Genomic DNA, 72,089 nt, shown 5'->3' with positions numbered 1-72,089 from the left:
CGGTTAATTTTATGGAAGAAAACCTTTCAAACCGTAGTCCCTAAACTGCACACGTTCCGGGCTGTGATTGGCTCATGTATTTAAGTGACACGGAAGTCATATAAAACGGAACGTATCTACCGTGTTATATGGGGTCTACTGTAATTACTAATTAATTTGACTATAGACAAGCAGTTAAGCCACCATCTTGTATTAATTTTAATAATTATAATAAATAAATTTACTTTAGAACTTCTAGAAGAAAAGAACTGGTCCCATAACTCCCGCTTACTGAGCATTGTCAGTTATACTACCTGGACTTCTGTCTAGATAAATTGACAATTTATCAAATTAGAAAGGATTAAAGAATAAAAAGCCCCATTCACTTAGGCATTAGGTCTAGCCTGGAGTCACTAAAAATGGCCGACACTCTTTTGAAAAGAGGAATTATGTGTCTTTTTCATCCGCCCGACGAAAGGTTATCCATTATTTATCCCTAACGACGTCACTTCGCTACAATAATCTTTGAAACCGAAACAATCAAAATGACAGACCGCGTCACCTACTTTTTTGATTGGTAAGTTACAAAGTATAATCACGTATCTTACCGTAGTATTACTTATGCTTAAATACCTGTGTCACATGTATTCCATTATTTTACTCTGATTATTTAATTTAATAATTGCTATACGTTTACATAATTCTCTATACCCAATTAAATTTTTATTTTTATTCTCATACTCGGTTCTCTAGTGCCTGTGTTAATCTTAAATATACTAGTTTGTATAATAGAAGAGACTAAAAAATGTAAGCCGACGAGGGTGTAATGCCGAAATGCATATTTATTAAGCTGTACATTTGTATAAGATTTTACTTGTAAAACTATTTACATTTTCCATTTTAATATTAAGTAAAAATAAAAATCTGAAAATAGCTTTCCACGTATGATAAGTTTTTAGTATTAGTCCTAAAAGGATAATAGAAACACAATAATTAATAATGGTAAATAGAAAGCTAGAAGCATGCAATCTAATATCAAAATTTTCTCCAGAACGGAGTTGAATGACGTATAAAGCCAGACACCACCGAAATGCGGATCAAATGGGCCAAGTTTAGAGATTAGAATCTCCATTAACTATGAACGAACTTCCGGATTGAACTGGAAGTCACTCGATTTTTTAAGCTAAAACATAAATTAAAATTTTAGCTGGTTTTGTGACGATTTTAGAATAAATAATCGCTTATATATTTTTTTAATTTTAAAATCCGCATAATGGCAGTTTGTGGCGCATATTATAAATTTACATATCACAAATCAAAATGCACTTTCGCTTCTTAATTCCGCGATCATTCTATCTACATCGTGAACTTGATGATGTAACGGTTTATCAGTCAAGTAACGAGGTAAGGCGTATCTCAACTTCTCCCAAAACCACTTTTCGCCCCACACCAGGTAGGTCCTGCTGAGTAGCAACTCGCGCATGTCCGCGGGAACTACGTCGCACACCGAAGTATCCTTCAATACGAAAATTATTCTTTCCATCTTATCCTCCAAAGACTGAACCAAGGCCGATTGAAACTCCGCTTGACACCACACGCTGTTCAGGAATTCCTCGGACAGGAGCAATATCGTCTTCTTACTGTTTCTAATCGAAGCTTCTATCTGACATATTACGTCATAACCGGGTATCCAATCGCGCTCGTGGATGCACAGCTTAAAGAATGGAGCGTTTTCTTCCAGTTCCTTCAATAAACACATGACGATGTCTCTGTCGCTGCCGGAATACGAAATGAAGGCATCGAACGCCTTATCTTTGTCCAGTTCGGAAATCTTGCAGCAGTACAGCGAAGGGAAATGCACGTACACGTAAGCCAAGATGGTGTTTCTGTATTTCAGAAAGAAGAAAGCGAATACCATTGTTACAACTATTACCACAGAGAACATGGAACCAGAAACGATCAGAGGAACGTTCGATGCGAGGAAAAGAGGCAAACAAAACGCATCGTCCGGAAAATTCAATATGGAAGACACGACAACGGTGTTGTTCTCCGACAATAATCTACTGCACTTTACTTCTTCGGTTTCCACTATCTTATGAACGTTGCGATTCAACCACAGTTTGAAGGGTTTGAAAGAACAATTGCACCAAAATGCGTTGTTTCTAATGTCCAATCGAATGTAAGAAGAATCACTTACGTATTGCAAAAATTTTGCAGGAAAATCTTGCAGACTGTTGTATCGAAGTGAGAGAACTTTCAACGAAGAAGGAAATCTCCAATGTTCGNTTAGGTTAGTAAATAATTAGATATAAGTCAATTTGGTTAGGGATAGATATAACTGACTATCCCTAACTGCAGTTTTGTGGTAATACAATATAATTTGGAATGGTAGCATGACTGCCTACATCTAGCCAAATTGAAAATAATTTAAAATTAATCAAAATGAAACCAATTTTTGTGATAATTAACTGTACGTTTTGCTGATTGGAAAACTAAGATAATAAATAATCCTTTGGGTTTGTTGAATAAAGAAATAATGACTAAAATTTAAAGTCCACTGTTTTCTGCTTGAATGAAGATATATAGAATGCCTTCCTTAATTCTTCAATACTTCCAAGCCTTTCAATCTTCAGAGGTAGAAATTACTGACTAATTCATAGAAACAGCACAGAAGCTGGAACTTTATGGACTACAAAATATGACTTTGCTGGCCAAAATGTGTGACAATGCCGAAGGGTCCCTCTATACTTCGGCACCACAGGACCGAAGGGTCGACATTGCGTCGGCGAAGACGGCAATGACAAATTTATCAGGACTGACACCACTGTGTCTTCTGGGTGTAGGGCAGAGGGTGCCACCGCTTGACTTTTCCCCTCTGACCTCACTTGGTCCTTGGACGTTGACTAGAGGAGATGCTTTCGTACACTGACCTTTCGCTTTGTTACGCCAATCTTTCGGAGTCAGCTCCGACAACGAACGCACCTTTGTACAGTAATTTAACTTAGACCTTTGTAAATATTCCGTAGTTCCAAGGAAATAAAATATGGTATTTCCAAGGAATCGGTGTCCTCATTAATCTTACCCAATGGACAAAGAATGTGGGACACGTGGTCGAGATCGAAGCTACTATCACACGAGGTAGGATCAAATTCGGACCTATTCTATCGAAACGCCTCGACGGATTTTAGCACTATCGCTAAATGGGTAGACACAGAGACCGTTACGTTCGAATTTACGCGCGAGCAGTCACGTATGTGGACTCTTGGACTCGGGATGGAGACCAATTAAGCTAAAGAAGTGTGCTTTACAATTCAATTATAGAAATTAATATCCATTTATTGATTATATAGGCCTAAACTAGTTACACTTATGCTTTTAGAGAGAGAGTTTACAATTGTTCGCGCATGGTATTTACCTGAAGATCACTTTCTTGAATTGGGTCCTTTTTCCGGTAAAGACATGTTCTTGGTGGGTACTTGGACTCATCGGCTATCGGCGGTTAAGCTTCTGATCACTGGCTATTGGAGGAGCATCAGCGGTAAAATGTATCCGAGTGTACACACACGACCAACCTTCGAGGACGCGAACTCTTCTGTCGGGCGAACTCTTCTGTCAGGTGAACTCCCTGTGGCGTCATCGAACCTTCTCCTTTATTTGGGGGTCCTCTCCCTTGCAAATCTTGTCCTTTTTTGGTAAAATCGTTCTTCACGTCCAATGGCAATTTTTCGCGTTTGATTCCTAGTGACACATTCGATGTGTCACTCAAACAGGGAAGTAAGTCCGTGGGAAAGGATATAATCATATCCGTAGCGATCTTTTTTTTTTTTTTTCGAACGAAATTTTTTAATAAAATTTTCTTTTCAAGTCTGGCCTCTCACAAATGTATAGAAAATTACTGACTAAATCTTCAAAAGCCTTTAGGTTTGATTTGTGTTTTACAAAGCTTTATTTGATAATTTCTCTCCCCATAATAGGCTGAAAGTACTTGGAAATTAAAGAAGGTATTGTGAGATCCGAATAGTTTCAGGTCTAAAATAATAATTTAAAGTTAAAGTAAACTCTTTACAGAAAATTATTCTTTCATTTTGATGGGAAAATAACGTTTTTCTAGCATGGGAAAACAGCTAGGAGAGTCACTTCCTTTGACGGAAGTATGAGCATCCTCTGTTCTTCCCTTATCTGTTATAAATCTCGCTACGATGGGAAGTGACGACCCGTCACTTCTTCCCTCTTTCCATCCGTTCACATGAAAAAATCCTAGAATGATAATTGGTCATAAATCCGAAGATATAGTCGAAGTTCAGCCGAATTCAAGGAGTTTGTCAACAGATCCCAGATGAGGGAGACAAAGTCCATGCAGGCTCCATAAGACCAACAGCCATAGGCGAATGCTTCGGAGTTAATACTCATGCAGAACATATGAGATATATTAGATGCTGGGAATAACAATACCTTCTCCATGAATAGGAGAATGAGAACTTCATAAATTGAAGGACCTTCGCCGATAAGAAGACGACAAAGCTCCTTTAACAGGTTGTATGTTATTTAAGGAATTGTGAGCTCTCTCTCTCGTAAATGTATAGGTTAAGAATACATTTCTCTCCCGACGCATTTGAGTAATTTATTCGTCGTCTTGTTCGTTTGATTTGATTGTTTATCTAATTCCCTTTCTGTAGAATATTGTTATTTTTTAGATTTATTAAATTTTTCTACTTTACTGTTTAAGACATGTCTCTGGATTGTTTCCTGAATCAGATCTACGGCAGATCTCTACTTGTGTGTTAATCCGTGGATATAAATGTGATTAACTGGTGTCAGCATGCTGACGTAGATTCGAATCCTACAATTTGGATCTAGTACAAAAGCCCTCCTGGTCAAAATCTTGATGTAAGATCGGATCTTATGATCCGAAACTATGGAAAACTAGTTTTACCAACTAGTGCCAATTAAGTGGTACTAACTATCTTAGTAGATAAGTACCCCCGGCTGATCTCACAACATTCTAAATATTAAAAAGAAATAATGTTTGGAAATTAGTTTCTAAATTATAGATTAGTGAATAGTATAAAAAATTTTGTACAATGTTATAAATTTATTTCAAAATATAAAAGTCTAAAATTAATTTCATCTATAACTTTGAGCCTTACTAAATATTTATACAAGTTATTCTTAATAGCAATTTATTACTGGAAAGAAAGAATTTCAGACATTACTATAGAAATTAAAGCAAAGACCACTTATAGATAAACCAGTTAAAATAGACGTGTTGACAGTTGCAGCACCCATCCTCATCTATCATGCAAAGGGCTGTACTGTATTAAGTCAATAATAGCAAAAGAGCAAAAGGTAAAAACTACATAAATACATTGTGTTTCAGTGTTAATCTTTCAATAACATGTAAAAACAAAGCAAGTACTTTCAACGATGCAATGCTGTCTTCTTCAGGCTAACAGAAATTCTAAATAGAATTTGGGATTCACAAATTCAATTTCCAACAAAAATTGAACATAAAAAATGCACCGGATTGCCCTTTGTTCTTGTTGTAGTGGTTATGAGTTAGCATAAAATTAGTCAAGAGAATGAATCATACAGAAAAGTTAAAAAGAAATATAACTATCACTGTATGTCTAACATCTAAAATTTAGAAGAATGTAATAGTATAACATAGAAACTGGAGGGGTCAGGAGGGAGGGGGTTCTTCAATGGACTCTTCTGAGCTGTAGATTTGGTTGAATTTGAACACTGGCACTGTCAGTAATGACAGTGTCAGTGTTCAAATTTATTCCGACATCTTTAATTTTTATAATTTCTATACGTTCTAAAAATCTTTTAATAATGGTTTTTACCTTTTTAAGAATTCTGACACACTCCAATGAGAGACTACTTATTAAATACATGACTACTTATTAAAATTATATTAAAAAATATATAAAATTTGATAAAATCTTAGCTATCTTTTTTGTTTTCCCGACTCTTCATCTGAGGTGAAATGTTAAAAACAATAAACTGGTATTAAGAAATATTTTCAAACCATTACCGTTTGTTATTTTCTTTATTTTTCTCATATATTTATTTCAATCTTTCGATCCTTGTCAGTGCAGTACATTCACGGGACTAAGTTTATCAATCGTCGTTTTATAACATATTCTTTCCTTTACAATCAATTTTGTGTTTCTGCATGATTACAATGAGTAGACTCTGCAGAGTTCAAATAATTATATTTAACTGCTGTTGTGTGTTCCTTAATTCTGATTTTTAACACTCTACCTGGTTCCTCAGTGTAATGATAATTTGGTTGGCAGTTACATATGAAAGTTTATACTATGTTATTATATGACATATCATTTTTTTCCTTGATATTTTCTCTAGTTTTTATTTTTCAATTTTATTGTTTAATATCAGAGCAAGAATTATGTTATATGATGTCATTAAATTTTGAATATTCTCTGTTTGTGTTATTGTGCATTGATTTGTGTTTTTTCTTAACCAAATACTAATTATCCTGTTTAGGATTATCCCTTGTTCCATTGAAAAATATAGTATATATATGGTTTATTTCTTGTTTTTGTACTGCCATACTACTAGTGTATGATTTAATTTTATAAATGTACAATATAATAAAAGAATGCAATTACAAAAACAAAACTGAAATTAAAACTTAAGAAGTTAACATAAACATTGATTGTTTATTGCAATAGAAACATTTTCATTTTTATTTGATTAAAGATCACTAACCACAAATTGGGTAGTTCCAATGTTGGTCTGTTACAAATAGTATTTGACAAAATGTAATATTTCCCAAACAAATATCACATTTCTTCCCTGCATTGGTGTAATAGACCCGCTTCCAACCATAGAAACTTATACAGTTAAAATCCAATGGTTTTCTAACCACTTTTATATCATACCTGCCATGTTCAATATCATCTCGGTGTTCTAATCTGGTGGAAAGCAGTTTCTTAGTAGTCCCTATATAAAGATATTTTCCAATGGCATGCTCATTTGAAAAGACAATTTTGTACACACCAGATTTCTCATGTATTGTGATATGATCTCTATCATACTGATGTATACACTGTCAGACATTATTATAATGAAAGTACTTTTGATGATAAAAAATAGTTATCAGGCTAATGAATGCTTGAAATTTAAAAAATACAAAGATGTATGTATAAATTGAATCTTTATGTATAAATTATATACATAAAGATTCGATAGCATCTTTAAGATGTATAAAATTAAACAGACATAAATATACAACATAAGATATTACAAAATAATAATAACTAATTTATGTCAGAATTTCCTGGTATTTTTCATAAAAGCATTGCCAAGCATAAGAGATGCTTTTTCCTCTATGTTAATACAACTGCCCATCAGGTCAGCCTTTATATTTATAAGACTTCTAGAGCCCTGAAGTGGTTGGTTTGGAAGGATTGTTTGATTAACATGGCATTTAAAATTCCAATTTAGAATGTTATTGACTTGATGTAGATCATGAGTAATATCGAAAACATTTGTTGAATTTTACATTAAAATTGTTTACTGGATATTAAAGATTTTGTCTGATGTACTTACTCGTTGATCCAGGTAACGAGAAGAAGGTAATTTTGTCCAACATAGTGTGAATTATTATTGACTTCTTCAGGGTAGTCAAGTAAAACACTTGTAGCTCCTATATTTATCAAATCTTGCATTAAAATATAGCATCTCAATTATTTTCTTATCAATCTAAGAATATATATAACATATAAATCCCATAACTAATACATTGTCCCTTAAAATACATCTATACTCTGTTTCTGTTGCATTCTTTGAAATTCAATCAGATTTTTTTCTCCTATTACACAAGTTATAACAAATCAATAAAATCAAGAATTTTATTAATACTTGCTGATCCAATTGACTGCCTAGTATTTCAAAAACTTTTTGTACAAAGCAGACAAAGTTATACAATGAACTTCTCTACTAGTTTCCCTTTGAGGAGATAGTAATTAAATCCAAAGAATTGATGATGATAATCTTATATGCACATTTAAAAAATTCAGTTAAACAATTGTGGGGGTCAGTTTTTTGAGGAATTACGAAATTAAAAATTGTAAGGTTGTTACAATTAAAAAATTTGTTTAAATGGTCCATCAAGTGACAAATAATCAAAACTGGTGGAGTGACAATGAGATGGAGAAAATGCCTAATGATTTCTTAACTACTGTTCTCCTCTTCAAGAGAGAAAAACTACACATACAGTTGAGAACAGTGATATTCAAGTCAATAAATGAGAAACAATATCGCTCATGTTAATCGTCAAATTGTCCAAGAATTCCTGTAAAGTGGTGCATAGATTTCTTGCAACCAATAATCCTCTCTCCTTTGTCAATAGGTGTCAAACAGGATTCCATTCTCTGCATCTTACGTGTTGGCTCAACTGGAGATTAGAGACTTCAAGATGGCCTTAATCTGAGATAGAACAAACGTTTATTGATGGAGATGTTCTATTGGTCATTATATTCCAAAGTAAACCAGCAAGCAGTACATAGTATTATTAGTCAAAAAAATAAATAAATAAAGTCCAGATACAATTCTGCCAGCACAGAAGAAATGACCTCGATTGCACCTACTGTTGTAAAACCTCACACGTAATATGTGAAATTAATTCAAAAACCTTAAATCCAGTAAAAAAATGAAACATTTATTGGTGAAATAAATGTTTTTGATCACGTATAATACCATCTTCAGATTCTAGAATGGAACATATCATTTATTCTATTAATAGTTAAATACAGGTATACCTCACCTACAGGTATATTAATAGTTAAATACAGGTATACCAGGTATACATTGGTAATTGGTTCCAGGAGGGACGACGTAAGTAGAATTTACTTGTCTCCGAATTTACTTGTCACTAGACTAAACCATAAATTACCATTCCCGGTTCTGTATTTTATTTATTAATGCATTTTTAATAATATAAGGTTAATAAGGATCTATTTTAAGCTTACAAACAAATAAATTTTAGTTTTTAATATAGTACAGAAAAAAGTAACCTAAATTTACGAATGCATGTACTGTAAATACAGTACATACTTGTAAATGTATATATTTTAATATGATTTTATGTGCTTTAAACGCTTTTCTAGTGATATTACGACTTCAATATTTGTGGCAGACAGACATAAAGTGGAATAAAATGACTTAAACTTAATTTTTATTTTTCCATATACTTTTTTGACAAACGACGTATAATCAGGAATGACGTAAGTCGAAGTATATCTGTATAAATATATATACAAAATTTCATTTGAATTAATTTTAAAAATTGTATCATTAAGAACATTGGTTCATATTGTACATGCCTACAATTTTTATTTGAACATTTTATTTAAGCACACACATATATATATATACATGTTTAAATAAAAACTATTAATATATGCATGTATGGACTTAATAATACAATGCAATAATGCAATGTTCTTAATAATACAATTTTTAAACTTAATTCAAATGAGATTTTGAATTAGTTTTGTTTTGTTGTATATTATCAGTTTTTTATTCAGTTTATTCTCCTCTTTAACTAGTGTTAAAGTATATCAATTATAAATTTATATTCCCCTTGTGATTCTGATTCCACCGGAGATAGCATATATTCCCTCCTCTATCTCCCCATCCCTCGACCTCTAACTACCAAAATTTAACGGCATCAACGCCTCTTACACACAAGCTATTGCACCAAATTTTTCTAAATCATTACTCCATCCCAAGATATTAAACAAAATAGATGCCAAAACGCACACATCCACCGGATATTTTTCTATCGTATTTATTTATTTGCCTTTTACTTTTTGGATTTAGAGATCTGAAAACGTGGAAATTTGCAAATAACTTGGATCATATTTGACACTATTCCAATACTTTCCCACATCCTACATGTAACAAGCCGGAAAAATAAAACTGTCTTTGCTAACATTAGATTGAACGCGTAATAAGAAGAATTTTGTTTTATAAATTTTGTTATAAATTTTCGTCACCGAGTACGAAGTCACCATTTTCGAGGGAAAGTCGACACGCTTCACTTCTCGACAAAGTTACGTAGACTTCCTAACGGGGCACCACGTCTTTCTCCCGCGATTCCTTCCTCAGTCACCGCTTTCTCGCAATCGACTCCCGGAAAGCATCGTCCACCACCGGACAATCTCGTCCGAGACGACAACGGTTTCGACCGTTTTCGTCGGTCACCATCTCTCATGGGCCGACCGGTCCGGACGAGAGTCCTCTAGAAAAGGAAGGGCGGCGGCGATCCTTTTACATTCGGCAAATCTTTCACGGACTTTTACCGGGCCTCTTCGAGAAAATTTAAAGCACGGTGCCAACAAAGAACTTTCCATCAAATATTCTACTTCATCGGAGTCCGAATTATCTGGAACGATCACTATTACGATTTTAACAACGTGGGACTTACAATTAATTTTAAGAGATGTTGTGACTTCACTCGAATAAATTCTAAACTCTCCCGCATGTAGATGCTAAGATAAATGTTAATGCATAATGAAATATGTTCGAGCTGATAATAAATAAGGTATAAGTGTAGTAAACATCGTCGAGTTACTTCCTCCGACCGAATCTCATGTCCTTCTCCATCTTCTTATCCCTATTCTCACATTCCAGTCGTGAACGTAAATTACGTGTTCTCACAACAATCTGGTAAAATCACTTACGTCAGGAACTCGACAATTGTGTAACGAGGGCCATTCACACCCCCAAAATACATTAAAAATGGAAAAAAACTTACCAAAACAACGATAAGTCACACGTCAAGTTTACATTCGAAATCTCGCTTCTTGCTCGGTCGCCCTCTGGCGGAATTATTGGGCGTTAGCCGCACTGGCTAACGCCCAATAATTCCGCCAGAGGGTGACCGTGGCGTTTCTCTCCGTGTTTATGTGTACAGGTAATTAGTTATGTAGGTGTCGGGGGTCGCCCACCAGTGGCCGAGCGGATTTCATCCCCGCACTTTAACTTGACTAGTCCCTTAACACTGGTGAGTGCGGTCGTAGGTTCGCGCCATCCGGCCAGAATCTCCACATTAGAGAAGAAAGAAAGAAAGATTCGCGCCTCACTCGAACGGACTGGCAACGTGGAGTTTTCCGGTTTTTCTCCACGTCGATGACGCCCAAATAGGGGCCAGTTTTCCTTAAATGTCCTCCCGGAAGGTATTCTTTTCCCGCGTGCGTATTGGCCATTCTTTAAGGCCGGCTCTTCGGTCGCCTAGCTATCAGAAAGAAGCTATTCGGAGTATAGAGCCTAATAACTGCGCTGAACACTCCATCGTATTAACCACTCTACGAAAGAAAGGGGTCGGGATCGGGAAGTGACCGCTAGTTCTGGTAATCTTTTGTATTGGTTGAAAAATGTTAAGACTGCTACGCATATGTTTGTTAGTTTTAGGTTTGGACAATCGTAGAGAGAGGTTGCGGGGTTGGAGTGCCTGGTCCTGTGGAACAGGTTTTCTGTGTGGCGGTTGGTTGGCATTTATGTTGTTAAAGATGTTTTGTACTTAAATTTATAGCTTAGTTAGAAAATTAATTTAAAAGCCATAACATAATTACGTGGTTAAACGAACGTCCTGTCCGTTATTCCATTCCTCAACGAGTTCTTTAATACAATTACATTTTGACACAACGTTGCATTCGAATACGCGCGTGTTTTTATTTTACTGTATATAGATGTCGAAGTTCCCCCCGCAGCAGAGAGGGACAAAATTAAGGCTTACTGTGAAAAACTGGGCTTCTATTATACTATTTTAGATGCGGTTTTTTGCGTTTTTGATTGCGTTTTAATAGGGTACGTCGAGTAAATGTACACTAAGAAGGGATTTTTCGAAATTCCCCCCGCGGGGAGTGTTATACAGTAGGCCCCCTATAACACGGGTTCATATAACACAGATTTGTATAACACGGCGAAAAAATTGCGATCGTGTTCGTATAACACGGTAAAAGAATGAGACACATTGTCGTGTCACGACAGGATTGTTCGAATCTGGACCAATAGTGGACGAGCAGCCGAACTACTTGCCGCCGTCCAGCGACACAAGTATATACGGAGAGTTTAGGCGGGAAAGTTGAGTTTACTATCATCTGTACAGTACATAAATTAGGTACTGTAACTCTAATACTGTAATTTTATAATTTTTAAGTTATCTAAAATTTTGTCTTTAGTCATCATGTCTTTATTCATCAAAATAACTTATCAGGAAACGCGTCCGCCGTTTGATGAGTTGCTCCGCGACGAAAACAAGCTTAATCAATGGCGTCGTCGAACGGTGCGCACTCGGTAAGTAATCCTACAATTTTTTGTTTATAGCATAGTTTATACGGATTGTTCCCAAAAAATTATACGTGTGTTGAGTCGAATTAGTCTAGAATCGGTTAATTTTATGGAAGAAAACCTTTCAAACCGTAGTCCCTAAACTGCACACGTTCCGGGCTGTGATTGGCTCATGTATTTAAGTGACACGGAAGTCATATAAAACGGAACGTATCTACCGTGTTATATGGGGTCTACTGTAATTACTAATTAATTTGACTATAGACAAGCAGTTAAGCCACCATCTTGTATTAATTTTAATAATTATAATAAATAAATTTACTTTAGAACTTCTAGAAGAAAAGAACTGGTCCCATAACTCCCGCTTACTGAGCATTGTCAGTTATACTACCTGGACTTCTGTGTAGATAAATTGACAATTTATCAAATTAGAAAGGATTAAAGAATAAAAAGCCCCATTCACTTAGGCATTAGGTCCAGCCTGGAGTCACTAAAAATGGCCGACACTCTTTTGAAAAGAGGAATTATGTGTCTTTTTCATCCGCCCGACGAAAGGTTATCCATTATTTATCCCTAACGACGTCACTTCGCTACAATAATCTTTGAAACCGAAACAATCAAAATGACAGACCGCGTCACCTACTTTTTTGATTGGTAAGTTACAAAGTATAATCACGTATCTTACCGTAGTATTACTTATGCTTAAATACCTGTGTCACATGTATTCCATTATTTTACTCTGATTATTTAATTTAATAATTGCTATACGTTTACTTAATTCTCTATACCCAATTAAATTTTTATTTTTATTCTCATACTCGGTTCTCTAGTGCCTGTGTTAATCTTAAATATACTAGTTTGTATAATAGAAGAGACTAAAAAATGTAAGCCGACGAGGGTGTAATGCCGAAATGCATATTTATTAAGCTGTACATTTGTATAAGATTTTACTTGTAAAACTATTTACATTTTCCATTTTAATATTAAGTAAAAATAAAAATCTGAAAATAGCTTTCCACGTATGATAAGTTTTTAGTATTAGTCCTAAAAGGATAATAGAAACACAATAATTAATAATGGTAAATAGAAAGCTAGAAGCATGCAATCTAATATCAAAATTTTCTCCAGAACGGAGTTGAATGACGTATAAAGCCAGACACCACCGAAATGCGGATCAAATGGGCCAAGTTTAGAGATTAGAATCTCCATTAACTATGAACGAACTTCCGGATTGAACTGGAAGTCACTCGATTTTTTAAGCTAAAACATAAATTAAAATTTTAGCTGGTTTTGTGACGATTTTAGAATAAATAATCGCTTATATATTTTTTTAATTTTAAAATCCGCATAATGGCAGTTTGTGGCGCATATTATAAATTTACATATCACAAATCAAAATGCACTTTCGCTTCTTAATTCCGCGATCATTCTATCTACATCGTGAACTTGATGATGTAACGGTTTATCAGTCAAGTAACGAGGTAAGGCGTATCTCAACTTCTCCCAAAACCACTTTTCGCCCCACACCAGGTAGGTCCTGCTGAGTAGCAACTCGCGCATGTCCGCGGGAACTACGTCGCACACCGAAGTATCCTTCAATACGAAAATTATTCTTTCCATCTTATCCTCCAAAGACTGAACCAAGGCCGATTGAAACTCCGCTTGACACCACACGCTGTTCAGGAATTCCTCGGACAGGAGCAATATCGTCTTCTTACTGTTTCTAATCGAAGCTTCTATCTGACATATTACGTCATAACCGGGTATCCAATCGCGCTCGTGGATGCACAGCTTAAAGAATGGAGCGTTTTCTTCCAGTTCCTTCAATAAACACATGACGATGTCTCTGTCGCTGCCGGAATACGAAATGAAGGCATCGAACGCCTTATCTTTGTCCAGTTCGGAAATCTTGCAGCAGTACAGCGAAGGGAAATGCACGTACACGTAAGCCAAGATGGTGTTTCTGTATTTCAGAAAGAAGAAAGCGAATACCATTGTTACAACTATTACCACAGAGAACATGGAACCAGAAACGATCAGAGGAACGTTCGATGCGAGGAAAAGAGGCAAACAAAACGCATCGTCCGGAAAATTCAATATGGAAGACACGACAACGGTGTTGTTCTCCGACAATAATCTACTGCACTTTACTTCTTCGGTTTCCACTATCTTATGAACGTTGCGATTCAACCACAGTTTGAAGGGTTTGAAAGAACAATTGCACCAAAATGCGTTGTTTCTAATGTCCAATCGAATGTAAGAAGAATCACTTACGTATTGCAAAAATTTTGCAGGAAAATCTTGCAGACTGTTGTATCGAAGTGAGAGAACTTTCAACGAAGAAGGAAATCTCCAATGTTTGGAGGGATTTAAACGATTGTGGTCCAAGTACAGTTCATCCACTCCAGACCAACTGTCTGTAATTTTTATTGCGGAAAGAGAGTTGTGTTCCAGGTGAACGATTGTGGTGTTTTCGGGAAGTATTGCTGGAGCGTGGGAAATATTGGAAGAAGAACAGTTGACCATGACCGAAAAGCCTTTATATAAGTAACAGCAACACTTTTTTGGGCAATGTTCTACAACGGGACACACCACGTAGGAAGGAATCAGTTCCTGGAAAGTCTTGTTTCTCAAGTCAGAAGGAGAATCGCAGAGCAGCGATCGACCGAATCTCGAAAACTGAACTTTTTCGACGAAATTTCTCAAATCGCAGTCACACCGGAAGGGGTTGCCGAAGAGAAAGACGTTATTCATATTCCTGGTGATTTTTCCCGCGACTGTGGTGATGTTATTGTGCGTCAATGAAATTATGGATCGATTATCCGGAGGGAGGTCTTCGGTGTAAAGTATCGACAGGCGATTGTAATTTAATCTGAGCAGTGAGATGTTATACGCGCTCCAGTCCATTCGAGGAAACTGTGTGAAGGATGTGTTGGAAAGCTCCAAGGATGTCAAACGTGGTAGTCTTCCGAACGGTGTCGGCTCCGGTAAAGAACCCAGAGGATTGTTGTCCAGATATAACATTCGCAGATTTTTCAAGACGTCGAACTTTTCCTCCTTAGTCTTCGTTATTCTGTTTCCAGTTAAAAACAATTGTTTAATATTTTGAATGTCCGAAAATACTTCGAAAGGAATTTTGGTCAGAAGATTGTTGCTTAAATCCAGTTCCTGCAGCCGTTTGTTATTACGGAATATGTTGGAAGGTAATTCTTGCAAATCATTGTGGTGTAAATCAATACTCTCGATTAACACGTTATTTACAAACAAATCGGGGTGTAGACGATCGATTCGATTTTCGTAGATTTGAACTTTAGTTAAGTCAAAACAAGTGGAAAATATCTTCTGGGGCAACTCACTGATGTCGCAGTTGCAGGCACTGAAACTCTGTAATCTTGAGACGTTTTGCAATAGTAGTTCCGGTAGAGAACGGAAACTGTTGTTGCTTATGTTCAGAACGACCAAATTAAAATTATCTGCAAATAGGGAAGGGTAAAGAATATTTACACGATTGTCGTTCAAAAAAAGCTTTTTAAGGCTCGACAGTCCCCTAAATATCGCGTGAGGAAGAAAAGTCAGCAAGTTTCCGTATAGATTAAGTACTTGTAGAGATCGCAATCCGCGGAAAAGGCTCTCCGGAAGATCCTCTAAACGATTTCCAAAGAGATTTAAAGATTTCAATCTATTCAAACCTCGAAATGCATCTTCTGGAAAACTTTTTATTCTTCCTAATACTACGTAAATCGTTCTTAACGATGGGAGCCCATTGAATAATCCGTTTGGAAATTTTTCCGACATCACGCGCAACACCGCGATCCTCTCGATGTTGTATAGGTCTTTTAAATCGTACGTGACATTTTCCATATGATATAAAGTGATGTTGCGAAGATTCGGAAGGTTCTTGATGCTAACTTGCGAATTCGGTGCGACGTTTTCGGAAATCAAAAAGAATTGCTCGAGTCTTTCATCTCCCAGGGATGTTCTGACGTCGGGAGAGGGAAGGAGGCATTCTCTTAACACCATAAAAGAAAAGTAAGTAGTATTAGTGCACGCACGAATCTGTTCGGCGTTGAAAGTATTTCCTCGACACTCCAAATAAATGGCTCTGTCGAAGTCGTTGATGTATGAGGTAACGTTCGATTTGCATTCCACCATTCGTTTCATTTTTGCACTGATGTAACCATAACGGTCGCCGACGAAGATCCACCCCTCTACTGCCGTGCAAAGGAACACCAATTGAGCCAAAAACATTTTCTGCAGCATCTGCAACGATATTAACACTTGTTAGTTATTGGACGGATCTCTTTTACACGTTCGAGCCATTAAAGTATTAAGAATTTATAGTGAACGCTATAATTACGGGTTCACTGCGTATGGTATATGAGCGTAATAAATTACGCTGTGCACTATGCAATTTGCTTTTCTGACAGCCAACAGACAAGGGAGGTTGTGTATTAGGATAATTCATACTGTTAAATTTCGATGAATAAAAATCCAGGGGTGGGGAGATAGAGGGTGACGTGTCGTGTATGTAGTGAAATCGGACTTAATAAAGATGTTACTCGTTATTAGCATTTACAACTTTTTTAAAACTCGTCTCTATTCCCAAATTTAATTTCTTTTTTCCATTTGGAAATAAATAAGATTAAAATTCTAAAGTAAAATCTCGTAACAGATGGCGCCACACACAATTTTATGTTTATTTCCGAGAAAGTTACGCAACTCGTTGCTGGATTTTTATAATGATATCGCGCGTGAATATATATTATACGTAAAATAAAGTACACAAATTTATCTCAATAGAACCGAGTAATTATTTACTGTGACACTGTCACAATGCCGGATTGCCATTTTTTATTCATATTTTTAATTAATTTAATTTAAAATATATGCTCTATTACAAATTACTAGTTGCTCGCCCTGTACATTATACTTTTTCTTCAACAATAGAGTCGTGTCGGTCATTTATGTAACTCCTTTCGGCAGAATATAATTGAATTGAAATAACATCACTTCTGATTTGCTGCGAACGTTGGCATATAGTAAATCGGGGCTTTGCGCCTCTAGTCTTTTCACCCGTCACCTCGGCCTTCATCTATCTAACACCGTTCTCGAGATTAAGGAAGGACAGACAGACGGACACCAGACAGTGGGAATTTATAGGTCTATAATTTTTTCAAGTTAAAGCCCAAAAAGTGCAGAAATCTGTCGATAAAATTATTAAAGAAAAGGAATTAAGGTTACTTTTTCTTCCAGATTATTAGAATTATCCTTTGTGCCGGACTCTAGTCTGACTGCCTGGTGCCTTTAAATGTCTAAATGGCATATCGGAAAAATCTGAGTATCAAGAAAGGTACAACGAAATCGTTAGATATTATTCAAATTTATGCTGTTAATAAGATTTATACTATTGTATTTATCCTTTTGAAAATGTAACTAGTTGATTCGCCAAATTGACTTCTACGCTGCTAAAAAGGCTTATTATATTAACACGGTTGTCTTTCCTCTCGTCATTCGCTTATTTCAACTTGTAAATTTTCCAAATTAACGATATTTCACGTGTTTCATTAACGATACGAAAAATAACATTGACACCATTTTCTATAAATCGAGTTTATTACGTTCCTAACGATATCAAAACCGAAAAAGTGACAAATCCACACAAATGACGAAAGACGAAACTTCTCACGCTGATTTTACTGCTAGCCAGTCAACTGCATTTCTCAATTATTGTCTTCGAAGAATATATTTTAATTTTTCCCAAAACCACTTTTCTCCCCACTTTAAATAAGTTTTGGTTTTCAGCAAACGACGAAGGTCCTCCTCCAGCTCGTTCGGATTCTCCAATTCTTCCACCAAAACCAACACTAGATGGTGAATTTGATCTTGCATCATTCTGTTGTACGCTACACGAAATTCTACAGTAAACCACATGCTGTCCAGAAAGTTTCGAGACAACAATATCACCGTCTTTCTACTGTTATTGACAGAATGCACGATGTTCTCGCTAATGGGGCTACCCGCCAACCAATCACGTTCGTGAATACAAAGGCGATAAGTGGGTTCCAGTCGATTCACCATCTCCATGGTTACGGCAGAATCGGCACCGTTGTAACATATAAAAGCGTCGTATTGTTTACCTTCTTCCTCTACAACTATATTCCAACAGGGCAAGTATACGTCTCGACTGTACAGAAAGGCCAATATAGAAAGTCGATAATGGAAACAACCGACTGCAAGAACTGATAAAGTCAATAAGAATATTACCGAAACTGTAAGAACCATCACTTGCCATAAAGGCAACACGGGTTCTTCTAAACAGAACATATCTAGTGGAGTACTACGAATGAGTTCGTGTGTTACAGAATTATTAACTCCATTGACTCTCTGGCAGGTTACGTTCTCGGAATCACGGATCTTAAGCAAATTCCGCGTGAACCACTTCTTAAAATGGACAGAGTGACAATCGCATTTCCACTCGTTTCTGGAAAGAAAGATGCTGAAGTTTGAGGAATCTTCCACGCGCTTCATCAGAGAAGGGGGCAAATCCGACAGCTTGTTTCCATCCAGAGCCAAATAGCGGAGATTTTCCGGAACGACCCAATCGTTCAGTGACGTCAGAGAATTGTTACTAAGATAGAGATGGGTGACGTTTTTCCACGTAGTTCCGTCCACTTCGGACAGATTAGCAATGTGGTTGTAGTTCAGAAAGACGAATGTTGCATTTGTAGGAAGATTCGCGGGTGAATTAGACAAATTTCTACGAGAACAATCGATCGCAGTTTGTCTTTCTAGTGTCAGGTAGCAATCACAAAACGAAGGACACTCTTGTTTTTGCGGACAGACACTGTAAATGGGCCAGATTTCTGTTAGTTTCATTTCGGTATCTCCATTGCATCGCAGGATATGGGAATCTGGAAAAATGCGGGCGGCGTTTTTGCCAGAGTGAAGAAATCGCAAGAACTGTCTGATTCGACAGTCGCACTCGATGACGTTTCCTGTGACGTTATACACTGGATAACTATTAGAATGTCGTCGATAGTCAATGTAGATAGTGGAGATGTTGTTGTGGTTGAGCAGTATCTTGGTATAGTTTCTTGTAAACACGGGTAGATTGACTTCCCGAAATTGATTGTGGGATAGATCGACTACAGTCAGGTTGTTATTCGACCAATCAATATTAGGAAAAATCTTCAGACTCGAGTTGCTCATCTTTACTCTTTCCAAATAATTGCTAGAACCAAAAGGATATTTTGCGGGTAAACGTTCAAAGTTGTTATTTGATAGGTCGATCTCTATCAAACCAGAAAGAGGTAGAAGTGTATCTTCGTGCAAGGAGGACAAATCGTTATCAGACATCCGCAGCACTGCCAGTGTTGATAAGTGCTTGAAGATATCTTTATGTAAATGGTTCAGTCTGTTGTACGCTAAGTCTAATGCTCCGAGTCTCGTTAGGCTGGAAAATACACGAGGTGGCAAAGTCGATAATTTATTGTCATATAGAAACAGAAAGAGTAAATTTTCCGTGTTATTGAACAATTTTTCCGGGAGACTTCTGATGTCGTTATAATCTAGGTAGATGTGTTTCATAGATATAGTGTCTGAAAATAAAGATTCTTCCACATGTGTTAAAGAGCATCTCATTGCTGCAAATGCTTGTAGACGTGTCAAGCCTTTTAAGAATCCTTTGGGTAAGTTTCTCATTCCTCTATTTTCACTCATTTCCAGACCGATTAACTGAGTAAGGGAAGAGAGCAAATTTTCCGGAAGAACCGTCAGTTTATTGTTTCTGATCCGAAGTACTTCTAGGCTGAAGAGATCGGAAAAGAGATCTTCGGACAGATTCTCGATCTGATTAAAGGATATATCTAGATGATTCAACAATGTGAGATTTTTAAAGAATCCACGTGGAATCTCTTTTATTCTGTTATTGTACAAGCATAGTACTTTGAGGTCGTTCAGGTTTAGGAGTAGATTCTCCTGAAGATACTCCAGTTTTCCATGTATTATTTTCACAGCTTGAAGGTTTGTCAAGTTTTTAAAAGGTGTCTGCGTAAAGGAAGTGAAATTGTAGAAGTGTATTTGTAATGCGTAGATGACGGGTTGGAAATCGAACGTCAGGTCGAATGATCCTGCGGAATTTATTCCGAACATTGTTATATTGCTGACGAATGGCATCGTCTCAATGTGCAATTTCCGGTAATTCGGTTGGGTTGTGGTAAATATAATTTCCAAAATGCGTATGACTCGTCCAGACAAAAGTTCATTCAACCTAAAATTGTTAGAATAACAATTGCGTATTAGTAAATTTGTGTTTTCGATTTGTTGCATACACTGGAAGATCCGACGATCAGGCACCGTCCCGTAGCAATCGATGAAAAGGTAATCAAGTCTAGTGGCCAGCAATATGTTTTCGCTTCTAATACAAACAGTTCTGGTGTCCTGCGGAACAAAAGCGGGACACACGATGTTCTTCCATCCGCTCAAGAACTCGGTGCAACACCGAGCCAAAGCGATACACAAGAATAAGTTGAATAAGTTGTTCATTTTTATTTCCGTCGCATTCTGCAAAGAAAATTTTTATTTAATTCCTGTTAAAGGAATAAATTGCGGAAGTGAAGAGTATAAACGGGCTTTAGTTTGTATACGTAATAAATAATTTTATGGAGATGGCTAATGATATGAACTAGAATTAAATAGAAGATATTGGTATTCCCATTTACAGTCAAATTTTCGCCATTCGATAGCTTTTAAGGTTTGGAAATAGTGTAAGATCGGGTGAAATTAATCTAATATTGTATTAAGCGAAGATTTTGTGGAAGATTGGAATAGCCGCGAATGATGCAAAAGGGAAAAACCTGGCAAAACATTACAAACAGTCATAGGCAATTACAGAAGTGATGCAATTAAACTGTATAATTCCCAACCGTACGAAAACACTTTTGTGAGATTCTGTTCGTTCGAGTGAAAATTTTGTCGGGTCAATTTCTTCAAAGGGTACTCGGAGTTCGCAACACACCGCATTAGTGTCTCGTTAAACATTCGCGTGTTTTTTGGTGACGAAATCGTTAACGCGGATGGGTCTGGCCTCATTGGTTTGATATTCCGAAACGAAGGCCACCGAGTGCCAATTTTCAGGAAAGTCCGATAAGGTTAGGACATTGTTAAGCGAGGATCTTCGACAATTAACTTTTGTATTCCGTTGGAAGTTGCAAAATATCACACCTTGAATGTCATTTATTTGCTTGTCTACGGATTACTTCTAGTGACATCTTATGCAGAGATAAACCAAAATCTCGAGGAAATTCTAACTTTACCGAAATAGTGGTACTTAATTTAGGTAAATAGGACATTCACCGGGAATTTCTACCGTTACACGACAATTAATTACTTATCATTCTGTACACCGAATCAATGAAAACTGCTAAAAGTTACGGAGATAAATTCTTAAAATCATTACAAGTTAATCGGGAATATATCCCCAGAAAAAGTCAAATGGGGTAAAATTGGCCAACAAAACATTAATTAAGAATATAAGTTATTTAATTTCACTTCGCCCGTTCTTTTACGGACAGACATCCGAACGTTCTCTGAAATAAAAAGAATTAAATAATTGCTCAAGGACGAGAATGGCGAAAACGGGAAAGTCCACTCTCGCTACTTTTGTCGACGGAAGACGAAATCGTGACACGTTGAAAGATTTTCCGCTTTTTATATAAATTTATCGATAGAATCTGATGTAGGACGACTAATTAATGTAAATAATAATTTTAACTACTTCTAGTGTTACGGGATCATACAATTGTCAAAAGGTGTTGCGGATCTTTCTTGTGTCGGTTATTTTCTTTTATACCATTCAAACGTCACTGGCTATAAGAGGAATTTCTGAACGTTACGACGCATTATAAACGTCACTTTTACCGGATAAAGACACGTTAAATATTTACCTGTAGGGANAGAGAAACCTTTCTATAATTCCAATTAAAATATTTATTAAGTATTAAAATACACATCGCCATTTCATCTTCCGTCGTTAAATGTGCAAGAGTCGACTTTCCTCCTTGCGTCATTTCGTCCTTGAACGATTGTATATTTATTTTTAGTTGAAAGAACGTTCTTGCGACTGTTCGTAAAAATAAATCCGGTCAGAGGTTCATAAGTTTTACTTTCCTTTCAGATTGTGCAAAAAATCTTCTTGGCTCAATTGTTACTCCGGGAAACTTTATTTTCTCTTTAAAGCATCGTCGACGCAATAACCGGTTGGAAAACGGATGTAACGTAAAGATGGGATTTCTCTCCGACATTTCCTCTCCTTCGGGGATGTCACTCGTACATCTAGATACGCGGAAAGAGCTCTTCCCTTTTCGTAACGTTTAAAACAATGGTCCGTCCGGATTTACTATTTCGTATCGATAGTCACGTGTTACGTAAATCAGACTTTCCTCACCTCGTTGAACAGAATGACGAACCGTTACGTTGTCCTCCAAACAAAGTCGTAAACAATTCGTTACTTAAGAATTGTTTGTCGGGACAATCGCACACACCCGTACAGTTGTCTTTTCGGATTTTTGTAGTAATTAAATAACTGTCCTCGAGTCGAGATCGCTCCTCATCATCAAAATCTGGAATAAAAGAACGAGGAGGAGCGCAAACCGAATCTTTAATATTGTAAATGTAATCAACAAATTACGGTAATTCGGATAAGTGAATAGGATTGCGAGTAAAGTTACACGAATATCTGTAATCTAGGATACTAAAAATGCATATAAATTACAGGGNACTTAAGAATTGTTTGTCGGGACAATCGCACACACCCGTACAGTTGTCTTTTCGGATTTTTGTAGTAATTAAATAACTGTCCTCGAGTCGAGATCGCTCCTCATCATCAAAATCTGGAATAAAAGAACGAGGAGGAGCGCAAACCGAATCTTTAATATTGCAAATGTAATCAACAAATTACGGTAATTCGGATAACTGAATAGGATCGCGAGTAAAGTTTCACGAATATCTGTAATCTAGGATACTAAAAATGCATATAAATTACAGGGTGATTATAATAAAGTTTCGGAGTGTTTTATGGAGTTTTTACATCGTCTATTTTTCCTAGTGATAGTATACAAAACAATTGCGTTATAATTGAGATAATACGTGGCTGTAATAAACGATTTACACTATATTCTGGTGTGATGACCCAGATTGCAATTCCATGTTTAATTTTTGTGCGTGTGTGATATAGGCGTTTTGTGACGTTATTGTTTAAGTAACCGTGACTTTTCCTCGTTATTCTATAAATTTATACAAAATGCTCGAGTATTGTGTATTATTAACTCTTTTCGCTTGTTTTTACTTGTAACTACTGCAAACTAGCAGTTTTATTTTCCTTCACAAAACAAAGATATTTCGTTTAGTTGGTACTTACGTTAGCTTGTTTAAACGTAAAAGTAATTATTATCTCTAATTCGGAATTTTTCTGTAGGAATTAATGAAAAAACATCAAAATATTTTAAAGTAATTGGGCTGCAATTTTGAAAAAAATTGTAGACATATAAATTTCCACTGTAGTCCGTCTCTCTGTTATAGTACGTCAACACACCCGTAACCACTAATTATACACCTCCCGAGCGTCTAAAAGTGTACTCTAGACATCTAAAACCTGAAATAAATTTTAAATGGAAATTAAGTAAACAATAAATGAAACATTGTACAGTATACGAATACATTAGTACTCTTTACCTCTTTACGTAGTAGACAGTTGACGAACCGATACCGTAGACGTCACACAACTTACGCGCCGAAACACTCCGGTACAATATTTTCGACAGTCGCATCGATGCGGTTTACGGTCGACACTCTCGCGTGTCTTAGAAGATAGAAGGAGCACCCCTACGCGATTATTGAATAACCGAAGGTGTTCCACTTCCGTCGCAAACAAAGGTTTAAGTTTTAATAAATTACAAAATTATCGTCGAATTTTGAATGATACTCGAAAATTTTTCTTTTAAAATTATGTTTATAATTCCAAGTTCGTCCCGTATTTTATCGCGAAGAAAGAATATAGAAAATTTGGGAAAATGATTTTCGGAAACGTGAGATTAGGAGAAACGAAGACAATGAAAAGGCGAAGGAATTCTTCTCCTCCTCGTCAGCATCCTCATGTCGTATCAACGACAAATTTTGAATAGTTCGAACGTCCGAAAAGCCAACGTCACGGATCTACGCGATTATCATACAACAAATGAAGGACGTTAGGGAAAGAGGTTCGATCTTTCGATACGTCTAGAAGTAGAAATGCATCCTCGAAGGAAAAGGAATTTTCGAAAGAAATCCCGTCTTTACGTAACATCCGTATTTCCAACCGGTTATTGCTACAGCGTTACCGTATCATGGCGTTTTAAAGAGAAAAAGAAACCTTCCTGTCAGTGTTTATCGATTTAATTAATTAACGACATAACTGTTTACGACCCCGATACAAGGAATTGTATAACTAGCGACGTCGGTGGCGCGGCCAAGGATTTCCCTCCAGGTAAATGTTTAATGTCTCTTTATCCGGTAAGAGTAACGTTTAGAGTAAGGTAACTCGTTACTTCGTCGCGACGTATAGAAATTCCTCTTTTGACGTTTGCTTTATATAAAAAATAATTGAAATCGAAAGAAAGGTCTTTAACACCTGTTAATAAGCCTTCGATCTCGTAACACTAAAAATAGATAAAATTATTGCATATATAATTCCTTTAACATTCGATTATACGAATAAATTTATACAAAACAATTTTATTTCCGAAAAACCCCAGTACAATTGAATTAGACTCTAAAACCACATTCCGTCGATAAATGTGGCAACAGTCCACCATTGTTGTCCTCGAACAATTATTTATTTATCTGAAGTTGAAAGAACGTTCTTGCGACTGTTCGTAAAAATAAATCCGGTCAGAGGTTCATAAGTTTTACTTTCCTTTCAGATGGTGCAAAAAATCTTCTTGGCTCAATTGTTACTCCTTTGCGTGTCAATAAAGGGGTGGATCTTCGTCAGCCACCGATTTGGCTACACCACTGTAAAAATGAATCGACGGGTGGAATGCGGATCGAACGTTGTTTCTTTCGTCAACGATTACGTGAGAATGGTTTACGTGGTGTGTCGAGGAAACATTTTCGACGCCGAACAGATTCGCGAGTGCACTAATTCTACTTACTTTTTCTCCGTGATGTTAAGAGATCCCGACGTGAAAACTTCCCTGCGAGATGAGAGAATCGAGCAATTCTTTTTGATTTCCGAAGACGTTCCACCGAATTCGCAAATTACAATCGGGAACCTACCGAAACTTCGTGACATCGTCTTATATCATATGGAAAATGTGTCGTACAATTTAGAAAAGTTACCCAACATTGACAAAATCTATGTGTTACGAGTGATGACGGAAAAGTTTCCGAACGGATTATTCAATCGTCTCCCATCGTTAACAATGATTCACGTAGTATTAGGAAGAATAAAAAGTTTTCCAGAAGATGCATTTCGTGTTTTGAACAGACTGAAATCTTTACATCTTTTCGACAATCGTTTAGAGGATCTTCCGGAGAGCCTTTTCCGTGGATTGCCATCTCTAGAGGTATTACGTCTGCATAGAAATTTGCTGACGTTTCTTCCTCCCGCCATAGTTAGAGGACTGACAAACCTTAAAACGCTTACCTTAAATGACAATCGTTTAAATACTCTTCCTCCTTCCCTATTTGAAGATAATTTTAATTTGCTTTATCTGAACGCGAGCAACAACAGTTTCCGTTCTCTACCAGAAATACTATTGCAAAATGTCTCAAAATTAGAGCAATTTGCTGCCTGCAACTGCGACATCAGTGAATTGCCATCGAAGATATTTTCCTCTCGTTACGACTTAATCGAAGTTCGAATTTGCGAAAATCGAATCGATCGTCTACACCCCGATTTGTTTGTAAATAACGTGTTAATCGAGAGTATTGATTTACACCACAACCATTTGCAAGAATTACCTTCTAACATGTTCCTTAGAAACAAACGGCTCAGGATACTGAATTTAAGTAACAATCTCCTGACCACCATTTCATTCCAAGTATTTAGCTACATAAGAAATATTGAAATTTTATTTTTAACGGGAAACAGAATAACGAAGATTCAGCAGGAAAAGTTCGACCTCTTGAAAAATCTGCGAATGTTGCATCTGGACGACAATCCTCTTGGCGCTTTACCGGAGCCGACACCGTTCGGAAGACTGCCACGTTTGACATCCTTGGGGCTTTCCAACACCTCCTTCACACAGTTTCCTCGAATGGACTGGAGCGCGTATAACATCTCGCTGCTCAGACTGAATGACAATCGCCTGTCGATACTTTACATCGAAGACCTCCCTCCGGATAATCGATCCATAATTTTATTGATGAACAATAACAGCACCACAGTCGCGGGAAAAATCACCAGAAATATGAATAACGTTCTTCTCTTTTTCAACCCTATACGGTATGACTGCGCTTTGAGAAACTACATCGAAGAGGTTCAGTTTTCGGAATTCGCTGGATCTCTGCTCTGTTATTCTCCTTCTGACTTAAGGAACAAGACTTTATGGGAACTGACGCCTTCCTACGAGGTGTGTCCCGTTGTAGAACATTGCGCAGAAAAGTGTCGCTGTTACTTATATAAAGGCTTTTCGGTCATAGTAAATTGTTCTTTCTCCAATATTTCCCACGCTCCTGCAATACTTCCCGAAAACATCACAATAGTTCACCTGGAATACAACTCTCTTTTCACAATGAAAATTACAGACAGTTGGTCAGGAGTGAATGAACTGTATTTGGATTACAATCGTTTAAAACCTTCTGAGGATTGGACGTTTCCTTCTTCCTTGAAATTTCTCACTCTTCGATACAACAGTCTACAAGATTTTCCTGCAAAATTTTTGCAATACGTAAGTGATTCTTTTTACATTCGAGTAGACATTAGAAACAACGCATTTTGGTGCAATTGTTCTTTCAAACCCTTCAAACTGTGGTTGAATCGCAACGTTCATAAGATAGTGGAAGCCGAAGAAGTGAAGTGCAGAAGATTGTTGTCGGACAACAACACCGTTGTCGTGTCTTCCATATTGAATTTTCCGGACGATGCGTTTTGTTTGCCTCCTTCGATGGTAACGAACGTTCCTATAATCGTTTCCGGTTTCGTTGTCTGTCTGCTAGGAATATTAACAATGGTGTTCGCTTTCTTCTTTCTGAAGTACAGAAACACCATCTTGGCTTACGTGTACGTGCATTTTCCTTGGCTGTACTGCTGCAAGATTTCCGAACTTGACAAAGATAAGGCGTTCGATGCCTTCATTTCGTATTCCGGCAGCGACAGAGACATCGTCATGTGTTTGTTGAAGGAACTGGAAAAGAAACCCCCATTCTTTAAGCTGTGCATCCACGAGCGCGATTGGATACCCGGTTATGACGTAATATGTCAGATAGAAGCTTCGATTCAAAATAGCGATAAAACGATATTGCTTCTGTCTGCGGAATTCTTCAACAGCGTGTGGTGTCAGGCGGAGCTTCGAGCGGCTTTGGTAAAGGCTTTCGAAGATAAAACAGAAAAGATAATTTTCGTATTGAAGGATAATTCGTTGTGTGACGTAGTTCCCGCGGACACGCGCGAGTTGCTACTTAGCAGGACATACCTGGTGTGGGGCGAAAGATGGTTTTGGGAGAAGTTGAGATACGCCTTACCTCGTTGTTCGAATCATAAATCGTTACGTTATCAAGTTGACGACGTAAGTGCAAGGATCCTGGAATTAAATAGCGAAAGTGCACTTTGATTTGTGTTGTGAAAATATACGATAATGCGCAACAACTGTGAAATTTTTAAGAAATGAAAAGTATAAATTGAAGCGTCATATGCAAATGGCATAATTTAAGACTCGTGAGAGAAACGTAGATATGTTTAAATAATACATTAGCTTTCTTCCCGGTAAAAATAAAATGGTAAAAACATAATTTAAATTCAGTTAAAATGATAATATTTATTTAAAGATATTAATTATTTTGTAAGTGTAAACATTCTTTTTGATCGAAACTTTAATCAGAATCGATTACCTCAGCCAGCGGGAAACTTCCTCTGAAAGATGGAATTCACTAGCGCGCTGTATTGTTTGAGCATAATAATTTGCCATTTTGAATCTCAACGTTCGGTTTACCAATTTTTCAAACATTTTGCGTAAAAATTTTATGAATAATTTCGAAAATTCGTCTTGATTTACATTTAGAAAGTTAACGGTTCGTTAAAAAAATAAAAAGTGAAATAAAGATTAATAAAATAACTGTATTTATAAAAACTGCACTAAAGATTGTTATTACAATACTTTTTTGTATACGTGTCAAATTCCTAAATCTACACGCAATACAAATGTTACCTCCAGGATTTAGGACTTTAGTGTTTAGTCGCGTAAAGAGAAATTTCGCGAAATAAGTATCATTTGTGAATGTTGTAATACAATATTTGCAATACAATAAAATATTAAATTTTTCGTCGTTTAGTCTTTCGTGTATTTTCAAACTACCGGGACTTTTCATTTCGCATTATCTTTTTACGCGAAGGAAAACCTGGCGCACTCGTATAATATAAAAATTCCTTTCTTCTCGATACAAATTTTAATTTCACGTCTTTCGTAATTCGTTCTTAATTAACACCACTTTTACTTTTTCGGGTTTTATGTTTACGTAACGAGGAATCGTGTCAAAATTGACCCTCCGAGATTTTTGTAAATCTCCACGTTGTGAGACTTACATTAGATTCAAATAAAAAAATAAATTTATTTTTATTAACAGTCGATTTTCTGATTTACCCGTAGCGTTATCTATTGAAAAAAGTTAGCAAAGTAATTAACTATAATCCTTACAAATAATATAATGTTAAAAGATATATATTATGTTCACCGAATTACCGCGACAACGATATAGCGCGAAATACACCCGCCGATTCTCCATTACGCCACGGGTAGCGCGTAGTGTAGTAGTGTTTTGCCCCCGTACATCGCGCTTTTCCCGTTAGCCATAGAGTCGTGCCGGTATATAGCTCGGTTGGGGAAAATATTTGTATCGAAATAACGCGACTGGCGGTACGTATCGCGAGTTCGTATATAGGTAATGCGGTTCTTTTGTTTCACGAATTCCACGTCTGGTCTCGACTTTCATCCGTCTAACTCCGTTCTGGAGATTGGTCACTCGGTGTGATAAACTCTTACGCAAGATAACCGTAACATTTGTTGGGACGGAGGACCATTTCCTTCCCAGCAATCCGTAAATTGATATTTCTAATATTGTTAATTATCCTCACCTCCGCGCTATCCGCAGAATTTTTTATTACCCGCCTCGAATTGCTTATTTTCTCGTTACAGACAAGTTATAGGGAAGAGAAGTACAAAATAAAAAATATCATCAATGTTGTCAACGATTGCCAAATTACAATTGGCAATTGTTATCTACGTTACGGTTGGTAAATCGTCTGAAATAATTACATAAAGATATTTAAATATTTATAAATCGGAGGGAAAAACAATGGCGCTGATCTGCGGCACGTTTGTCATAACGTATGATTGTTACGTGTTTGGTTATGTAACAGTTAATCCGTGTTATTCTTTGTAATCGTGATCATCGTCTGAAGAATTAGAGAATGTTAAAAGTGATCTTGCGTACGCAGAATTAGAAGTACAGTAATAATAGTAAAGCGTACGGAATTAATGGACACGGGTTCAAACTCTTAAATCAATGCTCTAAGAATTTTATCCCTCTGTAGTTACCACAAATTAATGGGTCTCCTTTCTGTTTAAAGATTTGTACAATATAACTTTTTTTCCATTCGTCGGGAATTTTTTCCTCCGTCCACGATCTCTTCGTTACGTCAAAAATCCACTTCCTCCCATCTGGACCTCTGGTTTTAAACGTCTCTATCGCAACGCCCGAGGGTCCTCCGGCCTTTCCACTTTCATAACCCTAATCGCATTTTATACTTTTTGTCTTGTCAATAATCTTCTCGCTTAAGGTTTTTATTTATGTCTTCCAATATTCCTCGCTCATTTTCTCCGTTTAGAATTTTATTAAAATATTCTCTCCATCTTTCTATCCGCTCTCGTGTCAACGCAATCTCTTCTTCATTCCTCGATGCATTGATTTCCGGAATGTCTCTCCTCGCTTTTCATCCGTTCCTTTCTATTCTATAGATTAATTTTTCCCCTTCCCAATTCTACTATTCTCTGTCTTTAGTTATTATCACTGTTCTTTTAATTGCCTCCTTACACTTCTTATATCTATCCTTATCGGTTTGACTCTCACTTCTCTTCCAAAGTTTAAAAGGTTCTTTCTTCCACTTAACTGCATCTTTCATCTCTCCGTTGGACCACCACGTCTCTCTTTACAGATTTCTTCCTTTTCTTGCCTGGTAACATACCCCTCCTCACTATCTTTCGTGATATTTGCCATCTTATTTCGCACTTCGCTGATCTCACTCTGTTCCTGTCTCGTCACTTTCTCCATCTTCCCTTTCAACATCTGCTGGAATTTGTCAATATTTTCCTCTTTCAGTTTCCAGATATTGAGTCGTGGCTGGTATTCTATATTCTCGTTTTTATCTTTCTCTCTCCGTGTAATGTCCAAAACCAGAAGTCTGTCGCTTAACTAAAATTGTAATTAAGGGTTCAAAAATGCGGGAGAAATTAAATAAATAAATAAAAATTATTAAAACTATTAATAAAAACTAAAACTAAAAATAATAATTAAAGCTCTATTAAGACAAAAACATAATTAAAATTGAAAGTTAAAACAATGTTTTTAAAATTGCCAATTTCTGTACAACATAAAACAATATTTGATGAATTTTAAAGAGAAGGTAGCGGTAATTCTGACAAGGTCGAGAAATACCGAAATAGATAAAAATGCTGGATTTCCCGGTATTATTTATTTATTTTTTTAAACACAAAAATGGCACAAAGCTTAATTTAAGGACAGAGACGAATTTTATATAAAATTTACTCCAAATACGACACGCGATTTTTCTCTGTCTCCCCGTCCCTTCCACCTTTAACCGCCAAAATTTAAATACTATCGAATCCCTAATACGCAAATATCTCTGCCAAATTGCGGAAATTTTCCACGAAATTACTTATTTTATCGCGCTTGTCGCAATTTATCAAATGGGACACGAGCGATAAAGAACACCCTCGTCTGTGACGTTTTATCAAATTACAAGGATATATAATTTAAAATTAAAATACTTGTAATAATGCATTGACAGGAATTATGATAAAATTTATGGCAGAGGGTCGATGACCGAAGTCACAAATAACTATCGGTTCTCAATGTTTTCAACACAGTTTCATTTTTATTCTTTTCCGAATTGCATCGACATCATTTCCTTTATAATTAAACAATTAAATTGTTTACATTGTTCCTCGAAAATAAGCCGATAGATTATAAGCGTAGTATAAAGAATTACCCGCGTAGGACCCTTTTATGGGAAATTAAATCCTAATCGGGTTTCAGACACGCGAAGATCGGCTGGTCGGTGGGGTCCGAACCCGCCACCGCCCTTAAACTTTATATATTCTAGTACAGATGTCTTACGTAATAAATAAGTTAATTAAGTCGAAAACATCCGCCGAACGTCAAGCGTGACTATCGATAATAAATAGTAAATCTGGAAAGACAATTGCTTTAAACGCTACGAAAAGGAAGTTCTATCTATACCTGTACAAGTGGGAATTGCATCCTCACGACGGAGGGAATTTTCGCTTTTATCTCCCGTCGTTTTTCCAACCGGATATTGAGTCGACCTGGCGATAGCGCCGGCTTTTAAAGAGAAAAAGAAACCTTTCTGTTAGTATTTATCGATTTAACGACATAACTGCTTACCACCCCGATATAAGGAATTGGATAAGTAGCCATGTCGGTGGCGCGGTCACGGATCACCTTTCAGGTAAATGTTTAACCTTTACGAAACGTTTAGAGTAAGATAACTCGTTAATTTCCTTTTATACAGAGTTAGGTTTTAACACCTGTCAATATGTGTTTGAACCCGTAACACGAGAAAAAAGACGAAATCGTTGTTTATATTATTTCTTCTATGTCCGATTCTATCGTTAAATTAATATAAAATGATTTTATTTGAGAGAAACCTTTCTATAATTCCAATTAAAATATTTATTAAGTATTAAAATACACATCGCCATTTCATCTTCCGTCGTTAAATGTGCAAGAGTCTACTTTCCTCCTTGCGTCATTTCGTCCTTGAACGATTGTATATTTATTTTTAGTTGAAAGAACGTTCGGATGTCCGTCCGTAGTGAAACGGGTGACGTTTATAACATATTCTTAATCATTCGTAGGCCCGTTTTCCCTCTTTCTGCAGATAAATTCCGCAATTGTTTCGCAGATTGATAAGTCTATTTTTAAGCAAGTATATAAGTAATTTGAGTTGGAAATGTTTATCGACACAGTTTACAGAATGTCAAGTAAATTAAAAAATGAATACGAAAACATATTTTATAGTAAATTTCTGTGTAACGGTATAAACAAAAATTCCCGGTGTATGTTCTATTTACATAGATTTAGCTTGAGTATTTGAATGTTCCTCTGTCATCTCTGTATACTTAGCGTAAGCTTTAAGTGAAGTTAAAATTTTACTCGTAAAATAAAAACGACGATTGACCTTCAAAGCAGTATGGAGGAAAATTGTCGCAAGCTATTGTGACGATAATAGGGATGTAAAGACACTCGTTATTACTTTTTGTCGCCAGAAGACTTGGAAAGCGCTGAAGACGGATAAGAATGTGTGATGAACGACGTATAATTTACGGCATTAGCCATCTCTTTAAAATTATTTAGAAAAAATACAAATTAATTTCACTTAGACTCTTTCTTCTCGGCGTGTCATTCCTACAAAACGGATTAAATGGAAGTTTTCTTTGCAGAATGCCACGGAAATAAAAATGAAGAACTTGTTCAACTTATTCGTCTGTTTCGCTTTGGCTCAGTGTTGCAACGACGTCTGGAACGGATGGAAGAATGTCACGTGTCCCCGTTTTCTTTCGTGGGACACCAGAACCGTTTGTGTTCGAAGCGAAAACGTTATGGTTGCCGTTAACGTTCATTTTCTTTTAATCGATTGCTACGGGAGAATTCCGGATCGTCGTATCATCCAGTGTTTGCAACAGACAGAAAACACCGTGTTCATAATGCGCAATTGTTATTATCAAAATTTTAGTATCAATAAATTTTTATTTGGTTTCGTCATACGCAACTTGGAAATTACATTCACCACGGTCGAACAGAATTATAACAGATTGCACATCGAAAAGATGCCATTTGTCAGGAACATATCTCTGTCCGGAATAAGAACCGAGGGATCATTCGATCTGACATTAAACTTCCAACCCGTCATCTACGCATTACAAATATTCAAATACAATTTCACTTCCTTTACGCAGCCACCATTTATAAACCTGACAAATCTTCCAATTTTGCACATAGTAGATGGAAATCTGGAGTATCTTCAGGAGAATTTGCTCCAAAACCTGAACAATCTCAAAATACTAACCTTGTACAATAACAGAATAAAAGAGATTCCACGTGGATTCTTTAAAGATCTCACATTGTTGAATTATCTGGATGTATCCTATAATCAGATCGAGAATCTGTCGGAAGATCTCTTTTCCGATCTTTTCAGCCTAGAAGAGCTTCGGATCAAAAACAATAAACTGACGGTTCTCCCGGAAAATTTGCTCTCTTCCCTCTCACAACTGACGATTCTCGAAATGAGTAATAATATTGGAATAACGAACTTACCCAAAGGATTCTTAAGAGGCTTGACGCGCTTAGAACAACTTTGGGCATCCAGATGCTCTTTGGTACATCTGGAGGAATCGTTATTTTCAGACACAAGATCTTTAAAATACCTCATTCTAGATTGTAACAATATTACACGTGTCCCGGAAATATTGTTTAATAACATGGAAAATCTGCGAATTTTGTATATGAATGAAAATAAATTATCGACTTTGCCACAGCGTGTATTTTTTAACCTAACGAGACTCGGAGTCTTACACTTATCACAAAACAAACTGAACCATTTACATAAAGATATCTTCAAGCACTTATCAACACTGATAGTGTTGCGATTATCCGATAACGATTTGTCCTCCTTGCACCAAGATACACTTCTACCTCTTTTGAATTTGAGGGAGATAAACTTATCAAATAACAACTTTGAAAGTTTACCCGCAAAATATCCTTTTGGTTCTAGCAATTATTTGCAAAGTGTAAGCATCAGCAATTCAAATCTGAAGACTTTTCCTAATATTGATTGGTCGAATAACAACCTGACAGAAGTCGATCTATCCCACAATCAATTTCGGGAAGTCACTCTACCCGTGTTTACCAAGAAGCGCACCAAGATATTGCTCAACGACAACAACATCTCCACCATCTACATTGACTATCGACGACATTCTAACAGTTATCCAGTGTATAACGTCACGGGAAACGTCATCGAGTGCGACTGTCGAATCAGACAGTTCTTGCGATTTCTTCACTCTGACGAAAACGCCATCCGCATTTTTCCAGATTCCAATATCATGCGATGCAATGGACGTTCCGAAAGGAAACTTACAGAAATCTGGCCCATTTACAGTGTCTGTCCGCGGAAAGAGGGATGTCCTTTGTTTTGCGAGTGCTACCTGACACTAGAAGGACAAAGTACAATCGATTGTTCTCGTAGAAATTTGTCTTATCCGCCCGCGAATCTTCCTGTCAATTCAACATTTGTCAATCTGAACGACAACCACATTGTAAACCTGTCTGAACTGAATGGGACTACGTGGCAAAACGTCACCCATCTGTATCTTAGTAACAATTCTCTGACGTCACTGAACGATTGGGTCGTTCCGGATAATCTCCGCTATTTGGCTTTGGATGGAAACAAACTGTCGGATTTGCCCCTTTCTTTGATGATGCGCGTAGAAGATTCGACGAACTTCAGCATCTTTCTTTCCAGAAACGAGTGGAAATGCGATTGCCATTCTGTCCATTTCAAGAAGTGGTTTACGCGGAATTTGCTTAAGATCCGTGATTCCGAGAACGTAACCTGCCAGAGAGTCAATAGGGTTAACAATTCCGTAAGACATGAGCTAATAGAAAGTACACCGCTGGATGTGTTCTGTTTAGAAGAACCCGTGTTGCCTTTATGGAAAGTGATGGTTCTTACAGTTTCGGTAGTGTTATTGTTGATGTTAGCAGTTCTTATAGCGGTTTCTTACCATTACAGACTCGCTATATTGGCCTTTCTATACAGTCGAGACGTGTACTTACCGTGTTGGAATAGGGTCCTCGACGAAGAGGAAAAGAAATACGACGCGTTTGTGTGTTATAATAGTTGCGATTCTCTGTTAACCATGGAGATAGTGGATCGGCTCGAACCCGCTTATCGCCTTTGTATTCACGAACGTGATTGGTTAGCGGGTAGCCCTATTAGCGAGAACATCGTGTATTCCGTGCTTAACAGTAGAAAGACGGTGATATTGTTGTCTCGAAACTTTCTGGACAGCATGTGGTTTACTGTTGAATTTCGTGTAGCGTACAACAGAATGATGCAAGATCAAATTCATCATCTAGTGTTGGTTTTGGTGGATGAATTGGAGAATTCGAACGAGCTGGAGGAGGATCTTCGTCGTTTGCTGAAAACCAAAACTTATTTAAAGTGGGGAGAGAAATGGTTTTGGGAAAAATTGAAATATATTCTTCGAAGACAATAGATGAAAAAAATCAGTTGAATGGTTGCTCTTCAAATAACAAGCCAAGTTGTTTTGTTGTGTCAGTGTTATGGAGCATAATAAACACGGTTTATAGAAAGTCGTGATGCCATTTTTCTATTTTTCATCCTTTTTGGTATCGTAAATTTAGAAGTTAAAATAAAGGAACGGCGAGAGATACGGCTACTTCACTACAATAGACCTGTATGGCAGCATAGACATTGACTCGAAAAATCAACTGGTTACATTTCCAAGTATATAAATACTACACACCTTTTACCGGTATAAATTTGAATAATCTTTAATGCTTTGTTTATAGTTCGGGTGATCTTTAGATTACAAATAGAAGATAGCAGATTAATTTAGTCATTTTATCGGGTCAAGACAACGTAAGTCAGTTTATGTAAGAACAGACGTAAGTGGGATGTCTTTTTTTAAATCTTTGTGACCTGTTCTAACTGCAGATAAAGGAAGACAAAAGATGAATTTCCCGTTCATTTAAGGTTAAATGACAAATTTTCAGTTTACTGATTACATTTTCTATGGCGCAAATTTTTATACGAAGACATGTTTACTTGCTGGAACCTCTCTCTCCGTTTTTACATAGCAGAGAGAATTGTGTTTTTTTCTAAAAATATATTCGATCCAGTTTGATGAAACTTTGCCATATTTCATTAACTGTGCCCACGAATCCAAAACTGGTATTAAAGAATTATAGTAACGAGTTGTTTAACTGTCCCTGCAACCTTTGGTGGCGCCATCTGTTACAATATTTTATTAAAACTATTTTTATAAATTTAACTATTATAAAATGGCAAAAGGCTTAATTTTGAGGGTAGGGATAGGTTTTATAAATAAAAAAATTGTAAATACTAATAACCAGAAAAAATTTTCCCGATCCCGCTCGAGATAGGCTTGTAACTAGGATTTTTCAATATTTCAATATACTGCAATTCATACAATATTAAATATTAACATGATAAATTGTAAATAGATACTACCATCGTATTAATCTACCGTTTTATCCTTCTTGGCATCTCGAGTTCCGCCTTCTATCTTTAGCCGTTAAGATTTAAAAGTTTTCAAGTGTGTTGGAGAGTTTGTTAGTTCGTTTTCTTCTTGGTTGTACTCAGCATGCTAATTGTACTTTGCGCGAAGTCTTCATGATTACAGTCCATTAACAGAAGCAACACGACATTTACTATCAAAACGTCGTGGTTTGCTAGTACAATCTTCCTTTATACATTGCATATACGCTAATGAGGAATTTGCATATCCGCGAGGAATTTGCATATCCTACCAAGACGTCCCTCTGAAAGGAGTCTGTGAAATATATCTAGCAATCTTCAAACTTCCAAGGTCTTCAAGGAAGATTAAAGATGACAAAATTTGATGTATTTATAGTTGAAGGTTTCTGATAGGGCATTCTCTCAGTCGAGATTCCAGCGCCACGGCTTTTGTAGAAAAATTTTGGCTCCAATTATAACCGGTCCTAAAGGTATCTATAACTAGTTTTCTTCTTTAACCATTGAGTCGTGTACGACTATTGGTGACATAGACGAGTTTCCTCCAACGAGTTCTTTGTAGTGCCCGGTCTTTCAGGTATTTGAGTTCCATATAACTAGTAAAGAATCATAAAGTCTGGTGGTGATACTCAATACCTTTACGNTTGTTTGCCTCCTTCGATGGTAACGAACGTTCCTATAATCGTTTCCGGTTTCGTTGTCTGTCTGCTAGGAATATTAACAATGGTGTTCGCTTTCTTCTTTCTGAAGTACAGAAACACCATCTTGGCTTACGTGTACGTGCATTTTCCTTGGCTGTACTGCTGCAAGATTTCCGAACTTGACAAAGATAAGGCGTTCGATGCCTTCATTTCGTATTCCGGCAGCGACAGAGACATCGTCATGTGTTTGTTGAAGGAACTGGAAAAGAAACCCCCATTCTTTAAGCTGTGCATCCACGAGCGCGATTGGATACCCGGTTATGACGTAATATGTCAGATAGAAGCTTCGATTCAAAATAGCGATAAAACGATATTGCTTCTGTCTGCGGAATTCTTCAACAGCGTGTGGTGTCAGGCGGAGCTTCGAGCGGCTTTGGTAAAGGCTTTCGAAGATAAAACAGAAAAGATAATTTTCGTATTGAAGGATAATTCGTTGTGTGACGTAGTTCCCGCGGACACGCGCGAGTTGCTACTTAGCAGGACATACCTGGTGTGGGGCGAAAGATGGTTTTGGGAGAAGTTGAGATACGCCTTACCTCGTTGTTCGAATCATAAATCGTTACGTTATCAAGTTGACGACGTAAGTGCAAGGATCCTGGAATTAAATAGCGAAAGTGCACTTTGATTTGTGTTGTGAAAATATACGATAATGCGCAACAACTGTGAAATTTTTAAGAAATGAAAAGTATAAATTGAAGCGTCATATGCAAATGGCATAATTTAAGACTCGTGAGAGAAACGTAGATATGTTTAAATAATACATTAGCTTTCTTCCCGGTAAAAATAAAATGGTAAAAACATAATTTAAATTCAGTTAAAATGATAATATTTATTTAAAGATATTAATTATTTTGTAAGTGTAAACATTCTTTTTGATCGAAACTTTAATCAGAATCGATTACCTCAGCCAGCGGGAAACTTCCTCTGAAAGATGGAATTCACTAGCGCGCTGTATTGTTTGAGCATAATAATTTGCCATTTTGAATCTCAACGTTCGGTTTACCAATTTTTCAAACATTTTGCGTAAAAATTTTATGAATAATTTCGAAAATTCGTCTTGATTTACATTTAGAAAGTTAACGGTTCGTTAAAAAAATAAAAAGTGAAATAAAGATTAATAAAATAACTGTATTTATAAAAACTGCACTAAAGATTGTTATTACAATACTTTTTTGTATACGTGTCAAATTCCTAAATCTACACGCAATACAAATGTTACCTCCAGGATTTAGGACTTTAGTGTTTAGTCGCGTAAAGAGAAATTTCGCGAAATAAGTATCATTTGTGAATGTTGTAATACAATATTTGCAATACAATAAAATATTAAATTTTTCGTCGTTTAGTCTTTCGTGTATTTTCAAACTACCGGGACTTTTCATTTCGCATTATCTTTTTACGCGAAGGAAAACCTGGCGCACTCGTATAATATAAAAATTCCTTTCTTCTCGATACAAATTTTAATTTCACGTCTTTCGTAATTCGTTCTTAATTAACACCACTTTTACTTTTTCGGGTTTTATGTTTACGTAACGAGGAATCGTGTCAAAATTGACCCTCCGAGATTTTTGTAAATCTCCACGTTGTGAGACTTACATTAGATTCAAATAAAAAAATAAATTTATTTTTATTAACAGTCGATTTTCTGATTTACCCGTAGCGTTATCTATTGAAAAAAGTTAGCAAAGTAATTAACTATAATCCTTACAAATAATATAATGTTAAAAGATATATATTATGTTCACCGAATTACCGCGACAACGATATAGCGCGAAATACACCCGCCGATTCTCCATTACGCCACGGGTAGCGCGTAGTGTAGTAGTGTTTTGCCCCCGTACATCGCGCTTTTCCCGTTAGCCATAGAGTCGTGCCGGTATATAGCTCGGTTGGGGAAAATATTTGTATCGAAATAACGCGACTGGCGGTACGTATCGCGAGTTCGTATATAGGTAATGCGGTTCTTTTGTTTCACGAATTCCACGTCTGGTCTCGACTTTCATCCGTCTAACTCCGTTCTGGAGATTGGTCACTCGGTGTGATAAACTCTTACGCAAGATAACCGTAACATTTGTTGGGACGGAGGACCATTTCCTTCCCAGCAATCCGTAAATTGATATTTCTAATATTGTTAATTATCCTCACCTCCGCGCTATCCGCAGAATTTTTTATTACCCGCCTCGAATTGCTTATTTTCTCGTTACAGACAAGTTATAGGGAAGAGAAGTACAAAATAAAAAATATCATCAATGTTGTCAACGATTGCCAAATTACAATTGGCAATTGTTATCTACGTTACGGTTGGTAAATCGTCTGAAATAATTACATAAAGATATTTAAATATTTATAAATCGGAGGGAAAAACAATGGCGCTGATCTGCGGCACGTTTGTCATAACGTATGATTGTTACGTGTTTGGTTATGTAACAGTTAATCCGTGTTATTCTTTGTAATCGTGATCATCGTCTGAAGAATTAGAGAATGTTAAAAGTGATCTTGCGTACGCAGAATTAGAAGTACAGTAATAATAGTAAAGCGTACGGAATTAATGGACACGGGTTCAAACTCTTAAATCAATGCTCTAAGAATTTTATCCCTCTGTAGTTACCACAAATTAATGGGTCTCCTTTCTGTTTAAAGATTTGTACAATATAACTTTTTTTCCATTCGTCGGGAATTTTTTCCTCCGTCCACGATCTCTTCGTTACGTCAAAAATCCACTTCCTCCCATCTGGACCTCTGGTTTTAAACGTCTCTATCGCAACGCCCGAGGGTCCTCCGGCCTTTCCACTTTCATAACCCTAATCGCATTTTATACTTTTTGTCTTGTCAATAATCTTCTCGCTTAAGGTTTTTATTTATGTCTTCCAATATTCCTCGCTCATTTTCTCCGTTTAGAATTTTATTAAAATATTCTCTCCATCTTTCTATCCGCTCTCGTGTCAACGCAATCTCTTCTTCATTCCTCGGTGCATTGATTTCCGGAATGTCTCTCCTCGCTTTTCATCCGTTCCTTTCTATTCTATAGATTAATTTTTCCCCTTCCCAATTCTACTATTCTCTGTCTTTAGTTATTATCACTGTTCTTTTAATTGCCTCCTTACACTTCTTATATCTATCCTTATCGGTTTGACTCTCACTTCTCTTCCAAAGTTTAAAAGGTTCTTTCTTCCACTTAACTGCATCTTTCATCTCTCCGTTGGACCACCACGTCTCTCTTTACAGATTTCTTCCTTTTCTTGCCTGGTAACATACCCCTCCTCACTATCTTTCGTGATATTTGCCATCTTATTTCGCACTTCGCTGATCTCACTCTGTTCCTGTCTCGTCACTTTCTCCATCTTCCCTTTCAACATCTGCTGGAATTTGTCAATATTTTCCTCTTTCAGTTTCCAGATATTGAGTCGTGGCTGGTATTCTATATTCTCGTTTTTATCTTTCTCTCTCCGTGTAATGTCCAAAACCAGAAGTCTGTCGCTTAACTAAAATTGTAATTAAGGGTTCAAAAATGCGGGAGAAATTAAATAAATAAATAAAAATTATTAAAACTATTAATAAAAACTAAAACTAAAAATAATAATTAAAGCTCTATTAAGACAAAAACATAATTAAAATTGAAAGTTAAAACAATGTTTTTAAAATTGCCAATTTCTGTACAACATAAAACAATATTTGATGAATTTTAAAGAGAAGGTAGCGGTAATTCTGACAAGGTCGAGAAATACCGAAATAGATAAAAATGCTGGATTTCCCGGTATTATTTATTTATTTTTTTAAACACAAAAATGGCACAAAGCTTAATTTAAGGACAGAGACGAATTTTATATAAAATTTACTCCAAATACGACACGCGATTTTTCTCTGTCTCCCCGTCCCTTCCACCTTTAACCGCCAAAATTTAAATACTATCGAATCCCTAATACGCAAATATCTCTGCCAAATTGCGGAAATTTTCCACGAAATTACTTATTTTATCGCGCTTGTCGCAATTTATCAAATGGGACACGAGCGATAAAGAACACCCTCGTCTGTGACGTTTTATCAAATTTCGAGGATATATAATTTAAAATTAAAATACTTGTAATAATGCATTGACAGGAATTATGATAAAATTTATGGCAGAGGGTCGATGACCGAAGTCACAAATAACTATCGGTTCTCAATGTTTTCAACACAGTTTCATTTTTATTCTTTTCCGAATTGCATCGACATCATTTCCTTTATAATTAAACAATTAAATTGTTTACATTGTTCCTCGAAAATAAGCCGATAGATTATAAGCGTAGTATAAAGAATTACCCGCGTAGGACCCTTTTATGGGAAATTAAATCCTAATCGGGTTTCAGACACGCGAAGATCGGCTGGTCGGTGGGGTCCGAACCCGCCACCGCCCTTAAACTTTATATATTCTAGTACAGATGTCTTACGTAATAAATAAGTTAATTAAGTCGAAAACATCCGCCGAACGTCAAGCGTGACTATCGATAATAAATAGTAAATCTGGAAAGACAATTGCTTTAAACGCTACGAAAAGGAAGTTCTATCTATACCTGTACAAGTGGGAATTGCATCCTCACGACGGAGGGAATTTTCGCTTTTATCTCCCGTCGTTTTTCCAACCGGATATTGAGTCGACCTGGCGATAGCGCCGGCTTTTAAAGAGAAAAAGAAACCTTTCTGTTAGTATTTATCGATTTAACGACATAACTGCTTACCACCCCGATATAAGGAATTGGATAAGTAGCCATGTCGGTGGCGCGGTCACGGATCACCTTTCAGGTAAATGTTTAACCTTTACGAAACGTTTAGAGTAAGATAACTCGTTAATTTCCTTTTATACAGAGTTAGGTTTTAACACCTGTCAATATGTGTTTGAACCCGTAACACGAGAAAAAAGACGAAATCGTTGTTTATATTATTTCTTCTATGTCCGATTCTATCGTTAAATTAATATAAAATGATTTTATTTGAGAGAAACCTTTCTATAATTCCAATTAAAATATTTATTAAGTATTAAAATACACATCGCCATTTCATCTTCCGTCGTTAAATGTGCAAGAGTCGACTTTCCTCCTTGCGTCATTTCGTCCTTGAACGATTGTATATTTATTTTTAGTTGAAAGAACGTTCGGATGTCCGTCCGTAGTGAAACGGGTGACGTTTATAACATATTCTTAATCATTCGTAGGCCCGTTTTCCCTCTTTCTGCAGATAAATTCCGCAATTGTTTCGCAGATTGATAAGTCTATTTTTAAGCAAGTATATAAGTAATTTGAGTTGGAAATGTTTATCGACACAGTTTACAGAATGTCAAGTAAATTAAAAAATGAATACGAAAACATATTTTATAGTAAATTTCTGTGTAACGGTATAAACAAAAATTCCCGGTGTATGTTCTATTTACATAGATTTAGCTTGAGTATTTGAATGTTCCTCTGTCATCTCTGTATACTTAGCGTAAGCTTTAAGTGAAGTTAAAATTTTACTCGTAAAATAAAAACGACGATTGACCTTCAAAGCAGTATGGAGGAAAATTGTCGCAAGCTATTGTGACGATAATAGGGATGTAAAGACACTCGTTATTACTTTTTGTCGCCAGAAGACTTGGAAAGCGCTGAAGACGGATAAGAATGTGTGATGAACGACGTATAATTTACGGCATTAGCCATCTCTTTAAAATTATTTAGAAAAAATACAAATTAATTTCACTTAGACTCTTTCTTCTCGGCGTGTCATTCCTACAAAACGGATTAAATGGAAGTTTTCTTTGCAGAATGCCACGGAAATAAAAATGAAGAACTTGTTCAACTTATTCGTCTGTTTCGCTTTGGCTCAGTGTTGCAACGACGTCTGGAACGGATGGAAGAATGTCACGTGTCCCCGTTTTCTTTCGTGGGACACCAGAACCGTTTGTGTTCGAAGCGAAAACGTTATGGTTGCCGTTAACGTTCATTTTCTTTTAATCGATTGCTACGGGAGAATTCCGGATCGTCGTATCATCCAGTGTTTGCAACAGACAGAAAACACCGTGTTCATAATGCGCAATTGTTATTATCAAAATTTTAGTATCAATAAATTTTTATTTGGTTTCGTCATACGCAACTTGGAAATTACATTCACCACGGTCGAACAGAATTATAACAGATTGCACATCGAAAAGATGCCATTTGTCAGGAACATATCTCTGTCCGGAATAAGAACCGAGGGATCATTCGATCTGACATTAAACTTCCAACCCGTCATCTACGCATTACAAATATTCAAATACAATTTCACTTCCTTTACGCAGCCACCATTTATAAACCTGACAAATCTTCCAATTTTGCACATAGTAGATGGAAATCTGGAGTATCTTCAGGAGAATTTGCTCCAAAACCTGAACAATCTCAAAATACTAACCTTGTACAATAACAGAATAAAAGAGATTCCACGTGGATTCTTTAAAGATCTCACATTGTTGAATTATCTGGATGTATCCTATAATCAGATCGAGAATCTGTCGGAAGATCTCTTTTCCGATCTTTTCAGCCTAGAAGAGCTTCGGATCAAAAACAATAAACTGACGGTTCTCCCGGAAAATTTGCTCTCTTCCCTCTCACAACTGACGATTCTCGAAATGAGTAATAATATTGGAATAACGAACTTACCCAAAGGATTCTTAAGAGGCTTGACGCGCTTAGAACAACTTTGGGCATCCAGATGCTCTTTGGTACATCTGGAGGAATCGTTATTTTCAGACACAAGATCTTTAAAATACCTCATTCTAGATTGTAACAATATTACACGTGTCCCGGAAATATTGTTTAATAACATGGAAAATCTGCGAATTTTGTATATGAATGAAAATAAATTATCGACTTTGCCACAGCGTGTATTTTTTAACCTAACGAGACTCGGAGTCTTACACTTATCACAAAACAAACTGAACCATTTACATAAAGATATCTTCAAGCACTTATCAACACTGATAGTGTTGCGATTATCCGATAACGATTTGTCCTCCTTGCACCAAGATACACTTCTACCTCTTTTGAATTTGAGGGAGATAAACTTATCAAATAACAACTTTGAAAGTTTACCCGCAAAATATCCTTTTGGTTCTAGCAATTATTTGCAAAGTGTAAGCATCAGCAATTCAAATCTGAAGACTTTTCCTAATATTGATTGGTCGAATAACAACCTGACAGAAGTCGATCTATCCCACAATCAATTTCGGGAAGTCACTCTACCCGTGTTTTCCAAGAAGCGCACCAAGATATTGCTCAACGACAACAACATCTCCACCATCTACATTGACTATCGACGACATTCTAACAGTTATCCAGTGTATAACGTCACGGGAAACGTCATCGAGTGCGACTGTCGAATCAGACAGTTCTTGCGATTTCTTCACTCTGACGAAAACGCCATCCGCATTTTTCCAGATTCCAATATCATGCGATGCAATGGACGTTCCGAAAGGAAACTTACAGAAATCTGGCCCATTTACAGTGTCTGTCCGCGGAAAGAGGGATGTCCTTTGTTTTGCGAGTGCTACCTGACACTAGAAGGACAAAGTACAATCGATTGTTCTCGTAGAAATTTGTCTTATCCGCCCGCGAATCTTCCTGTCAATTCAACATTTGTCAATCTGAACGACAACCACATTGTAAACCTGTCTGAACTGAATGGGACTACGTGGCAAAACGTCACCCATCTGTATCTTAGTAACAATTCTCTGACGTCACTGAACGATTGGGTCGTTCCGGATAATCTCCGCTATTTGGCTTTGGATGGAAACAAACTGTCGGATTTGCCCCTTTCTTTGATGATGCGCGTAGAAGATTCGACGAACTTCAGCATCTTTCTTTCCAGAAACGAGTGGAAATGCGATTGCCATTCTGTCCATTTCAAGAAGTGGTTTACGCGGAATTTGCTTAAGATCCGTGATTCCGAGAACGTAACCTGCCAGAGAGTCAATAGGGTTAACAATTCCGTAAGACATGAGCTAATAGAAAGTACACCGCTGGATGTGTTCTGTTTAGAAGAACCCGTGTTGCCTTTATGGAAAGTGATGGTTCTTACAGTTTCGGTAGTGTTATTGTTGATGTTAGCAGTTCTTATAGCGGTTTCTTACCATTACAGACTCGCTATATTGGCCTTTCTATACAGTCGAGACGTGTACTTACCGTGTTGGAATAGGGTCCTCGACGAAGAGGAAAAGAAATACGACGCGTTTGTGTGTTATAATAGTTGCGATTCTCTGTTAACCATGGAGATAGTGGATCGGCTCGAACCCGCTTATCGCCTTTGTATTCACGAACGTGATTGGTTAGCGGGTAGCCCTATTAGCGAGAACATCGTGTATTCCGTGCTTAACAGTAGAAAGACGGTGATATTGTTGTCTCGAAACTTTCTGGACAGCATGTGGTTTACTGTTGAATTTCGTGTAGCGTACAACAGAATGATGCAAGATCAAATTCATCATCTAGTGTTGGTTTTGGTGGATGAATTGGAGAATTCGAACGAGCTGGAGGAGGATCTTCGTCGTTTGCTGAAAACCAAAACTTATTTAAAGTGGGGAGAGAAATGGTTTTGGGAAAAATTGAAATATATTCTTCGAAGACAATAGATGAAAAAAATCAGTTGAATGGTTGCTCTTCAAATAACAAGCCAAGTTGTTTTGTTGTGTCAGTGTTATGGAGCATAATAAACACGGTTTATAGAAAGTCGTGATGCCATTTTTCTATTTTTCATCCTTTTTGGTATCGTAAATTTAGAAGTTAAAATAAAGGAACGGCGAGAGATACGGCTACTTCACTACAATAGACCTGTATGGCAGCATAGACATTGACTCGAAAAATCAACTGGTTACATTTCCAAGTATATAAATACTACACACCTTTTACCGGTATAAATTTGAATAATCTTTAATGCTTTGTTTATAGTTCGGGTGATCTTTAGATTACAAATAGAAGATAGCAGATTAATTTAGTCATTTTATCGGGTCAAGACAACGTAAGTCAGTTTATGTAAGAACAGACGTAAGTGGGATGTCTTTTTTTAAATCTTTGTGACCTGTTCTAACTGCAGATAAAGGAAGACAAAAGATGAATTTCCCGTTCATTTAAGGTTAAATGACAAATTTTCAGTTTACTGATTACATTTTCTATGGCGCAAATTTTTATACGAAGACATGTTTACTTGCTGGAACCTCTCTCTCCGTTTTTACATAGCAGAGAGAATTGTGTTTTTTTCTAAAAATATATTCGATCCAGTTTGATGAAACTTTGCCATATTTCATTAACTGTGCCCACGAATCCAAAACTGGTATTAAAGAATTATAGTAACGAGTTGTTTAACTGTCCCTGCAACCTTTGGTGGCGCCATCTGTTACAATATTTTATTAAAACTATTTTTATAAATTTAACTATTATAAAATGGCAAAAGGCTTAATTTTGAGGGTAGGGATAGGTTTTATAAATAAAAAAATTGTAAATACTAATAACCAGAAAAAATTTTCCCGATCCCGCTCGAGATAGGCTTGTAACTAGGATTTTTCAATATTTCAATATACTGCAATTCATACAATATTAAATATTAACATGATAAATTGTAAATAGATACTACCATCGTATTAATCTACCGTTTTATCCTTCTTGGCATCTCGAGTTCCGCCTTCTATCTTTAGCCGTTAAGATTTAAAAGTTTTCAAGTGTGTTGGAGAGTTTGTTAGTTCGTTTTCTTCTTGGTTGTACTCAGCATGCTAATTGTACTTTGCGCGAAGTCTTCATGATTACAGTCCATTAACAGAAGCAACACGACATTTACTATCAAAACGTCGTGGTTTGCTAGTACAATCTTCCTTTATACATTGCATATACGCTAATGAGGAATTTGCATATCCGCGAGGAATTTGCATATCCTACCAAGACGTCCCTCTGAAAGGAGTCTGTGAAATATATCTAGCAATCTTCAAACTTCCAAGGTCTTCAAGGAAGATTAAAGATGACAAAATTTGATGTATTTATAGTTGAAGGTTTCTGATAGGGCATTCTCTCAGTCGAGATTCCAGCGCCACGGCTTTTGTAGAAAAATTTTGGCTCCAATTATAACCGGTCCTAAAGGTATCTATAACTAGTTTTCTTCTTTAACCATTGAGTCGTGTACGACTATTGGTGACATAGACGAGTTTCCTCGAGTTCTTTGTAGTGCCCGGTCTTTCAGGTATTTGAGTTCCATATAACTAGTAAAGAATCATAAAGTCTGGTGGTGATACTCAATACCTTTACGTCGGCATAGGATTGTTACATTTCACGAACGGGTGTTTTTGGTTTAATTCGACGTCGATTATATTCCGCTTTATTAACACGACCTTATTAACATTTTCTAAAACTTAAGAAAGTCATTCCAAAATGAAGTCAGTTTAAGAACATCATTAGAACTGACACAGAATTCACAGTGTTTTAGAGCCTCCCTATCCAGCTGCTGAAGTACAATGTGGAAAATTGAGATATCGGAACGCTTATTTCTTTCATCCCGTATTGGCGCTATCTATTATGCCACTCAAAGAGTTTACAGATTCGTATGCAAGTTTTGCCGCATCCAGAATTCCACTAAAATTTTATTGGCTCGGACGTATTTAAATAAAATAGACCTGTTCAAACAGTAACCCCATATATTAATTTCGTTTCAGATGGCGCAGAAAATCTTCTTGGCTCAATTGGTGTTCCTTTGCGCGTCAGTCGAAGGGCAGATCATCGTCAGCGACCGTTTTGGTTACATCGTTACAGAAATGAATCGAATGGTGGAATGCGGATCGAACGTTACTTCTTTTGTCAACTACTTAGACCGAGCCATTTACGTGGTGTGTCGAGGAAACACTTTCGACGCCGAACAGCTTCGTGCGTGCACTAATTTTAGCTACTTCGCTTCCGTGGTGTTAAGAGACTGCGTCCTTTCTTCTCCCGATGTCAGAACTTCTCTAGGAGACGAAAGAGTCGAGAATTTCTTTTTGATTTCCGAGGACGTTCCACCGAATTCGCGAGTTAGCATCAAGAACCTTCCGAATCTTCGCGATATCATTTTATATCATATGGAAAATGTCACGTACACTTTAGAGGAGTTACGCAACGTAGAAAGGATTGATGTTTTGCGCGTGATGACGGAAAGATTTCCGAACGGATTATTCAATGCTCTCCCATCGTTAAGAATGATTTACGTGGTATTAGGAAGAATAAGAAGTTTTCCAGAAGATGCATTTCGAGGTTTGAATAGACTGAATTCTTTAAATCTCTTCGACAATCGTTTAGAGGATCTTCCGGAGACCCTTTTAAGTGGATTGCGATCTCTGGAGGAATTACGTCTGCATAGAAATTTGCTGACGTTTCTTCCTCCCGCCATATTTAGAGGGCTGACAAACCTTAAAACGCTTACCTTAAACGACAATCGCTTAAATACTCTTCCCCCTTCCTTGTTTGCAGATAGTTTTAATTTGGTCTTTCTGAACATGAACAACAACAGCTTCGGTTCTCTACCGGAAATTTTATTGCAAAACGCCTCAAAATTGCAACGTTTTGGTGCCTGTAACTGCGACATCAGTGAATTGCCATCGAAGATATTTTCCTCTTGTTACGACTTAATCGAAGTTCGAATTTGCGAAAATCGAATCGATCGTCTGCACCCCGATTTGTTTGTAAATAATGCGTTCATCCAGGATATTTATTTACATAAGAACCGTTTGCAAGAATTACCTTTCAACGTGTTCCGTAGTAACAAACGGCTGGCAAAACTGGATTTAAGCAACAATCTCTTAACCGGAATTCCCTTCGAAGTGTTTGAAAACATTCAAACTATTGTAGCATTGTTTTTAGCAGCCAACAGAATAACTGAGATAGAAGAGAGAAAGTTTGAACTTTTGAAGAATCTCAAAGTATTGAATCTGAATAATAACCCCATTCGATCAGTTTCGGGTCCGAGACCGTTTGGAAGATTGCCCAGTTTGACAAATCTGGGGCTTTCCAACGTTTCCTTCACAGAGTTTCCCCGAATCGACTGGACTGCGTATAACATCGCGCTGCTCAGTTTGACACAAAATCGTCTGTCGATTCTTCGCACCGAAGACCTCCCTCCGGATAATCGCTCTGTAATTTTATTGATGGACAATAATATCACCACAGTCGAGGGGAAAATCACCAGAAATATGAATAATGTTATTCTTTTAGGCAACCCTTTACGGTGTGACTGCGCTTTGAGGAACTATATCGAAGAGGTTCAGTTTTCCGGATTCGGTCGATCGCTGCTCTGCTATTCTCCTTCTAACTTGAGGAACAAGACTTTCCAGGAACTGATTCCTTCCTACGTGGTGTGTCCCGTTGTAGAAAACTGTCCACCGGAGTGTCGCTGTTACTTATATAAAGGTTTTTCGGTCATGGTCAACTGTTCTTCTTCCAATATTTCCCACGCTCCAGCAATACTTCCCGAAAACACCACAATCGTTCACCTGGAACACAACTCTCTTTCAACAATAAAAATTACAGACAGTTGGTCTGGAGTAGATGAACTGTACTTGGACCACAATCGTTTAAATCCCTCTGAGCAATGGACGTTTCCCTCTTCCTTGAAAATTCTTTCTCTTCAATATAATAGTCTGCAAGATTTTCCTGTAAAATTTTTGCAATACGTAAGTGATTCTTCTTATATTCGAGTGGACATTAGAAACAATGCATTTTGGTGCAATTGTTCTTTCAAACCCTTCAAATTGTGGTTGAATCGCAACGTTCATAAGATAGTGGAAGCCGAAGAGGTAAAGTGCAGTAGATTGTTGTCGGAGAACAACACCTTTATCGTGTCCTCCATATTGAATTTTCCGGATGATGCGTTTTGTTTGCCTCCTTCGATCACGACGAATATTTCTCTAATTGTTTCCGGTTCCGTTGTATCTTTCGTAGTAATTTTAATATTGTTATTATGTTTCGTTTTTCTGAAATACAGAAACACCATTTTGGCTTATGTGTACGTGCATTTTCCTTTGTTGTACTGCTGCAAGATTTCTGAACTGGACAAAGATAAAGCGTTCGATGCCTTCATTTCTTATTGCGTCAGCGACAGAGACATCGCGATGTTGCTGTTAAAGGATCTGGAAGCAAAACCCCCCTTCTTCAAGGTGTGTATCCACGAACGCGATTGGATTCCGGGTCATAGCATAATATCTCAAATAGAAAATTCGACTAGAAACAGCAGGAAGACTATTTTGCTTATATCCAAAGAGTTCTTAAACAGCGTTTGGTGCCTAGCAGAATTTCAAGCAGCCTTGGTGCAGTCTCTAGAGGATAAGGTGGAGAGGATAATTCTCGTGTTGGTAGACAAGTCGGTGTGTGACATGATACCCACGGATATGCGCGAGTTGCTCCTCACCAGAACTTATTTGCTGTGGGGCGAAAGATGGTTTTGGGAGAAGTTGAGATACTCGTTACCTCATTACACGCGTAACGAACTGCTTCGTCATGAAGTTCAGGAGGTTGATAGAATGGTTGCGGAATTAAACAATGAATCTGCACTTTGATACGTTACATACGCAGTCGCAATTTGTATCGTTGGAAACTTAGTCCGAACCTTTCAATTCGGGCAGAGTTCGCGTGCATCCTCCGTAAACACGATCTTTCAGATATTCCACAACCATACAGATTCTGCTCGAATCGAAAGCAAGCGTAACACGCCATATTGCTGCAATTTCTCAAGAAACCTATCGGGCTACTGTTAAACACGCTGTAAAGCACTTTGAACATGTAATTGACGCAATGCATTGCGCATGAACAAATGTTGCGAATAAAAACCTTTTGCGTGTTTCCATTTTGTTTCTTGTTCTTCACGCGCCATTTTTTCACCTAGTGGTAGAAATTTCAACTACCTATTCTTCTGCATTTTCGTTTTTCCCATGGTCCATATAACTTTTATACCAATTTTCATCAAAATACATAAAAGACCGGACTCCAGACAGGTCTGAGTAGGGAACTTTAATTATAATCATTCTGTATATGTGGGTTCCTGGCCTCACATATTTAAAAAATATGCAAATATTGCATATTGTGCCCATCACCAATGTGTAGGTGATCTTTTAGCTCCACGGCCTTGTTTTCTAGGTGATGTGGAACAAACCCGCTGCTAGTGACGTCCCTTCCGCTTTCATTAGTCTGGTTGGAATGTCGGGTGATAACGTACCGCGATCGACGTAATTTGATACGTTCTGTTTCGGATGATAACATATGTTTTTCTTCGCGATTCAAATTTTCTCGTTGTACAACAATATTTACGTCTCGTCTGTGACGACGTACAATACACATTTCAAAAATCAATTCTACGTAATAAAGACAATCACTATTTCTCGGAGAATCAGTCGTTAGGTGAGGAATTATGTATTTATTTTTTTAAATACAGACGATAGAAGAAGTAAGTATCGATAGAAACTAGAGTAATGATTAAAAATTATGAATAACAGTATTTACTATAATCACTTTCTACATCTGGAAAGTATTTGACCTTCATTTCTAATGTTTATATCTCCGGATTTTCCTTTATCAAACTTCAAAGGTTTTTCTTTATACTTTCGTTCTTATAGTAAATAGATGCCAACACAAATACACGCTCATTCATACAAATACATACATACGTAAACACGCATATTTTTGCCGTTTTTTCATCTTTTTCTTAGTTCAGAAAGTCTGACAACGTGGAGATTTACAAAAATATCGGAGGGTCAATTTTGACACGATTCCTCGTAACGTAAACGTAACACCCGAAAAGTAAAAGTGGTGTTAATTAAGAACGAATTACGAAAGGCGTGGAATTAGAATTTGTATCGAGAAGAAAGAATTTTTGTATTATACGAGTGCACCAGGTTCTCCTTCGCGAAATGAAAAGTCCCGGTAGTTTGAAAATACACGAAAGACTAAACGACGGAAAATTTAATATTTTATTGTATTACAACATTCACAAATGATACTTATTTCGCGAAATTTCTCTTTACGCGACTAAACACTAAAGTCCTAAATCCTGGAGGTAACATTTGTATTGCGTGTAGATTTAGGAATTTGACACGTATATAAAAAAGTATTGTAATAATAATCTTTAGTTCATTTTTTATAAATACGGTTATTTTATTAATCTTTACGTCACTTTTTATTTTTTAAAATTAACCGTTAACTTTCTAAATGTAAAGGAAGAAAAATTTTCAAAATCATTCATGAAATTTTTACGCGAAAAGTATGAAAAATTCGTAAACGTTGAGATTCAAAATGGCGGATTGTTACACTCAAACAATACAGTGCTATAGTGAATTCCATCTTTCAGAAGAAGTTGTCGTTGGCTGACGTCAGCGATTCTAATTAAAGTTTCGATCAAAAAGTGTGTTTACACTTACAAAATAATTAATATCTTTAAACAAATATTATTATTTTAACTGAATTTATATCGTGTTTTCATGATTTTATTTTTCACCGAGAAGAAAGCTAATGTATTATTTAAATTAAGCATCTTTACGTTTCTCTCACCGTCTGCATTAGTTAATCGAGTTTCAAATGACGATTCAATTTATACTTTTCGTGTCTTAAAAATTGCACAGTCGTTGCGCGTTATTGTAAATTTTCACATTACAAATCAAACAGCACTTTCGCTTCTTCATTCCGAAATTTTTGCACTCGCGTCGTCCACTCGATAATGTAACGATTTATGACTCGAATAACGAGATAACGCGGGTCTCGACCGCTCCCAACATAGGTCCCGCGGAGTACAAACTCGCGCGTATCCGCGAGAATGGCGTCACACACAGAATTAAACTTAAATACGAAAATTATCCTTTCTATTTTGGGTTTGAAAGTCTTCACCAAATCCGCTCGAAACTTCGCCGGACAGCACACGCTGTTGAAGAATTCCGTAGACAGTAGCAATATCGTTTTATCCCTATTTCGAATCGAAGCTTCTATCTGACATTTTACGTCACAATCGGGCACCCAATGGCGCTGGTGGATGCGCAGCTTAAAGAAAGAGGTTGTTCCTCCTCCAAACACGTGACGATATCCCTGTCGCTGTCGGAATAAGAAAAGAAGGCATCGAACGCATTATTTTTGTCCAGTTCGGAAATCTTGCAGCAGTACAGCGAAGGAAATGCACGTACACGTAAGCCAAGATGGCTTTTCTGTATTTCAGAAATAAGGAAACGAACACCATTGTTAATATTCCTAGCAGACAGACAGCGGAACCAGAAACGATGAGATGGAACGCTCGTTACGATCGAAGTATTGCAGTGGCGTGGGAAATATTGGAGAAAGAACAATTCGCCATGACCGAAACCTTTGTATAGGTAACAGCAACACTTCGGTGGGTAATGTTTTAGAACGGGACACACCACGTAGGAAAGAATTAGTTCCTGGAAAGTCTTGTTCCTCAAGTCAGAATGCGAATAATTTAATTTATTTTTATTTCTCAAAAAAGACACTGTGAACAGGTTGGCCTCTCACAAGCATCTGAAATTAAAATCAACAAAACAAACAATAAAAAATAAGTAAAACAAAAGCAGAACGCGAGGAGAGAAAGAAAATTACATTAATTATAATGAATATGTAAATAATAAATATGTAAAAATAAAATAACATCTTTATTATTTTAATTTTCTCTCGGGAGAAATCTAAGCATCTCGACGTTTTGCATTACAATTTGTATAGGCCTATAAATGTTCGGGTCTGAAACTTTACGCCATATACAAAATATCACTTCATTTTATATTTTTCTTACCTTAAAAACTAAAGATTCTATGCGCATTATTATAAATATATTTGTTATAAATAAATATAATATCACAAATCAAAGTACACTTTCGCTTCTTAATTCCGCGATCATTCTATCTACATCGTGAACTCGATGATGNATATTTTTCTTACCTTAAAAACTAAAGATTCTATGCGCATTATTATAAATATATTTGTTATAAATAAATATAATATCACAAATCAAAGTACACTTTCGCTTCTTAATTCCGCGATCATTCTATCTACATCGTGAACTCGATGATGTAACGGTTTATCAGTCGAGTAACGAGGTAAGGCGTATCTCAACTTCTCCCAAAACCACCTTTCGCCCCACACCAGGTAGGTCCTGCTAAGTAGCAACTCGCGCATATCCGCGGGAACTACGTCGCACACCGAAGTATCCTTCAATACGAAAATTATCCTTTCCATCTTATCCTCCAAGGACTGTACCAAGGCCGCTTGAAACTCCGCTTGACACCACACGCTGTTCAGAAATTCTTCGGACAGGAGCAATATCGTCTTCTTGCTGTTTCTAATCGAAGCTTCTATCTGACATATTACGTCATAACCGGGTATCCAATCGCGCTCATGGATGCACAGCTTAAAGAATGGGGCATTATCTTCCAGTTCTTCCAACAAACACATGATGATGTCTCTGTCAATGCCGGAATAAGAAATGAAGGCATCGAACGCTTTATCTTTGTCCAGTTCGGAAATCTTGCAGCAGTACAACAAAGGAAAATGCACGTACACGTAAGCCAAGATGGTGTTTCTGTACTTCAGAAAGAAGAAAGCGAACACCATTGTTAATATTCCTAACAGACAGACAACGAAACCGGAAACGATTATAGGAACGTTCGTTACCATCGAAGGAGGCAAACAAAACGCATCATCCGGAAAATTCAATATGGAAGGCACGACAACGGTGTTGTTCTCCGACAACAATCTACTGCACTTTACCTCTTCGGCTTCCACTATCTTATGAACGTTGCGATTCAACCACAATTTAAAGGGTTTGAAAGAACAATTGCACCAAAATGCGTTGTTTCTAATATCCACTCGAATGTAAGAAGAATCACTTACGTATTGCAAAAATTTTGCAGGAAAATCTTGTAGACTATTGTATCGAAGAGTGAGAAATTTCAACGAAGAAGGAAATCTCCAATGCTCGGAGGGATTTAAACGATTGTAATCCAAGTACAGTTCATCCACTCCAGACCAACTGTCTGTAATTTTTATTGCGGAAAGAGAGTTGTGTTCCAGGTGAACGATTGTGGTGTTTTCGGGAAGTATTGCAGGAGCGTGGGAAATATTGGAGAAGGAACAATTTACTATCACCGAAAAGCCTTTATATAAGTAACAGCGGCACTTCGGTGGGCAATGTTCTACAATGGGACACACCACGTAGGAAGGAATCAATTCCTGGAAAGTCTTGTTCCTTAAGTCAGAAGGAGAATCGCAGAGCAGCGATCGACAGTTTTCCAAAAACTGAACTTCTTCGACGAAATTCCTCAAAGCGCAGTCACACCGGAAGGGGTTTCCAAAGAGAGTGACGTTATTCATATTCCTGGTAATTTTTCCCGCGACTGTGGTGATGTCATTGTCCATCAATAAAATTACAGAGTGATTATCCGGAGGGAGGTCTTCGGTGCGAAGAATCGACAGACGATTTTGTGTCAAACTGAGCCGCGCGATGTTATACGCAGTCCAGTCGATTCGGGGAAACTCTGTGAAGGAGGCGTTGGAAAGCGCCAATTCTGTCAAACTGGGCAATCTTCCGAACGGTCTCGGACTCGGTAAAGAGCCCAGAGGATTTTCATCCAGATACAATACTTTCAGATTCTTCAAAATTTCAAACTTTCCCTCTTCTATCTTCGTTATTCTGTTTCCCGTTAAAGACAATACTTCAATATTTTGAATGTCGTCAAACACTTCGAATGGAATTTTGGTCAGAAGATTATTGCTTAAATCCAGTTTCGACAGCCGTGTGTTTCTACTGAACACGGTGGAAGGTAATTCGTGCAATCGGTTGTTGTGTAAATCTATTTGTTCAATATACGGGTTATTTTCAAACAAATCAGGGTGTAAACGATCGATTCGATTTCCGCATATTCGAACTTTGTATAAGTCATAACAAGAGGAAAATATCTTCGGTGGCAATTCACTGATATTGCAGTCGCAAGCAAAGAAAGACAGTAATTGCGAGACGTTTTGCAATAGCATTTCCGGTAGAGAACCGAAGCTGTTGCTGTCCATGTTCAGAACGACCAAATTAAAATTATCTGCAAACAAGGAAGGGGGAAGAGTATTTAAGCGATTATCGTTCAAAAACAGCTTTTTAAGACTCGTCAAGCCTCTAAATATAGCGGGAGGAAGAACGGTAAGCAAGTTTCTGGATAAATTAAGTTCCTCTAGAGATTTCAATTCGTAGAAAAGAGTTTCCGGAAGATCCTCTAAACGATTGTCGAAGAGGTATAAAGATTTGAGTCTACTCAAACCACGAAATGCATCTTCTGGAAAACTTCTTATTCTTCCTAAGACTACGTAAATTTGTTTTAACGAGGGAAGACCGTTGAGTAATGCCTTCGGAAATTTTTCCGTCATCACGCGCAACACATTGATTCTTTCTACGTTGCGTAACTCCAGTAAAGTGTACGTGACGTTTTGCATATAGTATAAAGTGATGTGGCGGAGATTCGGTAGGTTCTTGATGGTGACACGCGAATTCGGTGGAACGTCTTCGGAAATCAAAAAGAAATGCCGAACACTTTTATCTCCCAGGGAAGTTCCGACGTCGGAAGAGGGAAGGAGGCATTCTCTTAACACCACGGAAGCGAAGTGAGTAAAATTAGTGCACACACGAATCTGTTCGGCGTCGAAAGTGTTTCCTCGACACACCACGTGAATGGCACTGTCGTAGTCGCTGATGTAAGAAGTAACGTTCGATCCGCATTCTACCCTTCGATTCACTCTTTGAGTAATGAAACCAAATCGGTCGCTGACGAAGAACCACCCCTGTACTGCCGTGCAAAGGAACACCAATTGAACCAAGAAGATTTTCTGCATCATCTGAAACGAAAGTAAAACGTGTCACTTTCCGAACATATCTATTTTACTCGAACACGTTCCAGCCTGTAAAGTATTAATAGTTTGTACTGTACGGTACAATTATGTGGCCACTACGTACGGTATGTAATTATAAAATACAGTACTGCAGTCCAACACGTCTGTTTCCATTCCGCCGTTTGCATCGGTGATTTGTTTTCGGTGCGTCGGTCGTTGGAAGTATTATCTGTGACGTAATGTTTACGTTGAACTTTTATTATCGCATTAATTTCCGTGCTAAATAAGACGTTTTACTTGGAATTTTTTATGACCGCTGCAGGAGACGGAGAAGTGGTGCCGGCATTGTTGGCTAGAGTTCTTAGTGTTCGGAATTATAGTTATTATGAACTTTAGCATTAATTGATTATTTGTAACTGTTGCTAAAAAGAGGTATCATTTAAACTAACTATGCGTAAGTAAAAGAACAAGTTGGTGTATATTACATTCTCCTTTTCCCTCCGAGATGCCCCGTGATACGCGCACTTTAAGTGGCGTAGCGTGGGTGTCAGCCGCCCGGGGCGGAGGAAAATTTCGCCTCCCCTTATTTAGATATCTCAGTTTAAAAGACTAAAATTCAGTTTTTTCACGGGATAAGTAATGAAAAATTCCTCGCTCATTTCAATCGGTCCGAATCGTAGGTGCGACAAAAATATAAAATGAAATGGTTCAAATTTTTACAAGATATTATTATTATTTAATGTGAAATTTTGCCGTCCCCTAAAAGTGCCGCCCCTGCCGCTCCCACTACGTTACGCCACTGCGCCCTTAGCATCGAGTCCCCCTAAACCTTGCGTAGTCAGATTACAATTTAGCTCGTTTCGCCGATTTCGGTGTTTGTGTTGCCGGGCAACTACTCGATTATAAAGAAATGCTGTATCAAAGACTTAAGTCAAATAGGAAGACTTTAGTATAAATGTTTGTTAATATAAAAGGGTAAATTAATTTAATGCTGCGTTAGGTTCTTTTACTGTTTTACATTTTTCGTATTAACGTTCAATATTTTATATTGCACGAATTGATTTAAAGCGCAAAAGATCCAGCAGCGAGTTGCGTAACTTTTCCGGCTTCACCGAAAGAATTTTCAACGCGATCTTCGCTTCATTGGCCAAAATTTGTATCGTTCCGGGCGATGTTCCCCTACATCTTTAGAAAAGTTTCGTACCACAAGATCTAGGTCTACAGGATGCGTAGTTTTATTTACTTTTGTAGATTTTTGCAATAATTACTTAAAATAAAATTGAGTCTAGCGTTACCAGATATTATTAAAAATAACTTTTGCATTATTAAAGTTTCAGTTCCTTCTGTTCCCCATTTAAACGTTGCAATCGCACTTACTTCGATGCGCGAATCGTATTAAAAACGTCACAGATATGGTGAGAAAATATCGTGGAAATGCGGTTGTCGAAAGTAAAAGTGTCATAACAGAGGCCGAAACAAACGCCGAGCATCTCGGAATAGATTTAAATATGCCGCGAGTCATAAAACGTCAGACACATCGAGCGAGTCTATCGGCAGACTCCTAGGGAGTTTGGAGAAGATCACTAATTATTCTGTACATAAATTTATTAATGACTAGCTGCAAGGACCCGCTTCGCTAGGCAAAAAGTAACGATAGTGAAGATTAAAAATTTTCGAATTCGAATTGGTTCGTTAAAATCGAAATAGAAAATCTTCCACTTTCGACCACTTTCAAGCCCATATCTCCCGCACCCTTATAGCAATCGAAACGCAATCACCATAGTGCACTCGGGGCTACTACCACATACAAACACCATTCATGTGCTATGTGTAGTTTTGGCTGAAAAGTGAAATATAGTAACACACACGTCCATTTTTATCTATATATAAATGGACGTGCGTGTCCCTATATTTCACTTTTCCGCCAAAACTACACATAGCACATGAATGGTGTTTGTATGTGGTAGTAGCCCCAAGTCTTCATTCGTGCATAGGGGTGGTTGCGTCTCGATAGCTATAAGGGTGCGGGAGATGTGGGCTTGAAAGTGGTTGAAAGTGGCTTTCTATTTCGAATTTTTTATTCGAATTTGTTCGAATTAAATTCGATCATAAAATTCGAATATTGGTTCGATTATAGAACGATTGTAAACGTTCCAGAAACGTTGAAAATAGTTCGTTTGACTTGACGTGAACAGGAGACGTTCAGAAATCGAATCGGGACCATAGAAATAGAAAACGGGTAAGATTGGCTATAATGTAATTATCTTAATCTTCACTATCGTTACTTTTTAAAAACCCAGCGAAGCGGGTCCTTGCAGCTAGATTCTAGATTACTTAGAAAAACAGTCTTTTATATATGTTACTGTGAAAGACCGAAATTAGTGAATGTCGATATTCTCCGGTGAATGTCGACACATACAAAATACATCGGTGAAAGACCGAATATTTAGTTAAATTATTATACATTCGAACAATCGCCGGCGTATGTCGACAAACACAGATAAGTTTTGGTAGAGGTCGAAATGACACCCGAGAAGCCGATGTCGACGGAGAGGCGACAGTCTGTCGCCAAATTCTTCGCCATTTCCTTTTCCTCAAATTGATGATACCGTACGAATACAAGTCCCTGATGTCGACAGTGGCCGTACAGATGCCCGAAATGTGTTGGCGGTTGTTGTTGGAATAGAAGACTCNAGAACCATCCCTGTACTGCCGTGCAAAGGAACACCAATTGAACCAAGAAGATTTTCTGCATCATCTGAAACGAAAGTAAAACGTGTCACTTTCCGAACATATCTATTTTACTCGAACACGTTCCAGCCTGTAAAGTATTAATAGTTTGTACTGTACGGTACAATTATGTGGCCACTACGTACGGTATGTAATTATAAAATACAGTACTGCAGTCCAACACGTCTGTTTCCATTCCGCCGTTTGCATCGGTGATTTGTTTTCGGTGCGTCGGTCGTTGGAAGTATTATCTGTGACGTAATATTTACGTTGAACTTTTATTATCGCATTAATTTCCGTGCTAAATAAGACGTTTTACTTGGAATTTTTTATGACCGCTGCAGGAGACGGAGAAGTGGTGCCGGCATTGTTGGCTAGAGTTCTTAGTGTTCGGAATTATAGTTATTATGAACTTTAGCATTAATTGATTATTTGTAACTGTAGATAAAAGGAAGTATCATCTAAATTAACTAGACGTAAATAAAAGAGCAACTGGGTGTATATTAGATTCTCCATTTCCCTCCGAGATGCCGTCATCGGCGCCCTTGGTCCCTCTAAAGCCTAAGTCCCCCTAAGCATTGCCTAGGCAGACTACAAGTTAGCGCTAAATAATAAACAGATAGATGCCAACAGCGAATAAAATTTTAAGTGCCAGCCTAGGAGATACGACACTCGACTCTAAAATTTAATAGCCTCGATAGCCCGTATATGGAAGTTACCGTGTAGAATTTCGTTTCTTAATCTTTACCTATTACCAGATATTCAACGGGGGAGACGTCTATACACGTACGTGGAATTTTTCACTTTTCGGGGGATTCGGGGATCTCGAAACACGGAGATTTGCAAAACCTGGGAGAATCCAATTGAACGCGATTAGAATATTTTTCCGTGTTTTGTTACGAGAAAGAGAGATTGGCGTAAAGATGGTTTTATTTGGAATTCGATGTACAGAATATGTAATTAGTTAAATTAAACTTTCTCATTTAAATGCGTATTAACAGATCACATTGTTAATGACTAGAAAACGCACTCGAGGTTGAGCGAGATACAGGTTTTAATACAGTACTTCTAAACTAATATTTATTTCTTTCGCTCTCGCTGCAAAAACTAAAAAACATAAGTTAATTTACGCTTGACAAACGAACGGAAAATTAATTTTTTCTCTCTTTTTTCCTGTAATTATAGCATTTTTCCACGGAAAAAAAGGCGAAAGTCCCCGCGTGCGTAATCCGAATTTGTCAATTCTTTCAAAAACTGACTGGCGTCATCCCGACCCGAGCGAATAGTTAAATCGAACCAATGTTTTGGAAAAATTCGAACGTGACCCGAACAAGAACGAAAGAAATAAATGTTATTTAAATTTATGCCGCTTATAAGGTGTACACTACTTATATATTCGGAAATTTAACCAGTTGTTTTTTCCTCTCGACTTCTGTACAGCAACAAGGGCGTAGCCATCAGAAACATCGAGCGAATCCATCGGCAGACTCCTACAGTTTGGAGAAGATCACTAATTATTCCGTACATAGATTCATTAATGATGTCTCCGAAACAGCGTTTTTCCGAAAAGAACTTGTCCGCATTCTGATCGTTTACATTGCACCCTCGCGTATGGCTTGATATGACGTATGAGGATTTTAAAAAAAAAACTACAATTTTTTGTAGTTGCTACAATTTGAACGATTGAAGCTGAACTTTGGTACAACCGATGGAAAAGAAGAAATGTGTCAAATGCCGAAGAAATGTGCCAAATTTTTACAAGATTTAAAAAGAATTCCCGTAGGCTAGTGCAGAAATAAGATTTAGGTAGGTTCGAATAGCGTTGAAACTAATTATTTTTTAGCGTTTTCAAATGTTCAAATAAAACCATTTTTTAATAAATAACGTTATCCTATTATTGCCTCCCCCTGGAGAAAATCCTGACTCATTTTAGTACCACGGCCGTCTCATTCATCATTCAATTATTTTAGCTTTAAATTTACGATACGTAAAAGGAAGAGAAATAGGGGCGTGACATCACGATTTTCTATACAACGTGTTTATTGTGTTCGGTATCACTAACAAAACCGACAATGTGGCTTAAAATCGCGGACAAATCACGAAACAAGTAACAACTTGGCTTAATCAGTGGCGTGCTGTCATTAGAAGCGTTGGAAGCGCCGCTTCCCTCGTATTCTCTAAAAAATAAATAAATATTAATTTTAATTATATGAAAATAATCGCACAATATTTTATTATAACCGCATTATGTATCTTATTATAATTTTCTATACTACACGTGGAAAAAAACAAAAAAAAATTGCTATTGTATATTAGAATATNGGACATGGATATAATAATATACTACATTAATAATGAATTTTTTCATACTTTTCGGTTATCCGCCCTTTCAATTATCCGACCAACCCCAGTCCCCAATTAGGTCGGATAATCGAGGCTCTACTGTATTTGCAGAAATTTAACTTTTCTTGCCTTTTTGTTTGCGAAATCTGCTATCAATTTTCTTGTATCTAAGCTGTCTAAGATTTCGTGTTCAATTAAAACTATAGCTAAATTACTTAGTCTTTGCTGGTACATTGTTGATCTTAAATAGTTTTTTATAATTTTCAACTTTAAAAAAACCTTTCACCGAATGCAACTGAAACCGGCAATGTAAGTAATATTTAAACGATAAGCATGGTCTTCCATCATCCTGTTGTAAGCTACACGAAACTCCACACTGAACCACATGCTGTCCAGGAACTGTCGAGACACCAATATCACCGGAAATGTTGATATTAAGTCATTAGTAAAAAGTTATTGTAATAGGGTTTGTGGATCATTAGACTGGTTTTCTGGAAAATGCAACTTTAAAGTACAGATTTCAATCATACAAATCAATACCGTCAATGTCTGTTTCACTCCTCGAATCGTCTTTAAGCTTCAGATTTAAATCCTAACCAAGTTAAAATGTCATTAATTATACTTAGACCCATGTCAGAAAAATTATTAACAAAATAATTGCAATTTGATATGCAATAGAACTGTTCGAATGCGTACAAGTACAAATTGAGAAGGAAGCTCTGTGGGGATTCCCTGTTATCGCCAGTCCTATCAACTTCTGTCATTGAGCACGAATATGGATACTTGGCTTTCGGGCGCCTCCGGATGCTTCAACCTGCCGACGGACGTTTCGAATTGCATCTTAATTCTGATAAATGCCAATAGAGGCGCATTAACGCTACAATATAAATAAGAATATAATAATTGCGCGCCGGTCAGAATTTTTTTCTTCATGCGAAGACATTTCTTATGCTATAAGTCGGGTGGGTATTATGACAATGACTTTGAATATTACGTAACCGATGGCTCGATTTGCCGCCCCCTGGAAGTGCCGCCCGCGTGCGGTGCACACCTTGCACGCCCGCTTATAGCGGTTCTGGTTGCAACTAATTACTTTTACCGTTTTCAAATGTTCAAATAATACCATTTTATAATAAACAGCGTTATCTTATTTTTGCCTCCCCCTGGAGAAAATCCTGACTACGCCCTTGTACAGCAATATTAGTACCATTTAAGTATCACTACCGTCTCATTCATCATTCAATTATTTTAACTTTAACTTGTAAACTTACGAAATAAAAAAAAAAAAACCAAAAATATAAAAATGACATAAAATTTTCGATTCATCGTCTTTATTGTGTTCGGTATCACTAACAACACTGACAATGTAGCGGAAAATCGCAGACAAATCACGAAACAAGTAACAACTTGGCTCCATTCTTTTAACAGTAGCCAGCCAATTGCTTTTATCAACTATTGTTTGCGAAGAATATATTTCAACTTTTCCCAGAACCATTTCTCTCCCCACTTCAAGTAAGTTCTCGTCGAAAGCAAACGACGAAGATCGTCCTCCAGCTCCTTCCAATTCTCCAATTCTTCCACCAAAACCAAAACCAAACGATAAGCTTGGTCTTCCATCATCCTGTTGTAAGCCACACGAAACTCCACACTGAACCACATGCTGTCCAGGAACTGTCGAGACAACAATATCACCGTCCTTCTACTGTTAAGTACAGAATGCACGATGTTCTCGCTAATAGGGCTACCCGCCAACCAATCACGTTCGTGAATACAAAGGCGATAAGTGGGTTCCAGTCGATCCACCATCTCCATGGTTAAGACAGAATCGGAACTATTATAACACACAAAAGCGTCGTACTTGTTTTCCTCCTCGTCGAGGACCCTGTAGCAACAGGGCAAGTACACGCCTCGACTGTACAGAAAGGCCAATATAGCGAGTCTGTAATGGTAACAGACAACTACGAGAACTGATGACGTCAATACCAACGCTACCGAAACTGTAAGAACGATTATTTGCCATAATGGCCACACGGGTTCCTTTAGACAGAACACGTCCAGCGGTATACTTTCAATTAGTTCGTGTGTTACGGAGTTGTTAACTCTATTGACTCTTTGACAGGTTACGTTCTCGGAATCGCGGATCTTAAGCAAATTTCGCGTAAACCACTTCTTGAAACGGACAGAGTGACAATCGCATTTCCACTCGTTTTTGGAAAGAAAGATGCTGAAGTTCGACGAATCTTCCACGCGCTTCATCACAGAAGGGGGCAAATCCGACAACTTGTTTCCATCCAGAGCCAAATAGCGGAGATTTTCCGGAACGACCCAATCGTTCAGTGACGTCAGAGAATTGTTACTAAGATAGAGATGGGTGACGTTTTTCCACGTAGTCCCGTCCACTTCGGACAAATTGGCAATGTGGTTGTCGTTCAGAAAGACGAATGTTGCATTTGTAGGAAGATTCGCGGGTGAATTAGACAAATTTCTACGAGAACAATCGATTGCAGTTCGTCTTTCTAGTGTCAGGTAACAATCGCAAAACGAAGGACATCCCTCTTTCCGCGGACAGACACTGTAAATTGGCCAAATTTCTGTAAGTTTCCTTTCGGAACGTCCATTGCATCTCAGGATACTGGAATCTGGAAAAATGCGGACGGCGTTTTCGTCAGAGTGAAGAAATCGCAAGAATTGTCTGATTCGACAGTCGCACTCGATGACATTTCCTGTGACATTATACACGGGATAACTGTTAGAATACTGTTTATAATCGATGTAGATAGTGGAGATATTGTTGTCGTTGAGCAATATTTTGGTACGTTTCTTGGTAAACACGGGTAGAGTGACTTGCCGAAATTGATTGTGGGATAGATCGATTTCAGTCAGGTTGTTATTCGACCAATCAATATTAGGAAAAGTCCTCAGATTCGAGTTGCTGATGTTTACACTTTGCAAATAATTGCTAGAACCAAAAGGATATTTTGCGGGTAAACGTTCGAAGTTGTTATTCGATAGATCGATGATCCTCAAATTCAAAAGAGGTAGAAGTGTATCTTCGTGCAAGGAGGACAAATCGTTATCGGATAACCGCAATATTGCCAGTGTTGATAAGCGCTTGAAGATATCTTTATGTAAACTGTTCAGTCTGTTGTACGATAAGTCTAATGATCCGATTCTCTTTAAGTTAGAAAATACACGCGGTGGCAAAGTCGATAATTTATTTCCAGTCATAAACAAACGACTCAAATGTTCCGTGTTATTAAACAGTGCTTCCGGTAGAAGTGTAATGTTATTAAAATCTACGAAGAAGTCTATCAAGGAGGTGGTGTCTGAAAATAAAGATTCCTCCAGACGTTCCAAAGAGCATCCGGATGCCCAAAATAGTTCTAAGCGTGTCAAGCCTCTTAAGAATCCTTTGGGTAAGTTTTTTATTTCTGTATTTCCACTTATTTCGAGACCGATTAACTGAGTGAGGGAGGAGAGCAAATTTTCCGGAAGAACCGTCAGTTTATTGTTTTTGATCCGAAGTATTTCTAGGCTGAAGAGATCGGAAAAGATATCTTCCCAGAAGTTCTCGATTTGATTATCGGATAAATCTAAATATGTTAACAATGTGAGATTTTTAAAGAATCCACGTGGAATGTCTCTTAATCTGTTATTGTACAAGGTTAGTATTCTGAGATTTCTCAACTCTTGGAGTAGCTCCACTTGAACACGCTGTAGATTTCCATATACTATTTTCAGAATTGGCAGATTTGTCAGATTTTTAAATGGTGGCTGGTGAAAGGAGGTGAAATTATATTCGAAAATTTGTAGCGAGTAGATGACGGGTTGGAAATCGAACGTCAGGTCGAATGTTCCTGCGGTTTTTATTCCGGACAGGGATACGTTTCTGACAAATGGCAGCTTTTCAAAGTGCAAACTTTGATAATTCGGTTCGATTGTGGTAAATGCAATTTGCAAATTGCGTATGACGAGTCCAGATAAAAATTCACTCAAACTAAAATTTCGGGAATAACAATTGCGCATTACTAAATTAAGGTCTTCTGTTTGTTGCAAACACCGGAAGATCCGACGATCCGGATCCGCTCCGTAGCAATCGATGAAAAGATAGTCGACGCTAACAGCGACAAAAACGTTTTCGCCTAGAAGACAATCGGTTCTGGTGTCCCGTAGAACAAACCTGGGACACGGGACATTCTTCCATCTGCTCAAGAACTCGGTGCAACACTGAGCCAAAGCGATACACAACAGCAGGTTCAACAGGTTTTTCACTTTTATTTCCCTGGCATTCTGCAAAGAAAACTTCCATTTAATTTGTTATAAAGGGGTGAAATGCCGAAGAGAACGATTCTGAACGGGTATTAATTTGTATTTTTACTGTAATTGTAACCAGATGGCTACCGACTTCAATTAGCCTATACTTAGAAGATATTGCTGGACGTTTTTACATTCCGATTTTCCTCGCACCACAGCTTCTAATTTGTTGGAATCGATGTAAAGTCGGGAAGAAATATACTACTGTATCGAAGAATTTCGTACAAGGTCCAAAGGGCTATGTAATGCAGTACACTGGAAAAGTAAAGCTTGGCAATACATTACAAACTGTCGTTGGCAATGGCAGACGAAATTCAATTAAACAGCAGAAATAGAATCGAAATGAAAGTGTTTTTCGTACGGTCGGTGTAAAAATACAATTTCGTCTATCTCGAGGTAAATCGCTTCAAATTCGCATTTGGAGTTTGCAACACTCCGTATTAGGTCAGAGCCGGTTTGAGGCGATTGGAGCGATTTGTGCCAATCGGGCCCCGCTCTTGAACGGGCCCCGCAGCGCATCAAAATTTATATATTAAAAAATAGTACACGTTACAAAAATAAATATCTAGGTATATTATTATTAAAAACTAGCTGCAAGGACCCGCTTCGCTGGGTTTTTAAAAAGCAACGATAGTGAAGATTAAGATAATTACATTATAGCCAATTTTACCCGTTTTCACAGAATGCAAGAATTAGGTCCCTAATTAGAGACCTGTACTCGATTCTATTTCTAAACGTCTCCTGTTCACGTCAAGTCAAACGAACTATTTTCAACGTTTCTGGAACGTTTACAATACTTCTATAATCGAACCAATATTCGAATTTTATGTTCGAATTCAAATTCGAACAAATTTGAACATAAAATTCGAAATAGAGAACCACTTTCAACCACTTTCAGCCCCATATCTTCCGCACCCTTATAGCTATCGAGACGCAACCACCATAGTGCACGAATAGAGGAGACTCGGGGTTACTACCACATACAAACACCATTTATGTGTGATGTGTAGTTTTGGCGGAAAAGTGAAATATAGGGACACACACGTCCATTTATATATATAGATATAGATATAACAACATATTTCAATATGTAAATTAACTGTTAATTAATTTTGTTATTTAAAGTTAGAGGGGCCCCGCAAAAAAATTCAATCGGGCCTCGCACCTATTGGATCTGGCGCTGCGTTAGGTCTATCGTCAAATGCTAACGCGAAAGAGCATAACGTGGAGGGATCTAATGATTTTAATCGTAATTGGCGCGACGTTGGTGACGAGAAGGATTACGTTTCGACGCGTGCCAAATTTGAGGAAGTTCTGGTCATTGTTTACTAATAGGATTCTGTTGGCACTTCTCGCTCGTTTTGAACCAACTTCAGTGTTTTCTAAGTAGTCTAGAGATACTGACAGATGTCCTTACAGCCATATTATGGTCCCACAATAGTTTCTGCCGATATCTACGTAGTAATTGTCCATAATCCCGGGCCATTTTCTTCGATACAGTATTTTTATAAAAATCGATAATTTTTTTTTCCATCTTACGGGCAAAATCTTAACTTTACGTTACGCATATACGGACGACAAACAAACCTTCAAATACATTTATGTAAATAGGACATCCACCGGAATTTCTACGCGTACCTTTACACCGTTACACGACAATTAACTAGACAATATATTTTAATATTCATTTTTCATTTACTTGTTATTCCGTATGGACGAAAACTTACCAATTTACTCTTAAAAACAAGAAAATTTACGCGATACCGACGGGGGAATGTGTCTTTATAAAGAGCGAAATAGACCTACATCGCTTCAATTCTTTTTATAAGATTAAGAATTAAGTTATTTAACTTCGCCCGTTTTACTACGGACAGTCATCCGAACGTTCTTTCGACCAGAAATAAATATACAATTGTTCAAGGACAAAATGACGCAAACAGGAAAATCGACTCTTGCCACATTTAACGACGGAAGGCGAAATCGCCGTGTTTCCTTTGTATTTTAATAGGATTGTAGAAAGGTTTTTATCAAATAATATGTTTGTATATAAATTTATCCAAAGGACTAATTATAAGCAATGCTTTCGTCTACTTCTACTGTTTGGCACGCACGCTTATCGAAAGGTCATTTTATGTTGTATAAAAAAATTGCGAAAAAATTGCATTTTATGTTGCGAACGTCATTGGCTATAAGAGGAATTTCTAAACGTTACGACGAATTATTAGACACTTACCCGGAGGGAGATCCGTCGACGCTCCACCGACATGGCCGTTCGTTTAACTCTTTATAACGGGGTGGTAAGTGGTTATGTCGTTAAATCGATAAACACCGACAGAAAACTTTCTTTTTCTCTTTAACGCTTAATGATATTGCAACGCTTATGCAATATCATTAAGCGGATCCGGTCGGAAAGACGGATGTTACATCGAGACGGGATTTCTATCGAAAATCCCCTTTTTTCGGTGATGATTTTGGATTTACAAGCGTAATTTTAAAAAATTATCCAGTTTCGGCCGAAATTTAATAATTTTGTAAATTATTCAAATTTAATCTCTTCGTAATATTTTTGTATCCGATTGCACCCCACCGACGTGCAGTTTTCCGGATTTTATTCACGCGTTTATATCCTAAATAGGGACCAGATTCCCTTAGAAAGTTTCTGCCAAAGACAATCTCGTTTCGCGTTTCGTGGGCATCGCCGATCTTCCGCATCCTTCGTTTTCTGCACCTCGTCTGGCAGACTTTCTTGTGTTTTTGTAATTCTGTGTTAACCAAATTTGCTAAAAGACATCGCGTCCTGGCCAATAAAAATTCAAATCGGAAATCCCGATGTCAGGCGGGATGTTTCCTCCCGGAAACCGATAAAGTATTCCATAGAATGCGTTTCCTTATGTTCGGCCGATGACCCGGATTATTTTTTTTTTGTCGCCATGTTTCGCATTGTTCGATCTACTTTTAAGCCGTTTTATACTTGTAATTAGAATTAGACAAGTAATTTTTTCTTCTTATAGATGTAATCCCTTTAATTATTAAATATATCACCAGATGGCGACTAAATCGCGCACTCTGTCCAAATTCCTTCGTTTTCAAAACGAAGGAATTTGGACAGAAATTAGCCTGAATTTCGCCCGCGTACGTTTTTTATTCGTAAATATTTTACCTTCCGGCGTATAAAATCATTGTCTACGTATAAATTGATTATTATATCGGCAGTATCGCTACGTCATTTAACGAGTTAATTAAAATGAATAAATGAAANTGTTAACCAAATTTGCTAAAAGACATCGCGTCCTGGCCAATAAAAATTCAAATCGGAAATCCCGATGTCAGGCGGGATGTTTCCTCCCGGAAACCGATAAAGTATTCCATAGAATGCGTTTCCTTATGTTCGGCCGATGACCCGGATTATTTCTTTTTTGTCGCCGTGTTTCGCATTGTTCGATCTACTTTTAAGCCGTTTTATACTTGTAATTAGAATTAGACAAGTAATTTTTTCTTCTTATAGATGTAATCCCTTTAATTATTAAATATATCACCAGATGGCGACTAAATCGCGCACTCTGTCCAAATTCCTTCGTTTTCAAAACGAAGGAATTTGGACAGAAATTAGCCTGAATTTCGCCCGCGTACGTTTTTTATTCGTAAATATTTTACCTTCCGGCGTATAAAATCATTGTCTACGTATAAATTGATTATTATATCGGCAGTATCGCTACGTCATTTAACGAGTTAATTAAAATGAATAAATGAAATTGTAATAATAGAACTTTCCTAATTAAACAAACATTGTTCGCTTATACGAGTCGCGATAATATATTTTTTATCTCTCGTACTATTTTATTACTTTAAGCAACTCACTTTATTACTTTTATCAAACTTTATGTTTTTATTGCCCGTGAAATAACCGAATTCGTTTTTTAAGCGCTTTTTCTAACTCATTAATAAATATCATTTTATTAGTGAGTAATACGTTTGAAAAGAGTATAAAATTATTTTTATAGTTTTTATTAATAACTTTTCGTTTTAAATATAAAAAAAAAAATAAGTCAAAGCGATCGCTTATTCTCGTCTACTTCCGGAATAGGAGGTGCATCGTTTACGAGAGTATTACAAATGGCGGCACGCAGTCGATTGTTTTGACGAGTGTTTGGAAACGAAAGAAGAGCCATGAATCCTATGACGTAAGTTGTAGTTTGTTGCTTAATTGCTTGAGAAGTCGTTTGAACGACGCAATATCATCTTATTACAGAAATGTAAAGAACATAACTAAGTTAAACGAAAGGGAAATTCAGTTAGGCATTAACGCCAGTTGTTCGTGGCACAAGATCTACCAGAAAAGTCCTTGGGTGTTCGTCGGCGGTTTGGATTACGATCTGACGGAAGGTGACGTCATATGCGTCTTCTCACAGTAAGTTTCTCTTCTCTCGTAAAGTAAACTTTGCGGATAGAAATTTGTTTAGGACACGTCTATTAGAGAGGTGTCTAAAGAGAGCAAAATTAGAAAAAACGGGCCCATTCAGTAAATATCAACTATTACCGCTGTTTCTGCCGGAGAGAGCGTGTGGGGCAAAATGGGGCGTACGTCGAAAGATGGACTTGCCTGACGATTCCTTTTATTAGTAAAAAGTTTAGTGGCTTTGTTTCCCGTCCGTGCGAGTCCGAGAACTTATTGACTAGACTGCGTGTGTAATTATGAATGACGGGTTATGATGTGGTGAATTGCTAGGTCGAAAACTCGGTAAAATCTCTGAATTTCAGACGAAAGACTAAGCGCGCTATCTCGTGCGTCCTTCGATAATTTTTAAAATTTTACTTTCTTCTTTAAGTTTAAAAGTTCTTTATTTGAAATTGCTAAAATAATTTTTGTTAATTTAAGAAATAAATTTACGAATGTCGGTTGGCTCGACTTCGGACGATATTACTGCACTTCATTGTTTTCTGCGGGCGGTGAAACGCGGGTCGTGACTTATTCCGTCGAGTCGGACGGTGGCGGCGAGTGTAATACTATTTAAATTCCAGAGATATATATGCCGATATTCTGTC

At 37.3% G+C, this 72,089-nt stretch overlaps 5 protein-coding genes across 5 annotated transcripts; 2 read left to right on the top strand and 3 right to left on the bottom strand.

Annotated features, from left to right (window-relative positions):
- Window positions 1-1,294: 1,294 nt before the first annotated feature.
- LOC111641459 (protein toll-like) lies at window positions 1,295-3,781 on the bottom strand. Its single transcript, XM_023387633.1, has 2 exons — window positions 3,552-3,781; window positions 1,295-2,210 (listed from the first exon to the last, which is right to left on the bottom strand). Exons 1-2 carry the CDS (start codon window positions 3,779-3,781, stop codon window positions 1,295-1,297), a joined length of 1,146 nt encoding a protein of 381 aa, XP_023243401.1.
- A 7,537-nt stretch (window positions 3,782-11,318) lies between these two features.
- LOC111641458 lies at window positions 11,319-20,842 on the bottom strand. Its single transcript, XM_023387632.1, is given in 3 exon segments — window positions 11,319-11,386; window positions 13,707-16,563; window positions 18,049-20,842. Coding segments are annotated over 3 exon segments (5,508 nt in total). The 5' UTR covers window positions 20,632-20,842.
- A 4,516-nt stretch (window positions 20,843-25,358) lies between these two features.
- Window positions 25,359-28,112, top strand: LOC111641457 (protein toll-like). Its single transcript, XM_023387631.1, has one exon. It carries the CDS (start codon window positions 25,359-25,361, stop codon window positions 28,110-28,112), a length of 2,754 nt encoding a protein of 917 aa, XP_023243399.1.
- A 3,911-nt stretch (window positions 28,113-32,023) lies between these two features.
- LOC111641456 lies at window positions 32,024-51,732 on the top strand. The gene is made up of 5 exons (XM_023387630.1): window positions 32,024-32,263; window positions 33,258-36,092; window positions 37,733-38,398; window positions 43,529-46,423; window positions 48,491-51,732. The coding sequence occupies exons 1-5, from the start codon at window positions 32,231-32,233 to the stop codon at window positions 51,356-51,358; spliced, it is 9,297 nt and encodes a 3,098-aa protein (XP_023243398.1). The 5' UTR covers window positions 32,024-32,230; the 3' UTR covers window positions 51,359-51,732.
- A 3,041-nt stretch (window positions 51,733-54,773) lies between these two features.
- On the bottom strand, window positions 54,774-70,119 carry LOC111641449. Its single transcript, XM_023387621.1, has 4 exons — window positions 69,280-70,119; window positions 64,186-67,022; window positions 63,516-63,609; window positions 54,774-57,665 (listed from the first exon to the last, which is right to left on the bottom strand). The coding sequence occupies exons 1-4, from the start codon at window positions 69,310-69,312 to the stop codon at window positions 54,798-54,800; spliced, it is 5,832 nt and encodes a 1,943-aa protein (XP_023243389.1). The 5' UTR covers window positions 69,313-70,119; the 3' UTR covers window positions 54,774-54,797.
- Window positions 70,120-72,089: the final 1,970 nt, after the last annotated feature.

The sequence above is a fragment of the Centruroides sculpturatus genome, unplaced genomic scaffold, assembly GCF_000671375.1.
Source record: "Centruroides sculpturatus isolate CEXI.00-Female unplaced genomic scaffold, Cexi_2.0 scaffold1490, whole genome shotgun sequence".
Lineage (NCBI taxonomy): Eukaryota > Metazoa > Arthropoda > Arachnida > Scorpiones > Buthidae > Centruroides > Centruroides sculpturatus.
This window is presented reverse-complemented; position numbering and strand designations above follow the sequence as displayed.

Coding starts and splice junctions, on each gene's coding strand:
- LOC111641457 (XM_023387631.1), top strand. CDS start 25,359: ATGAATCGACGGGTGGAATGCGGATCGAACGTTGTTTCTTTCGTCAAC.
- LOC111641459 (XM_023387633.1), bottom strand. CDS start 3,781: ATGATTATATCCTTTCCCACGGACTTACTTCCCTGTTTGAGTGACACA. Junction 2,211..3,551: donor AAGAGTTCGCGTCCTCGAAG/GTTGGTCGTGTG, acceptor TCGATACAACAG/TCTGCAAGATTTTCCTGCAA.
- LOC111641449 (XM_023387621.1), bottom strand. CDS start 69,312: ATGTCGGTGGAGCGTCGACGGATCTCCCTCCGG. Junction 67,023..69,279: donor GTCGACGGATCTCCCTCCGG/GTAAGTGTCTAA, acceptor TTTTCTTTGCAG/AATGCCAGGGAAATAAAAGT. Junction 63,610..64,185: donor TATATTCTTCGCAAACAATA/GTTGATAAAAGC, acceptor TTTATATTGTAG/CGTTAATGCGCCTCTATTGG.